Here is a 65,192-nt window from a genome sequence, read left to right as displayed (position 1 = left end):
AGCTGCACGTCCTTCTTGCGGGAGGCCTTGGTTCAGAGCCCGCCCTGTGGGGACACTTTCTGAGGCGGGTGGGGGGTAGGGAGTAGACATAAGAACCAACGCCCAAGTACCAACAGCGAAACAGACTGAGCCCTGGGTACTCTGCCTCCGTCGCGGGCCCGAAGGTTGTCTGTGCGCTGCAGGGGGCGGGTTGCAGAGGGGCGACCGGGGGATACGGTCCCACGGAGGCCAGGAGGGCAGCTGGGAGGCGGCTTGGTGGTAAAGTGTGCGGTCGGCTGGGCCGGGCCGGGCCGGTGGTCCTGAGAAGCCTGGAGGACAGGACATCGGCGAGCGTGGTAGGGGCCAGCTTCCTGGAGGGCAGGGGCCAGCCGAGGGAGGCCTTATCTCCTCTCCTTGTGTTGGGGAAACCCCAAGAGGAGGCCTCGGTTTCCCCATCGCGAGTGGTTCGCGGTAGGGCGGAGGAGAGGGCGGGGAGCACCGTCCGGCCCAGCCCGGCACACAGCACGGAGGAGGATGCCGCTCAGGCCTTGCCCCCCACCCGGAGGGCAGCCTTTCAGGTTGCTGGGCGGCTGGTGTGCTCTGCAGGGCCTCCTTCCCTCCCCGGGGTCTGGTTGTCTCCCGTGGTAGGGAGGCCAGCTCCAGCTGGGGCTCCCCGGAACACTCCCCCCTCCCCCGCAGGCGTGGGCCTGGACCACGCCGGTGCCTCCCCGCCCCTCCAGGCCGCTGCCCACTGGGCGCTGGATCGATTGGTCACCGGCCCATTAGCGGGGTGGCTAGGCCGCCTCATTAATATTTTAAGGAATGACCTGGCCACGGGGTCCGGAACTGCGTGCCACTGGGGGCTGATGGCTGGCTTTTTTTCCTCTTTTCCAATTGTCAGTGCTATTTTTACCACCGGAAGGCCAGCCGCCCCCTCTCCCAGGCGTCTAACCGGGTGGGGGTTGGGGGATTCTCCCATCTGGTCCTTGGTGGAGGGGTTAGGAGAGTCCATGGCTTGGGAAGCAACAGGCAGGGACTGGATTATGCTTCCCCTCCCCATCCCTCCCCCTGCCCCGCCTCCCAGAAGCCCCATCCCGTCGCCCTCTGGCCCTGGCAAGATGGGAACAAAAAACATTGCTCCAGGAGGAGAAGCCAGACAGCCCAGCTGAGCCTGGAAGAACCCCAGGGTGATGGATTGGGGAGGGTAGTTTGCCCACCCAGGGCCGCTGGGGGGCCACCACCTGGTCCCCAGGCCAGGCGGAATGGGGGTGGGGCTCCCTCTGTCTCCACCGGGGTCCTCATAGAAGGAGCCCCTGAAGGTGAGAGGCAACCTCCTGCCTGCCTCTGCTCCCACCCCTGGAGGGACTGTAGGGCCCCAGTCTTCAGTGTCCCAGGGCCATGACAGGGGCCCCCGGAGGCCCCTGCTCCAGCCCCCCATGTTATGGATGGGGAGCCGAGGCCCCGGGAGACGTAGGGCCTGGCCCGAGACAGAGCCCACGTCTCCCACCGGCCAGTCCGTTGCTGTCCCGCACTGACCCAGCAGGTTTCTTCTGGCTCCCTGGGGCCAGAGGAGGGGGAGCTGGGACCCAGCCCATGGAAGCAAGAGGGCCAAGGACCACAGGGGCCATGGGAGCTCAGGATGGAAAGGCCAGTGTAGGAGGAAGGCTTCCTGGAAGAGGAGATTGTTTTACATAGCCTACAGGTGGGGCAGAATTTGACTAGTCAGCGGAGTGAGGAAGAAAGTTCCAGCCGGCTGGAGAGTGACACGGGCAGAGACTCGGGTGGGAATTCCCAAGGAGCCACTGGAGGAGGGAGAGCCCAGGGCCTGCTGGAGTCGGTCCTTCAGCCTTCCCGGACAGGCCAGACAGTAGGAGCCCGGTGAGTTCGTCCACCCTGCTTCTGGTACCTCTGGGTTCCCCTCCCCCCTGAGGCTCTGCTTTTCCCACATCTGGGTCTGTGGTCACCTGCAGAATGATTGATTGGGTGTCACACTGACTGGTCCCTGGAGATACCTCCTGGCTCCACCCAAAGGTTTGGAGAGCCCTAGTCCTGCCCACAGGTACACATGGATTATAACACAGCAGAGACCACTTCCTGTGCTGTCCTTCCAGGGAGAGGCGGGCCCTCATCCTCATTTTTTTTTTTTTCTTCACCATGCCATGCAGCTTGTGGGATTTTAGTTCCCTGACCAGGCATCGAACCCGTGCTCCCTGCAGTGGAAGCGCGGACTCCTAACCACTGGACCGCCAGGGAATTCCCTCATCCTCATTTTTAAAGTGAGGAAACTGAGGCCCAGAGGCTGGAGTTGAGGTCAACGTCCTTCACCCAGAGAACAGTGGGGTCGGGCCTGGAGCCCAGGTCAGCAGAGTCCCTGCACTCGGTCTCCTTCCCAGTTCTGGCCCACGGGCAGCTGGGGACAGCACACCCGTGCCCTGCTGGGGCTGAGCCGTCTTCCTCTTGGCTTGCGGCCTCCCCTTCACAGAGAGCCATGCCTGGGCCTCAGTCTGTAACTAGGGCTGGGGCTCCCGGGCTGGCCCGGCTGCTTGTGACTCCTACCCCTGGCTGTACAGCCCCTGCCACTTCTGTGTAGCCCCAGCTGGACCCAGGGGACAGTGAGGGCTGCTGTGCTGGGCATCAGGCCCATAGGCTCCTGGCCAGTCAGCAAGCGGTCAGGGCAGGGGAGCGGGGAGGTCAAGGCAGCCCCAACCTCAGTGCTTCCCAGGCCAGTGCCTGCCTAGGACATGTGCCCCCTTACCCTTGGCAGATTCCTCTCTGAGTTCCACCCCTGCCTCCAGTGAGGCCTAGATGGGACCCTCCCCACCCCCCCTCACCCAGTGAAAGCCTCTCCCCTGGGTCCTGTCCCTCCACTCTGCCCCTTCTCCTTGCCAAGAATATTCTCAACCAGCAGGAACAGTGGGAGGGACGGGGATTGATGCTTGAGGATGTGGCACTGGGGCCGACTTCCTCCCTGCCCCCACCTGCCCCATGGAGGGCAAAATTATGGCAAGTGGGGCATCCACACTTTGCTGCTGGCTCCAGTGCTAGCCCTTCCCAGGCTGCCCTGTCACCTAGTCTGACCCTCCTGGTGGTCTCAGGAGGGAGAGAGATGGCCCCTGTGGGGGAGCACTGCCCTGCTGGGTAAATGGATGGGCTTGGAGCCCAGGGACGGGGGCTTCAGAAGCTCAGCTGCAGGGCCTCGTCCCCGCCCCACCCTCAGGAACGCCCGCTCTCCACAGGTCAGGCCAAGGCCTTGGTGATGGTGGCAGGTGCATTCCTGCCTCCACCCCCATTCCGGGCATATGACTCAGGCCTGCCTTCTGCCCCCAAGGAGTGCCTGTGCCAGGTCGGAGACAGACATGGAAACAGATACCTGGGGCACCCTGCAGCGGGCGCCTCGCTAGAGGGATGCACAGGCAGGGACTGTGGGAGCTCAGAGGAGACACCTGTCGCCTGGGCTGGGGAGGCAGGGGAGGTCAGGGAAGGCTTCCTGGAGGAAGTGGCCCCTGGATTCATTCTTGAAGGATGAGTAGGAGTTAGCCAGATGAGAAGGAAGCGCAGGGCGGGAGAAGGGCCCAGCATGAGCCATATTCATGGGTGCCTCAGCCCCTGTTCTCCCCCAGCCCCTCCCCCATGTCCTGAAAAGTCGGCCTCCAAGTTACTGCTCATGGCTGCAGTGAAGTCACTCTTCATCCTCTTTGCCAGCGTGAAGCCCAATGCAAGCCCCACCTCCTCCAGGAAGCCCTCCGAACTCCCTGCCACTCTCCCCCCAGTGCTGGGGTGAGAGCCTCTGAGGAGACCTGCTGGTTGGGAAGGAAAACTGTCCTCCGTGCTAAGTGGCCTCATCAAGTGGCCTGTTTCCTCCCTGGGGCTGTCCTGTGGTTATTGACTGCAGATCGATGGCCGAGGCCGCCCCAAGGTCAGAGGGAATTCCCACGGTACCTTATGGCCCAGAGGCCCCGCAGATGATCTCACAGAAGTGGGGCAGCTACTTTTACCTGGCGATTAATTACAGAGTTTGGATCCCGAGGAGACAGGAGATGGTGCTCCCAGGAGCTGTGAGGGAAGGGCCGCGCTGGGATTTGTGGGGATCCTGGAAAGGCAGGCGAGGGCATGACCCCCTGTCTCAGTTCCCCTAACACTGGCCGGCCCCCTCAGACAGGGCCCCCCCTAAGGCAGGGCAGGACCGCATCACCCCACTTCTCCACCAGTAATTTTCACCCTGGCCTGTTGGGGAGGAGATGCATAAACAGAATGGCTGGGCCTGTGCCCCCAGGAGTGATGGGGGATGAGGAGGTAAGGCCCCCAGGTGACTAGACACACACCATGCAGTTTGGCGATCCGGAGTGAGGAAGCAGGGAGGGACCTGGGGATAGGAGGGGGAAGGTGGGATTCCCCGACCAGGGCCTCTTCAGGAAGGTCTGGTTTGGATGGGAGCTCTGGAGGGAACAGGATTCCAGGAGGTGGGAACACAAGTAGAGCAGGCAGCCAGTCCACGGTGAGGGAAAGAAGTCTGAAGAGGCAGCGCCTTCAACGCCAGTATGAAAAACCGGTCATACTGGATCCACACTGGGAGGTGACCCCCAAAGTCTCAGAGTCAGCGTGAGAATCCCTGGTCTGTCGCTAACAAGCTGTGTGTTCTCAGGCCCCATGTGACGGCTTGGTCAGTGACAGCTGTGACATGCCTGGTGTGCTGAACACATTCATTCGTTCATTCATTCATTCAGCGTTTACTGAGTGCCTGCCATGTGCCCGGCACTGGGGACACAGCCACATATGAGGCTGTCAAGACCGCTGCCTTGTGGAGCTGGCATTCTCCAGGGAGGGTGTGGTGCTGGGGGGCGGGGGGCGCGGTCCAGGGTGGGTGGAACAAGACCAAGCAAGCAGATAAACAGAATGTCAGATGGGGATAAGCACTGTGGAGAAAAGTAAGCAGGCAAAGGGCACGGAGACACCGGCGCTGGGTGGAGAATTTCTTATTCTAAATAGAGCGGTGGGCAAGGAGAGCTATCGGACGAGATAGTATTTGAACAGAAACCTGAAAAACGTGAGGGGGTGTGGGGAAAGGACATTCCAGGCAAGTACAAGAGAAAATCGCAAGTGCAAAGGCCCTGGGGTGGGACTCAGGTGTGACCAGAGCAGAGTGGGCAAGAAGAGTGGCGGGAGATGAGCTCAGAGAGTCAACGGAGGCAGATCACGTGAGGCCTCGGGGGCCACGGGTAGGACTTTGGCTTCCACTCTGAGTGGGGTGGGAAGCCATTGCAGGATTCTGAGCAGCGGAGGGCCTGATCTGTCTTATGTTTTAGAAATGACTGGGTTCCTGGGTGGAGAACAGGCTATAGGGGGTGAGGTCAGGTTCCGGGGGGCCAACGAAGAGGCTGCTAAAATCCTGCAGGCAGGAGGAAGGGTTGCGTGGGTCCCAGGACAGCAGCACGGATGGCGGGGAGCAGCGGCGGGGGGGGGGGGGGTTCTTGGTATATTTCAAAGGTAGAGCCAAGAGGATTGCGTATGACTTCTTCCTGTCCACCAAACTTTGGCGACCCTCAGAAGAGGGTACTCAGGGAAGCGAGGTCACTTGGAGGCTCATTGGGGACCCCACTTGAAGGCGTCTGTCATCCCAGCCTCCCTTGCCAAGCCCAGGAATGACCTTGGGGTTCCCTGAGACTGCTGTTTGAAGGAGAGTGCCCCTCTTGCAGACACGTGTCCCCCCTGCCTGCTCGTCCTCCTCACACACTGAAGCTGCTCTGAAAGGCTGCACACGGCCCTGGGGGAGTGGGGCAGGTGGGCGCTCTGGACACGGGTCAGGAATTCACTCACTCGCTCCTCTCGCCTGCAGCCTCCGGGGGCTGCGATGGGACGGGAGCCATGAATGGTGCCGCCCCCGGCCCCGCCGCCGCCGCCGCCGCCGCCGCCGCCCCGGTCCCGGTTCCGGTCCCGGACTGGCGGCAGTTCTGCGAACTGCACGCGCAGGCGGCCGCCGTGGATTTCGCGCACAAGTTCTGCCGTTTCCTGCGGGACAACCCGGCCTACGACACGCCCGACGCCGGGGCCTCCTTCTCCCGCCACTTCGCCGCCAACTTCCTGGACGTGTTCAGCGAGGAGGTGCGCCGCGTGCTGGTGGCCGGGCCGGCGCCCCGGGGAGCGGCCGAGCCCCCAGACGCCATGGAGCCCGAGCCCTCGGGGCCCCCGGCGCTCAAGGCCGCGCCCTACGGCCACTCGCGGAGCTCCGAGGACGTGTCGGCGCACGCGGCGGCCAAGGCCCGCGTCCGCAAGGGCTTCTCGCTGCGCAATATGAGCCTGTGCGTGGTGGACGGCGTGCGCGACATGTGGCACCGGCGCTCCTCGCCCGAGCCCGACGCCGCTCCGCGGGCCGCCGAGCCCCCAGCCGAGCCGCGCGACAAGTGGACGCGGCGCCTGCGGCTGTCGCGGACGCTAGCGGCCAAGGTGGAGCTGGTGGACATCCAGCGCGAGGGCGCGCTGCGCTTCATGGTGGCCGACGACGCGGCCGCGGGCCCAGGGGGCGCCGCCCAGTGGCAGAAGTGTCGCCTGCTCTTGCGCAGGGCCGTGGCAGGCGAGCGCTTCCGCCTAGAGTTCTTCGTGCCGCCCAAGGTGAGTGCCCACCCCCACCTGGGGGGACCGTGGAGGGGCTGGCTTCGGGGACCGCACTGCCTGATCTGATCGGCAGGATGGAGTATTCAGGGTCAGGAACCTGGGGTGCCGGGGGCCCCCCTCTGCCTCTGGGACAAGTCACCCCTCAGGCCCTCTTTTTCTGCCTGTGAGGTGTCAGAAGGGCCCTCTGGCTACAGAAGGGGTGCTGGGTACTGTTCTTGGAGGTATTGGAGAGCCTGGCTGCCTGGACTCCTCTTCCTCACCTGGGGCCCCTGGGTGGCTGGAGCCTCTCCCCAGAGAGGAAAGCAGGCAATGACATTGGCACACTCACAGAGGGCCTGCCGGAGGTCTGCATCTGGCTCAGGGGAAATCTGCTTGTCCCCAGCTTGGCTGCCACGCTCCAGCCCAGCCCCAGCCCAGCCCCTGCCCAGGTGGCCCCTTTCCCAAAAGCTAAGCAAAAGCTAAGCTTCTCCTAGCTGTCAGGGGAAATCTGCTTGTCCCCAGCTTGGCTGCCACGCTCCAGCCCAGCCCCTGCCCAGGTGGCCCCTTTCCGGCCCAGACTTCAAAAGCTAAGCTTCTCCTAGCTGTCACCGGCATGGCCGCTCACCTGAGTGCACTGTGCTCTCCCCTCTCTTGGGGGCTCAACATCAGAGCCCTGAGGGCAGCTTTGGGTCTCCTCCAGGGGAGCAAATCTGCCTTGTTTGGAAAGAGGGAATAACTCTAACAATAGCGCCCGCTTTCTGAGAGCCCTCATCCTCCCAGTTGCCCCGGCCAGGTGGGCAGCATGGTCCCCAGGTCACAGAAGAGAAGACGAACGAAGGGAGGGGGTGTGGCCTGCCCAAAGTCACACAGCTCGCCGGAGGCAGAGCTGAGCGAATTATAGTCACCCTGGTGGTCCCGGGAATGAAAGGAGCGTGGAGGCGGGAGCTCCTTGTGCACTGGGAGGTTTGGAAGGGTGGGAGGTTGTCCGCCCAGGGCCCTCACCCACCTCCGGGCCCATTCTATCCCCGCTGGCTTTAGCCACCCTGCGTCTCGCCTCTTTCTCCATCTCCCTGTCTGTTGGGACTCTGGATGCTCCTCCTTGCCTTCCTCCCCTGGAGGTGCAGGGTGTGGGCTCCCCAAGGCTGGGTGCCCATGAGCCGCATGAGAGGTGATTTCCCAGGACACACTGACTCTCTGAAGAGCTTTCTACCCAAGTCCCAGGACGCCCAGACTCACCAAGGACTTTTTGCCTGCCCCGGCCCCCACCTTTAGGTCCCCGAGAGAGTCATAGACCACTAAGCCCAACTCCACCGTTTGTCAGACAGGGAGACCGAGGCCCAGGGAGGGCTGGGAAGTGGGGTGGGGCTTGCCCAGGGTCACCCACAGGGCAGGGCTTCAACGCCTCTGGGCCCTGAGTGGCAACCACAGCTGCCTGGCTGTAAATAGCATGTCTGCTGCCCTCGAGGGAGGGGACACAGCAGCCGGTGCCCTCTGCCTTAATCCACCCCCTGCAGCCCACCATTCACCGCTGGCAGAGGGCAGGGATCCTGAGGGGTCACTTTCCCAACCTCTGAGAAAGGCAGGTGGGTTCCTATCCCAGATCTGGCCTCAGACCCTCCTTTTTTCATGCAAATGTTTGTGAATTCAGGAGTGAGCCAGGTGGGAAGCATGCCTGGTGAGGGCTCAGGTCCAGTTTCCCAAATGTGTTTGGTTCCAGGGTGTATGAGCCCCACGGGGAGCCCCTGCGGACACTCCCCCTGCCTTTGAGTCCTGTTCACCCACCCACAGTGCAGATTTCTTCCTCCTCTTGGCCCTGAAGGCCTAGCTGCACCCTTGGAGCACACCGGGGCTTGGGGTCTGCAGGCTTAGGGGCGGTTTCTGGGACCCTCAGACTGCTCTTTCATACAGCCCCGTGTGTCAGGCTTCCAGCATCCTGCCCCCTCGCTCGCCCTGCAGGAAAAGTCTCCTGGACCCCAGGTCCCCTCATAGCCCTAGGCCGGCCAGCCCTGGGACCCAGGGAGCAATGATGCTGGCCCCCTGCCATTAGGGAACCACCAGGCAAGTGATATTTGCTGGACTGGATGGTAAAATAAACCTCAGTGGGGTGAGCACAGGATGCTCTGGGGGCCACAAGGAGGAGAAGCTTCATAAGTGTTCACCAGGTGGCAGGGCCCCAGGACAGGCATTTCTGGAGACTCAAGCTGAGTGAGCCAAGGTCTGGGGTCACGAAACAGCCTGATGGCTCCGTCCAGGGAAGTGGTAACAGTGAGCTGGAGCCGGGTGAAAGGCAGCTAGGCCAGGACAGACGGGCCTCAAGTGCCAGGCAGAGGAGTCACCGCCTCTGGCCAGCGGGAGCCCAGCGAGAGTTCCCAGACCAGCCTTCACTGCAGACCTGTCTGCTCCACCCACTCCAGGACCGCGGCCCCTGCCCCGCTGGCTGGCTTGATGGCCTGCCGTGGTCAGCCAAGCCTCACAGTCACCGCCCCAAGCGCAGCCCTGCTCTGCTGGATGGCAGCCCGTGCTGCCAGGGATTCCCGTCCGCCTGCCCACCCAACGTGTGGCCCTTCCCTTTCCTCCTAAGAAAGCCCCTGTCCCAAAGCCCAGGCCCTGCCAGGAATCTCAGTCTCAAGGCAGCCCCGGGGGGCCTTCAGGCCAGGGCCAGGAGCTTTGGGGCAGAGTGGGGGGGTCCAGGCACAGAGTGGCCGTCCCCGGGAGTCCTGCCAGCTCACCTTGGTTAAATCCCACACTGGTCCCTTTTCTTCCACCTAAAGACATGTGCCTGCCTGGCTCCAGGAGTCCTGTTGTGAGTTGAGGCTCCAGACCTGTGCTGTGGAAAATCTAGTCCGAAGGGGGAGATGAGCATTTTTTTTTAAATGAACTAGAATAGAATAGAAAGTATCACACTCCATCACACAGTCAGGGTAAATGTTGTCTGGTGAAACATGTGTTTCAGAGATATTTTTACCTGTGTGTGTGTACTGGGTCACAACGTCCAATGTATTTCTTACTATGGGTCAAGGTGAAAAATGTGAAAACCACAGATCCGGTAGGTGCGCTGGGCGGAAGGGCAGCTGGGGCCGAGTTCACCCCCTCAGGGCTCAGAGGTGGGAGACTCGTGTCAGTCCCAGCTTTGTCCCTGGCTTGCTGTGTGACTATATGGGGAGGTCCCTCTGTTTCCCAGGAACTCCCTCAACTTACCCATCTGTGAAATGGGGATTGGGACACCTCTGTGCCAGGGCTGCCTGACATCCTAAGCTGAGGGCTGCTCTGACCTCTGGGAGTGGGGCGGGGGGAGAGGGCTTCAGGAGGCCCTGGGGCCACTGTCTCACTGCCCTTTCCTCTGGCCTTCCAGGCCTCCAGGCCCAAAGTTAGTATCCCTCTGTCGGCCATCATTGAGGTCCGTACCACCATGCCCCTGGAGATGCCGGAGAAGGACAACACGTTCGTGCTCAAGGTGAGCCCCACCCCGGGCCCCACAGATCCCTCATGGGTGGCAGAGCTGGAGGGCAGTGTCGGGGGAGGTGAGGGTAGAGGACCAGCAGCAGGGCAGGGGGAGGGAGCCCTGCTTGGGGGTCCCAGGATCCTATGCAGATGTCAAGCACATAGCTAGGATGTGAATCCTGGCCTGGGCTCCAAAGCCAAATGTGTCGTCCAAGTCCACCGTGTGCGGCCCCGTTCCCATTTCCTCCTTCGCCTGGGTGAAGGTCCTGAGTTTCACTTCCTCCCCTCCCTTCCCCCACTGGAGTCAGCAAGCACCCACCCCACAGGCAGGAACTGGTAGCCAGCCTGCGGCAGTTATGCAAATGCTCCTGTCACCAGCACTGGAGTGTGGGAACCTGCCTGGTCCCACAGAGGGCACAAAGGCCCTGAGGGTGGGCAGGGAGGCACCCCAGTGAGTCTGGGGGCAGCTCCTCTTTTTCCCAGGCTCCACATCACCAGGGTGGCCTGCTTGGGTTGCTGAGGACATGGCTCCAGGCTGCCAGGGCTGTGGCCCTGTGCCTCCTTGGAGGATTAGAGGATGTTTGTGAGGCCAAGTCCCCAAGGAGGCCTGGTTCCACCCACCCGAAGCTGCATGGAGTCCCTCCCCCACCTCCTCTCCAGGCTCCCGGTTGGGTTTATGTTTTTACTGTCCCCGTTTGTTTAGTCATGAACTCTCTTATTCATTTAGCAAACATTTGCCAACCCCATACCCTGAGTCACCCCAGGCGGGGGACTGAGGACACGGCCCCTCCCTGCCTGGCACTCTCATCTGCTTGATGAGACAGGTCAGAGCCTCCGCCACGACAGCTGGGTGGCCTCTGTGTCTCTGATTATGCTCAGGAGCTCTGAGGCCAAGGGGCTCCCCTGCCGGCCCGCTGTGGGCCTCAGTTTCCCCATCCATTCAGAGAGGGGATGAAGGCAGTTCCGAGGACCGTCCCAGCTCTGAGATGCTGGGATTCCAACTGCTCTTTACTGAGACACGCGACAAGAAGCTCAGAGCCCAGGCCTTGGCCTTAGAGACCTGGGTTCGGGTCCCAGCACCTCCACCGAGCGCTAGTGTGACTTTGAGCGAGTTACCTGACCTCCCTGAACCTCAGTCTTCTCATCTGTACAATGGGGAAAGCATCACCTCCCTCACGGGGCTGTTGGGAAGAGTTCATCAGACAATGTGTGTGCAGGATCACACTCTGGGCCCGGCTTTCTCCTCCTCGTTTCCCTCCTGGAGGCTTCTTATCCCAGGGGTGTGGCCACAGAGGCGGAGTTCCGGGCGCAAAGGCGTGTGGGCCCTCAACTCAGTGCTGGGCCAGCCGGCCCCTCACAGACTTGAGGGTTGTGATGCCCTCCCACCCCACCTCCCCACCCCTTACCCAGCCAGCATGGCCTCCTCCAGGGCTGCATCTCCAGGGCCCGAGGACCTGAGCTCAGCAGGGCTGGACATCATCTCCATGACTCCCAGTGGTGGGCCCAGGAGGAAGGGGCTGCTGAGAGTGTGGGCTCCACCCCGGGACCCCATTGCCTTCCCTGCCGCCCTAACCAGTGCGCCCCCAAGGGGGAGGGGTGGGAGGAGCCGTTTGTCCTGGGCTCCGGAGCCTCCTGCTGAGGGTGCTGACTGATCTGGACTCTCGTCACCCCCTCCCCAGGTGGAGAACGGAGCAGAGTACATCCTGGAGACCATCGACTCCCTGCAGAAGCACTCGTGGGTAGCTGACATCCAGGGCTGTGTGGACCCCGGGTGAGTGCCCAAGTGCTCCTAGGATGGGAAGACGGGGTGCGGGGGGCCTAGCTTGGCTGTGCCCTTGGTCCAGCCTTCACGGGGAGCAGCTTCCTGGTGAGGGCAGGAGCTGAGCTTGACACATGGGCTTTTCTCATTGCGGTCCGATCCAGGTGGGTGCTGGCCAGATCGCCCACACCCCCATTCCCAGCAGGCTCTGTAGGTTCAGGGTCTAGGGACCTGGAGGGAAGTTGAATGAAGTCTTGTTCTCCCTCCAGGGGAGGCTGAAACCACTAGGAGAGGGGTAGTGACGGGGTGAGCCCTAAGTGCCAGGGGTGGGGGACCAATCGGGAGGCCCCTAATCCAGACCTGGGGCTCCGAGAAGCTGTAGTGGTAGAGGTGCCTCCCTTCTCTGCGGCTTAAAGAGAGGGCAGGCCTGAGCCTGGCAGAGGGGGCTGGGGGCGGCAGGGAGGAGGGCCGAGAGAACAGCCCAGCAAAGGCTCTGGAGGCGTGCGGGGGACCTGGGACCCGCAGGGAATGTCGGGGCCTTCGGGTGACTGCAGTTAGAGCCGATGAGGGGGAGACTTCTATGAGAGCCCCGGAAGCTGGTAGGTCGGGGCAGGGGGGAGCCATGGCTAGTAATAAGCAGAGGGCAGCTATGGTCAGCTGTGTGCAGGAAGAACAGCAGGGAGGCTGGCTGCACCATGCGGGAGCGTCCCGAGGCCCGGAGGAGGAGGGGCAGGCAGGCCAGCAGGCTGAGCATTTGGCAGCAGCTCTGGCTACTGGGGCGAGCCAAGCCCCGGGGGGAAGGGCTGCTGCCTTCTAATTAACAGCTTCATTTAAGGAAGCACAATCAAAGTCCTGAGCGCCTCCCAGGCCCCCCGCCACCCCCATCCCCAAAGGGGTCGTCATCCCTCCGCTGCCACCCTCCCAGCCATCGGCTCCGCACACTCGTTCCCCAGCCCTCGTGAAGGTGAACCTCACTTTACGGTACTCTAGAGCTGGCACAGATGGGGAGACAAAGGCCCAGGGCCGGGAAGGGAGCTGGCCCAGGCCCCGCCCACCACCACTCCCTGCCCCCATATGAAGGCCTCCGCGGGATCCTAGGAGGAGGGCAGCCCGTCATGGGTTAGGGGGCAGGGGTCATGTGACCTCCAGGAGAGCTGCACCCACCAGGAGACATCTCCATATGGCCCGGTCACTCACATGGTGGCCACAGAGCAAGCTGAGGGTGTGACAGAGGGACATGAAGGCAGAGGGACAGGGCTGATGCTGGCCGTGGGACTGTCCGCCACTGCCTGGCTCCATGAGCAGCCTGTCGTCCGAGTCCCAGGGCAGGACACGGTTGCGCTTTCTTGCCTTCGCAGGGACAGCGAGGAAGATGCCGATCTCCCCTGTGCCCGGGGAAGCTGTCTGGCCGGCCGCGTGGCCTCTTGCAGCTGTGAGCTCCTGACGGATGGTAGGTGGGGACAGAGCCGGCTGGAGTAGTGGAGGGCAGGGTCGGAGGGGACGGTCGCTCAAAGATGGTCAGACAGACAGACGTGCTTCTCACCTGCCATTTCTCCAGCAGCGGACCTGCCCCGGCCCCTAGAGACAACGGCAGCCGTGGTGACAGCCCCACACAGCCGAGCTCGAGATGCCGTCGGGGAGTCCCTGGTCCATGTCCCGCTGGAGACCTTCCTGGAGACCCTGGAGTCCCCAGGTGGCGGCGGCAGTGACAGCAATAACACAGGTGCAGCGGGGCTGCACTCTTCCCGCTGTCCCTCCCTGCGCCCCCGCCCCCGGCCCCAGGCACCCCCAGGCCTCTCCCCAGCCCTTCCTGAGCCTCAGAAGCTGTGACATTGCATCCCACTGGGTCCTTCGCACAGCTACTCGGCTAGTCCGGGAATGTGACCCCTCCCGCGGGCCCTGGTTTCAGTAGAAAGCGCTCACAGAAAGGGGTGCAAAGGGTTGTAACGAGGGCTTGGGGACACAGACACTTGATTTCTTCCCAGGTTTTTTTTTTTGTTTTTTTTGTTTTTTTTGTGTTTTTTTGTGGTATGCGGGCCTCTCACTGTTGTGGCCTCTCCCGTTGTGGAGCACAGGCTCCGGACGCACAGGCTCAGCGGCCATGGCTCACGGGCCAAGCCGCTCCGCGGCATATGGGATCTTCCCAGACCGGGGCGCGAACCCGCGTCCCCTGCATCGGCAGGCGGACCCTCAACCACTGCGCCACCAGGGAAGCCCTCTTCCCAGGTTTGTTGCCGACTTAGAGAGTGACCCCAGGAAACTAAGTGACCCCACCAAACCAGAGAAAACTGCACGATGATTGTGAAATAAGCATATTCTGATGTTATACATACAAGCAGATACAGCTGGGGTATCGAGGAGTTTTGTTACTGGTTCAGGAGGTGCAAGAACATTTATTGTATGTTACGTGAGAACAGAAACCATTTGCCAATTGCTATTTTTTTTAATTTATTTATTTTTCTTTGGTTGCGTTGGGTCTTTGTTGCTGCGTGCGGGCTTTCTTTAGTTGCAGCAAGCGGGGGCTACTCTTCATTGAGGTGGCTTCTCTTGTTGCAGAGCGTGGGCTCTAGACGCGCGGGCTTCAGTAGTTGTGGCACATGGGCTCACTAGTTGTGGTTCGCGGGCTCTAGAGCGCAGGCTCAGTAGTTGTGGCGCACGGGCTTAGTTGCTCCGCGGCATGTGGGATCCTCCCGGACCAGGGCTCGAACCCGTGTCCCCTGCATTGGCAGGCGGATTCTTAACCACTGCGCCACCAGGGAAGTCCCGCCAATTGCTATTAATGGTCTATCCTTGAGACAAAAGGCACCCATTCCATCATTTGATACATTCTTACCATTAAGCTATTTGCTAAACCAGCCTGTAGTTTAAATCTACATTGTCTTATTCTATCATTTTCTCCTCTCTGTGCCTCAGTTTATCTCATATGTTTAGTGGGTGGGTCAGCTCCCTGCCTCGTTCTAAATTATTCAGGAGCACCTTACATGCAAAAACCCAACGAGATGATGCATCCTTTTTCTCGTTTATGTGCCCCCTCTCTCCCCCACGCCTCTCACACTGTCATCCATCTGCAGTGGAGGATGGAGCAGAGCCGGAGCCCGAGGCTGAGCCCGAGCTGGAGCTCTCTGACTACCCCTGGTTCCACGGGACACTGTCACGGGTCAAGGCAGCTCAGCTGGTTCTGGCAGGCGGGCCCCGGAGCCACGGCCTCTTCGTGATCCGCCAGAGTGAGACTCGGCCTGGGGAGTACGTGCTGACCTTCAACTTCCAGGGCAAGGCCAAGGTAAGTCAGGGAAGGCGGGGGGCACAGGGGGGAAGTAGCCAGCCCAGGGGGAGGCGGGCTGAAGTGGCCCCGGTCCTGAGGCTGCACCTGCGCCCAGGAGGAGGCTCCATGGGTGTAGGGGGGGCATGGCTTCCCACAGGCCAGGCCTACCCCTGGCCATGCTCCAAATCACTCGCACCCCTCCTGCACCTCTCTGTGGGGCTACAGTCTGCCCCAGACATGGCTTCGCCATCTTCCGAAGGGGAAATCACCTGCTGGTGGCCGAGCCCCCAGGAGGCTGGGCCCTTCTGAGGGTTTGACTTGGACCCTGTGCATTGGGGATCACGTAGCACTAGGGCTTCCGAGGGTCTCCACCGAGAGCCACCTCAGTACAGGGCTGGGGTCAACCAATGCTCCACGCACCCAACAGCCCCTCTTCTCCCCTGCTCAGCACAGTTCACCAGCTCCTCCTGGTCCCCAGCTGCGGGCAGGCCTGTGCTCAGACCAGGCCAGGGGATGTGGAAGGGAACCACACAGAAGAGGAGGAGCTGGGCCCGGCAGGAGGGCTGCAGAGAAGGGGGGGCCAGAGGAGGCTCCTGACCCCACCGGCCAGAGTAGGAGAGGACCTTGACCTGAGATGTGCAATGGACAGAGAATCCTTGAGGTGAAGACAAGTGGAAGGGTGGTCCAGACAGGGCAGGGCAAAAAAGGCACGACCGTGAACCCAGAAGGCGGGCTCTCAAGGAAGGGCACTGCGTGCTAATAATGACCTAAGGCACAAAGGAAAACGTGACAGAAAGTCCAGTGACCGTGGGGGGTGTCAGTGTGACAGAGTGGGCAGGAACCTCAAACTCCCCTCCCCCCCATCCCGAGTTTCCACTAAGGAAACAGACCCAGCCCTGGCTCCTCCCAGGACACAGTTCCCGTCAGTCCTTGCTGGAGGAGGAGGCACCCTAGGACTCCTGCTCCAGGCCTGCACTGGTAGCCGGTGTCCCAGCCCCCCGGCTGGCCCGGCTCAGGCCCTCCCCTGGCCCCGTGGGCAGCGCTTCTCCGGGGACACCTCCTTGGAAAGCAGCTGCCCTCACCAGTTCCTCTGACAACCAGGCGCTTAACGCTGTCCGTGGCAGCCTGACCCAGAGCTTACTTCTTAGCCAGCACGGCCCCAAGGCAGCCTCCTCAGAGGGCCCGGATCTGATGCATGCCCAAGCCAGAGGCTCGGATGGTGCCCAGCCCACCGTGGGGCATGGGGCAGGCGGGTGGGGTCGGTGGGTGGTGTCAGGGTGTTTGGTAGGGGAGACAGAGCGGGAGGCTCCGCTCTTTCCAGGGCAAAACCCAGCCCTGAACTTGGTACTCACCGCAGCTGGTGCCTCTCAGAGCACGGTGTCTGTCCAGAGTCCTGTGCAGAGCTGGAGACGTTAGTGGTGGGATAGAGCAGCTTCCTACTCGTACACCTCCCGGGAAGGAAGACCTCTGCCTTCCGAGGCCTCGCTTTTCACCTTCAGATAAGAAATGTCTGGAATGTTTTTCCAAAGACTGAGAGGCACACGCTCCCTGGGGCCCAGCTCTGCCCTGGGTCTGTGTCCCCAGAGGCCCCAGCCCGACTTGACGCTGTGGTGTGACCCCACTGTGCTGTTCCGTTTGGGCTGAGCCCCTGCCCGGGGCTGTCAGGAGTGCTCCCCGGGTTTTCCCACACTGTTCTGGCAACTTCTGGCCCTGCCGAGTGGCAGAACTCACTCATGGGAACACTCCCCCCCTCCCCAGGGTCTCTCTCTCCTGTACTAGGAGGCCAGCTCCCCCATCTCATGCACCCTCCTGTCATCACCCCTCTTGCCACACACCCCCCAGAGACGGCCACTCTTCCCCTTTTGAGATACACATGGAGCAAAAAAGGGCTGAAGCCAGAGACCTGTGGCTCCCCACTAAAGACCACAGGCCTGTGGCCCCTCTCTCTCCCTGAGGTGCCTGGCCCAGGTGGGCACTGTTCCTCCATGCTCCACGCCCTCCTGCTGCAGCATGGCTGGGTAGCATCTGCAGCCATTCCTCCCCAGCCACCCTGGGGGTTGTTTCCAGGCTGCTGGGCTTTGCCTGTACGGGCACAGTGGGCAGACCCCTAGCTGCTGGCGTGGGAGGGTCACCCAAACACGAGTTCTCCTCCTAGCTCTGTGCTCTGTGGCTGTGGGCGAGTCTCTCCCTCCCCGTGCCCGGGTTTCCCCATCTCTCATATGGAGGCTGTAATCTCTACCTTCTAGGGCTTTTGGAGACTAGGGATGGAGGGGGGGTGCGAAGGGCCTGATGTGGGTGCTCCCAGCATAGGGACAGATGCAGGCTCCCTCCAGTCCCAGCCTGGCTCTGTGGCCCTCATTTCCCATCCCCCCACAGGCATGACCCCCGCTAAGATGGGCTCATGTGTGAGGGGCCCCCAACTCTGACACCACCCCTGTGGCCTCTGTGAGACCTGGTCCTCCCCGTGACCTTCCAAGGCACTTGCCAAGCATGGGGCCAGTCCACGGCCCCCCAGCCCCACACTGATCACACCCATCTATGCCCACAGCACCTGCGCCTGTCCTTGAACGGCCACGGGCAGTGCCATGTGCAGCACCTGTGGTTCCGGTCTGTGCTCGACATGCTCCGCCACTTCCACACCCACCCCATCCCGCTGGAGTCCGGGGGCTCTGCAGACATCACCCTTCGCAGCTATGTGCGGGCCCAGGGCCCCCCACCTGGTAAGATGCCCCTACCTGGCCCGTGCAAGCAGGTGGGCAGTGGGGGAGGGCGTCACCCTCAGGCTGCCACCCCGCTAGACCCGGTGGGATGAGCACCCGGTCTTGGGCAAGTTGTAAGCAACCCAGCCATCAGGATTGGCGGGAGAGTGGCAGCCCCGAGGGATCCGTGTCCTGAGTAATTCCTGGCAGGCGGAAGTGGGTGGAGTCCCTTAGATCCCTGCACAGGTGGGGCTCAGCGCTGAGCTGTTGAAGGAAGGAAGCCTTGGAGGGGTGAGTGAGGGTGCCCGGCACGCGGGTGGAGCGCCCTTTGTGTGTGTGCGCTGCCGCCTATACCCATGACTTTAGTTATCGGGGAGGGGGGCTGGAACCCGGCGCACGGAATTCGGGTTCCCGGCTCCCTGTGCGATGCCAGGCCACCCCGTTCCTCCGGGGCTCTGGCCCCCGTCTGCACGCCGGGACTGGGGGGCTGGGGGTGGGGCCAGGGCCCAGGCTTGGCGCTGACGGCCCGCGGTCTCCCGTTGCAGAGCCTGGGCCCTCGCCCAGCGCCGCGCCCGCGCCCCCCGCCTGCTGGAGCGAGCCGGCCGGCCAGCACTACTTCTCCAGCCTCGCCGCGGCCGCCTGCCCGCCCGCCTCGCCCTCGGAGGCCGGCGGCGCCTCGTCCTCGTCCGCCTCGTCGTCCTCGGCAGCGTCTGTGCCCGGCGCCTCGCGCCCCGTCGAGGGCCCGCTGAGCGCGCGCAGCCGCAGCAACAGCGCCGAGCGCCTGCTGGAGGCGGCGGGCGGGGGCGCCGATGAGCCCCCAGAGGCCGGGCCGGGAGAGGGCGCCCGGGGCCGCACGCGCGCCGTCGAGAACCAGTACTCCTTCTACTAGGCGGGCGCGGGCGGCGCCAAGGCCCTGGGGCCACCCGGACCCGCCCGGCCGCGGGGCGATGGCCCACGTGGCCGTCCGTCCCAGGGACCCTGCCAGCCCCCGCCCGGCGCTGGGTGGGAAAAGCGAAGCTCTTCAGTGAAGACATAATGTTATTAAAGAGCCTGTTTTAGGGACTGCACCTGGCTCCCCGTCGTCCTTTCTCCTGCCTTGGCCTCAGGCACGGCTCCTCCTGGGCCTGCCAGGGAGGAGGGAGAGCCACACACGGGCCCCCTGTTGAGCCCACCGTGGCCTGGCGCCTGCCCGGCCCCCACCCAGGTCTGTCTTAGGGGACCCGGCACCCCGTTGGGCGAGTGAAACCAGGAGACAATCGGCAGTCCTGAATGAGGCGCAGCGATAAAGCGCTGGGCCCAAGCGGCCCACAGGGATTGGGGAGGGAGCTTTGGCGGAGCTGTGAGAGAGGTAGCGGGGGAGGGATAACTGAGCAGAGGCTCTGGGGGCAAGAATGAGGGGTGGGGGAGGGTAGAGGAAAGAAGAGAAAGGAGGGCTCATCCTGGGACACAGTGAAGGATGGGAGCGAGGCCAGGTATGGGGGCCTTGAATGCCAGCGTGAGGAGCTGGAGCCCGGTGAGGAGAGAATAACTGTGTCCTTGGGTTCGTCATTGAGGTCCTGGCAGTGTGGACAGGATTTTTCTGCGTGAGCCCACTGGGGGATGGGGCAGCGGAAGAGGCTGGGCTTCTCACCTTTGACCTAGATTCAAACTGGCAAGTGGCCTAGAGGGTCCTCCCACCCCCCACCCCTCCACCCGATCCCCACCCCAACCCCTTGCCTCCCTGCAGGTGGAGGTCCAGCTGTGGCTCCCACCTGGAGACACAGCCTGCTCGAGGTCCCAGCACCCCAGCCCTCAGGCAGTGGTCCGTCTGAGAAGGATCTTTTTCCTGCTGCACCAAAGCGCCCTCCCCCTCCCCAAGTCCAAACTCTGCCTCCCCGCCTGGGGCCACGGGCCCGTGGTCGCTTTGCCCAGGAGTGCCCTTGCCGGGCTTGCATCCGTGACGTTCATTTCAGAGCCCCAGACGGTTAATCCTCCTGGGACTGCTACTGCAGCACCTGCAAGCCCTTCCCCGTATGAGGGGCGCCAGCGCCCCTGGGGGGCTCCCAGAGCTTTTCTGCTTGAGTTACCCGGTCCCGACTCACCAAATGACCAGGAAGTGACCGAGCAGCACTCCTGCTGCCATCACGGTGAGGGAGTACAAGGCTGGTGCTCAGAACAGCCCGTACCTCAGCTTCTGGTATCTCCATCCTTGCGGCTGGAGCTGCTCCGTGCTGTTGCCCGTGTGCCGTGGTGGTATGGGGTCTATGCCAGGCCAAGTGCAAGCCCCCATCCCCCTCGGGGGTTGTGGGGATGAGGCTCAGGCTGGGCAGAGGACAGACAGGGGGCTGGTGAGAGCTCTGCTTGGCTGCCTCCTGCCTCTCCAGCAGCGGGAGTCTCCCCAGTGGCAAGACGGCTGAGCCCCAGCATCACCCCCACGCCTGAGGCTTCATCCTTGCTCCCTTAGCGGAAGGGTTCAGTGGCCTCAGGGGTGGAGTTGAGACTTGAACACGGGGTCTGCCATTCTTCAGCCCTCCTGCCTCTCTCTCCTGACACAGTCGGCCACCTTGGAGGCCACTTTACCTGCTGAGAGCTCCAGGCAGGAATCTGGGCCCAGGAGTAAGCAAAAGGCACTGAAGGCTGAACCAGGGACCCAGAGCATGAGAAAGTGGGAAAGGGTCTGTGCCCACTCTGAGGATGGCAGTCAGGCACTGTTCCTAAGGTGTTCCCAGGTTAAAGTGGATTCGGGGGAGAATGGTGGAAAAGATGATGGCCATCTCCGAGGGCTCTCCAAAGGCTGTGGCACGGAGGCCCAGCAGCAAGAGGTCAAGTGAAAAGAGGCGCTGTCTCCACAGTGTGGCCCCCAGGGTGAGACCCTCAGGCCTGTCACTCAGAGTGATGCTTCCAGAAAGCCCAGACTTGGTGGGACTCTGGGGAAGCTATAGCAATTGCACAGGTGGCGGTGACATTCTCGAGATTTTGCTCCTCAGCAAGCATTTCAGATGCCTGCTTGGTGCATGGCCAGGCCCATGGGGTAGGTGGGTGGGTGGCTAGAGAGATGAGCCGTGCGCTGGGACCACACAGAGGACGTGCCCTGGTGACTGGGAGGGCCTGGCAGCCTGCAGAGGCCGGGGCAGGGAGTGGGAGATGAGACCAGCTGGGTTGAGAGGCCCTTGAGTGCCAGGCCAGAAATGGAGGGTTTTTGGGGACCAGAGCCAGTTTGAAATGGGGGCTGAGATGGTCAGTTTTCTGTTTTAGACAGATCACCCTGGGACCCAAGGATGAGGAGAGGATGGATTGGAAGGGGCAAAAATGAGGCCAGGGTGTCTGTGGTGATGGGCGAGGGGTGATGAGCTGGACCAGGATAGAAGAGCGTGAGGAGGAGGCCAGTGATGGAGGAAAGATCATCCATAGACTGATGGAAGCGGGGAGGGGGGAGGATGGGGGAGGTGCAGGGGAATCTCTGGCTTGAGGCTTTGGAGGACGGTACAGCCCTTACTGGACCCACTTAGATTGCTCCACCTGAAGGGGGCTGTGGAGAACACAGGCTCCAGCCCCGTGCCTAAAGAGGAGGAAGAGACGTCTGCTGTCTTCACTAAGAGGCTCCGAAGGACTGTCGGTCTCTTTGCAGCCTGGGACTACACCATCCAAACCTTTTCTGTCCATCTCCCAGCTCTCCTTCAGGTAAGAGGTGGGGTTAGATGTCCCCCTACATAAGCCACAAAAGGATGCTTTCGGCTACCCCAAAATCTCCAAGATAAAGCACTCAGAGCCGTGGAGAGGCAAGCCACTGCCATCAATGCACTCTTCTGGGAGGGGGCCCTCGACCCAGAGGCAGATCCACACTGAGGCTAGATCTGGGCCCTTGCACTTGACCAAGGGTGACCTGGAAACAGGGTTGCAGGGTAAACCAAGGGTGCAGGGTCTCCCTGGGAGGGCGCCCAGGCCTGACCACATGGGGTGGGTTTTCCCTTCTGCAGCCACCCACCAGCCAGACCAAGAAGTGGGAAATGCTGTGTCCTGCCTCCAGACATAAGGCTGACCTTGCTCCAAGGAGGTCACTGCCATAGAATTGAGGTATGTATGCTGGGGGAGAACGAGGGTCCACACTTCTGCCTGCCCCATCAAAATGGAAAGCTGGGTATTTTATGGCCCTGAAGGTGTCAGTTTCCTTCAGAAATGGAACTGGTGTACCATGATTCAAATCGTTTTTTCTGGCGGGCGCTTCTAACTCAGCCAAGTGTGAGCCCTTTTGGGGTAGAAGAAGTAAAATTCCTGGCACCAAGAAGTGTTCTTATGTGCCTAGTGTTAAGAGACAGCAAAGTAGTACACTAATGTAAATGTTGAGTAGTGAATCTCAATCATTCCCCCAAAATCCTTTAAAAAGATGCATCTGGCCCAAACTGCCATCCTGCAAGTAGGAAGTTTTCTACAGTGACCCCCTCAAAAGGCCAGGGGTTCTTAATCGCTTTTGTGCCTCAGACCCCTTGGCAGTCTGGCGAAGCATAGAGACCCCCGCGCAGTTTTAAAGCATTTTTTAAAACTCATGAAGTAGGCTTGCAAAGAAAACCAATTATACTGAAATTCAGTCAAAATACTAAACATAATCAAAAAGTAATCAAAATACATTTTTTTAACTTGTGATGTGATAATATATGTGTTTGTTTATTAACACTTTAAATAGCAAGTTCCAGTAGCACCTCTATGGACTAAGGTAATTTCAAAGTAGGATTAGTGTAAATGATACCTCAAAGTTTCTGCAACAACCAAGATGTACTATGAAAATATCACTGATTTCTATGAGTGCTTCTAAAGTGACAGGTGCTGCTACTACTGCTGCGGTTTCTCCTTAAATGAAGGAAATGTAGTGTTTAGTTAGAGGGAGATTAAAATAAAGATGTCATTTTATTCCCCTTGAAGTAAATGGACTTACTGAATGGTTTATCCACAAACCATCCCAGCACCTCAGGTTAACAACCCTGCTCTAAAGAATGAAGACAAAAAAATAAATAAATAAAAATAAAAAATAAAAAAAGAATGAAGATAAATTGCCTGTATTTGAAATAGAATGTTCAGAAATAGCAGAGAGAAAAACGGTGTGACGAGGAATCAAAAAAGCCCTCAGCTGGTCTTGGCTTGTAGCATAAATTAACCTCCTGGTTCCTACTTTAACATGATCAAGAATCCTGATCTTACAAAACAAAGTGGACAAGGAGCCGGTCTTAGAAGGGAGAGGAGGCTTGTGTGTGATCTCTCACTGACCTTGTTCTCCGTGTTTGGGACTGGATGGAGAAAGCTAATTAAAGGGGAGAAAATTAAAGGTTTTATTTTTAGATTTATTTATTTATTTAGGCTGTGCTGGGTCTTAGTTGTGGCACGCAGGATCTTTGTTATGGCACGTGGGATCTTTTTTTTTTTTCTTTAGTTGCGGCATGCAGGATCTTTTAGTTGCGACATGCAGACTTAGTTGCGGCACGCAGCCTTCATAGTTGCAGCACGCATGCAGGATCTAGTTCTCCGACCGGCGATCGAACCCCAGGCCCCCTGCCTTGGGAGCACGGAGTCTTACCCACTGAACCACCAGGGAAGTCCCAAAATTAAAGGTTTTATGCGCATGTAGTTTATGTATTATAATTTTCAACTTGGAGTTTTTTAAGTTGGACAAATGTTTTGGAAACTAATTGAGACTAACATTTGGTGCTCAGGAGCTTTAAAGAACACCGTCAAATTCATAGAGACAGAAAGTAGATTAGAGGTTACCAGGGTCTGGGGGAAAGGGAAGCAGAGAGTTATTGCTTAATGGGTACAGAATTTCTGTGTGGGGTGTTGAAAAAGTTCTGGAAATAGCTATGGTGACGGTTACACAACATTGTGAATGTAATTAATGCCACTGAATTGTACGCTTAAAAATGGCGAAAATGGTGCTTGCTTTGGCAGCACGTATACTAAAATTATAACGATACAGAGAAGATTAGCGTGGCCCCTGCGCAAGGATGACATGCAAATTTGTGAAGCGTTCCATATTTTGTAGTAGGTGAGAGGAAGCATCTCTTTATAAATCTATTCCAGCTAATAAATAAGAAAAAAGGATGTAACTTGAATATTATTTTGCAACTCCCAATAAATAAATGAACCTAGGCATTAAGCTTCAACAACTGCTAACATCAAAAAAAAAAAGAAAGCAATAATCAGACATTGATCTTATATCTAGAAGGGGTGCTGCTCCACCGTTTTAAAAGTTGAAATGTTTTAACCTCACAGTAGCAATGTATTGCTTTCATTTTGCCCTAATAAGGAGAACAACTGATTAATTTTCATCATGTACTCACAAAGAGGGTTACTTTTTCCAATCTATAAAGAATGGTGTCATATACAATTTTTTAAATGGCTTAAAGTGGCAACTTTTATGAGAAATATGTATATGTATTCACAATAAAAATAAATAAAATTAAGTTAGGTAAGCTGTTTCAAAATGACCAGAGCATCAGTGGAATGTGGGACAACTTCAAGCAGCTAAATATACTGATACATGTAATTGGAGTCCCCAAAGGAGGGAAGAGGAAAGAGATAAGAGGACCCCCAAAATTGAAGAAATAATGGCTAAAATTTTTCAAAGATTGATGCAAACTGGAAACCTACAGATCCAAGAAACTCAACAAATCCTAAGTGCGAGAAACATGAAGAAAATTATATCAAGACATATCATACTCAAATTGCTTAAAGTCAGTGATAAAGAGAAAATCTTAAAAGCAATCAGAGAAAAAAGACACATTACGTATTACGATGACAATAGTTTTCTCACTGGAAATAATGCAAGCAAAAAGACAGTAGATTAACATCATCAGGAATGAGAGAGGTGACATTACTATAGACTCTACAGATAATTACAGGATAATAAAGGAATATTATGAACAACTTTATGCCAATAAATTCGACAGCTTAAATGAAATGGACAAATTCCTTGAAAGATGCAAACTACCAAAGCTCATTCGAGAAAAACTGGATAACACCAGTAGTCCTATATCTATTAAAGAGTTTGAAAATGTGGTGTAAAACCTCCCCACAAAGAAGACTCCAGACCCAGATGGTTTCACTCCTGAATTCTACCAAACATTTAATGACACTTCATCCAAGATGTATGGATGGCAAATAAGCACATGAAAGGATGCTCAACATCATTAGTCGTTAGCGAAATGCAGATTGAACCACCCATTATAATGTCTAAATTTAAAAAGACTGACCTACGAAGTGTTGGTGAGGACTGGAACAGCTGGAATTCTCATCATCAGCTGGTAGGAATGTAAAATGTTTAAAATGCTTTGGAAAACAGTTCAGTAGCTTCTTAAAAAGTTAAAAATATAAGTACCATACGACCCAGCCATTCCACTCCAAAGTAGTCAACCAAAATAAATGAAAGCGTTTGTCCATAGAAAGACTTGCACATGTATGTTCATAGCAGCTTTATCTGTAGTGACCAAAAACTGAAAACAGCTAAAGGGTATATCGATAGTTGAGTAGATGAATAAATTATGCTATAACTATACAGTGGAATACTATTCATCAATAAAAGGGAATGAACAATTAATATACATGACAACTTGGATGAATCTCATAATAATTATTATAAATGGAAGTAGCCAGGGACTTCCCTGGTGGCGCAGTGGTTAAGAATCCGCCTGCCAATGCAGGAGACACGGGTTCAAGCCCTGGTCCGGGAAGATCCCACATGCCGCGGAGCAACTAACCCATGCACCACAACTACTAGAGCCTTCACTCTAGAGCCCACGTGCCACAACTACTGAAGCCTGCGCGCCTAGAGCCCGTGCTCTGCAACAAAGAGAAGCCACCGCAATGAGAAGCCCGCGCGGCAAAAGGAAGTGTAACCTCCACTCTCCGCAACTAAAGAGAGCCCGTGTACAGCAACGAAGACCCAACGCAGCCAAAAATAAAATAAATAAATTTTTAAAAAAAGAAAGTAGCCAGACAAAGAGAGAGTACATACTGTATGCCTTCGTTTCTATAAAATTCTAGAAAATGCCATCTATAATGACAGAAAGCAGATCAGTGGTTGCCTGGAGATGGGGGGTGGGCAGGGAGGGGAACAAAAAGGAGAGATTACAAAAGGGTATAAACAAACTATTGCGGGTAATGCCCATGTTCATTATCTGGAATGTGCTGATGGTTTCACAGTGTATACATATGTCAAAACTTATCAAATTATACACTATAAACATGCAGTTTATTGTGTATCAATTTTACCTCAATAAAGCTGTTAAAAAATGAAATAGCAAAACAGCTAAGAGATTACGGGTATTCTTTTATAATACTCTTGGATAAGATCCAATTTTGTTTTAGAAAAGTAAAACCTTCTGAAGCTTTAAATAACATTATTATTTAAACACATGATTTGGTATAATATATTAAAGCAAAGTACCTAAAATTTGCTAAAAAGATGTTATATGTCACAGAGAGGAGAAAATGTTCTATCTCAGAAAAAAAGGAGAAAATAAACTAAAAGACTTTGATATCAGTACGAAAAAGGGCTTAGTAAAATTGTAATTAAGTTTAAAATATTTACATAAATTGACGATCTTTTTTGTTTTTAAATAAAAGATAATTTTTCTGTTCTGTCATCCTGCATTGCCCCCAGTACTCCTGTGACACCATAAAAGTCTGCATTCCTAAGGCCCAAGTTTTGGTCTCTAATACCATGTTTGAATGTACAAGACCAAGGCTCCTTGGAGAGAGTAGCTGATTCCATGTTTGAGACAGAAAACCTCGAACTGGGCTAAAACGTCTTGCTGTCAGAAAGCAAGAATCCTTTTAAGGCTAACTGGGGATCCATCACTACAAAGAACAAAGAGCCAGCTTCAAGGGATATCCACTGGCCAAAGCAAAAAGCAAAAATAAAATTATGGTCAATGGGAGTAAGTTGAGTTTGTGACAGACCATGAGTCCGTGATACTCAAAAGAGACAAATATTTTTGGAGGTCAGTAATGTGATGTTACAAATTTCCACTGAGGGGCTTCCCTGGTGGCACAGTGGCTGAGAGAAGATCCCACGTGCCACCATGAGTCCGTGATACTCAAAAGAGACAAATATTTTTGGAGGTCAGTAATGTGATGTTACAAATTTCCACTGAGGGGCTTCCCTGGTGGCACAGTGGCTGAGAGAAGATCCCATGTGCCGCGGAGCAGCTGGGCCCGTGAGCCATGGGCGCTGAGCCTGCGCGTCCGGAGCCTGTGCTCCACAACGGGAGAGGCCACAGCAGTGAGAGGCCCGCGTGCCGCAAAAAAAAAAAAAATTTCCACTGAGGCTCAACATTTCAATAGATGTGAAATTCCAGAGGCAGATGATCAAATGCAGAATTTACAAAGGAAATGGTCATGGGCTGACTCTGGGTCTTCCGAATCCACTCCCCTATTTCAAGCACATGGAAGAGTTGAGAGAAGGAAAAAGGAGGCTGGGAGCTACAGCTGTGCCGAGTTCCTCCCAAGGAGAGAGGTGCTTTCCACTTGCTCCCCTGCGGTTGAGAAAGCATTACCTGTTCTCCATCTCATGTCTGAAAAAGCTCAAGGAGCCTGCGACTTCAGGATAGAGGAGTCTGCATGTCTGGAGTTTCTCCAGGAAAGTATTTAGATCACATCACAGGAAGTACCTCAGGAAGACCCAATATTTGGTCCTCTGAAGGATACAAGAAGGTGCCCGCAAGAGGAGTCCGCTCTAGGCTTTGGCCAGGGTAAGAAAATGCCGAGGCATCCAGCCAGGGAGGAACCATCTCATCGCCTTACCTCCTCTCTTTTTGCCCCTACCAGGATCAAAACAGTAACTAGTAAGTGAGGATGTAAGCAGGGAGAGGGGGTAGAATCCACCCACAATCACCTTCCTGGACTGAAGGCTTTCTCCTGCCACCAGCCTTAGCTGGGGAAGGAAGAGAAGTCTTAACTCTGAAAAGGAAAAGCTTCCTCCCTGTTGCCCTGGCGACCATGCGCGTCTCTACATGGGCCATGTAGGCAAGACTTAACCGCAGCTGACCTGAACCTTGGCAGGACGCCCTGTGGCCCTCCCAGAACATGAGAACTTAGGAAGCTGCTTCCCCATCTTCCAGGAAGGCATTTTCTCATTACCTCCTGGGTTCTAATGAGGTATGAGGTTTCCCGTCTTAGGGTACAGCTGCCAGCTATCAAACTACACAGAACTGACTCCTCAGTATAAGGGTGCCCCACCCCTCGTGTTGCATTGTCCTCCCTTGTTTTGGTGTCATCCTGTTGAAGAATGGTCCCAGGGAGCTGCCACCTTGGCTGACCTTGCTTTTGCTCCTGATGTAAATGATAAACCGTCTGAATCTAAAAAGGTTTGTTTCTTTACCAGCCAAATCTGCCAGCCTTGCTCGACACCCCTTAGTGAGTTTGAGGTTGAGTCATAACTCACACTGAATTGGGCTGTGTCCTGTGACTTAGGGGGTCAAGAGGACTTTTTTTATTGTATCCGTAAGGGGTGATGGATGCTAATTAAATTTTGCTGTAATTGTTTCACAATATATGTCAGTTCAAACCATTATGCTGTACGCTTTTAACACTGATGTATGTCAATTACATCTCCATAAAACTTGAAAAAAATTCAGTGAATCCAAAGAAGACAAAAAAGAAGATAAAGTAAAATAAAATGTTGCCCCTTTTCCAAGGCAATATTATGTGAATTCCCTAAATGAGGTACCCTGTAAGCTGGGAGAGGTGCTGTAGGTAGGGAAGGCAAGCCCGTACCCTGAATAATTTTCAGTCCTAGTAAAGATGAATTTCTACCTCTTCTAAGGTACACAAACTCAAGTGCCATCAAATAGTGGCCTGGGGGCTTCCCTGGTGCCGCAGTGGTTAAGAATCCGCCTGCCAATGCAGGGGACACGGGTTCGAGCCCTGCTCTGGGAAGATCCCACGTGCTGCGGAGCAACTAAGCCCGTGCGCCACAACTACTGAGCCTGCACTCTAGAGCCCACGAGCCATAACTACTGAAGCCCACGGACCTAGAGCCTGTGCTCCACAGCAAGAGAAGCCACCGCAGTGAGAAGCCCACGCACCGCGACGAAGAGTAGCCCTGGCTCGCCGCAACTAGAGAAAGCCCGCGCGCAGCAACGAAGACCCAACGAGCCAAAAATAAAATAAATTAAATAAATTTTTTAAAAAATAGTGGCCTGGTCTCCTCAAGATAGGGTACCATATCAAAGGCTCAATGTTGGTTTCTGCTACTGATAGTTTTAACACTCGGTAGCTGCAGAATCTAGATCAGCCTTGGTGAGAGGGAACCTGCACCACTGGGTCCATGCATAGCCTACATCTCTGCTACCATGGCTATTCTGTTGTGCAAGCACTGGGGTGGCCAAGGACAGAAGCTGGCTGACATCTACCAGACAAGTCATCCTTTTCTCCTGTTTGTTAGGTGCTCTCTCTGTGCTAGATGTATTCTGATGGGCATTGGCATGAGACATAAGAAACCATACTTTTAGGGCTTCCCTGGTGGCGCAGTGGTTGAGAGTCCGCCTGCCGATGCAGGGGACGCGGGTTCGTGCCCCGGTCCGGGAGGATCCCACATGCCGCGGGGCGGCTGGACCTGTGAGCCGCTGAGCCTGCGCATCCAAAGCCTGTGGTCTGCGGCGGGAGAGACCACAACAGTGAGAGGCCCATGTACTGCAAAAAAAAAAAAAAAAAAAAAAAAAAGAAACCATACTTTTAAAAAATATTTATTTATTTATTTGGCTGCACCGGGTCTTAGTTGCAGCACTTGGGATCTTCGATCTTTGTTGCGGCCTGTGAGATCTTTTAGTTGCGGCATATGAACTCTTCGTTGCTGCATGTGGGATCTAGTTCCCTGACTGGGGATCAAACCCGGGCTCCCTGCATTGGGAGCATGGAGTCAGCCACTGGACCACCAGGGAAGTCCCAAGAAACCATACTTTTTTTTTTTTTTTGGCTGCATTGGGTCTTCGTTGCTGCGCGCAGGCCTTCTCTAGTTGCAGTGAGCGGGGGCTACTCTTCATTGCAGTTCAGAGGCTTCTCATTGCAGTGGCTTCTCTTGTTGCAGAGCACAGGCTCTAGGGCACATGGGCTTCAGTAGTTGTGGCACACGGGCTCAGGAGTTGTGGCTCACAGGCTCTAGAGCGCAGGCTCAGTAGTTGTGACACGGGCTTTCCGCGGCATGTGGGATCTTCCCGGACCAGGGCTTGAACCCGTGTCTCCTGCATTGGCAGGCGGATTCTTAACCACTGTGCCACGAGGGAAGCCCCAAACCATACATTTTTGTATCCACTCCCATACATCATCTACAAATCTTTTTCCCAGCCAAGCTATCCATCACTACCCAAGAGTCTGTGTATAGCCTGGCCTCTGACCACTTCTCCCTGAACACAGAGTTGATGGCAGCTGTAGTGTTCAAAGTTCTGCCCACTGGGAGAATTTCTATTCCATTCTCCACTTGGGATACCCCTGAGTGGGGCAGGTAGTGTAGCAGCAGGCCATTTTTGGCTCACACCAGCGTATCAAGACAACCTACTTTGAACCAGACCCAGACTTTTCGTCCTCCATCAGCTGGTCTTGGTATTACCCACCCCTTCCTACATAGGTGAACACTAAGAGGTGCTTAGTGTACCAGAAGAGAAGTGGGCTGCCTATTCATTTTGTTTACTTGTGTCCTTCGGACCTGCTTGAATCAGATCCCAAAGGTACCATTTCCATCATACAGTGATTGTACTGTGCCCACCTAACTTTATGACGTAGTGGATCTAACAATATCCAGCTCATGACAGCCACTCCGGTTGCATTGACCATGATTCCCACAGACAGACTCAATTTCTTCCAGAGACTTAGTAGCCTACCAGAAGCTGCTTTACTTAATTTCCAAACAGTTAGGGATTTTTCCAGTTATCCTTCTGTTATTGATTTCTACTTTAATTCCACTGTGGTCAGAAAATATGCTTGGTATGATTTCACTCTTTTGAAATATAGTGAGACTTGTTTTATGACCCAAGTACCTGGTCTATCTTGGTGGCTGTTCCATGTACACTTGACAAGAATGTGTATTCCGCTGTTCTTGGGTGAAATGTTCTATAAATGTCAATTAGGTCAAGTTAATTGAGAGTATTGTTCAAATCTTCTGTATACGCATTGATGTTTTTGTCTACTTTTTTTTGAACGAATTGCCAAGGGAGCAGCGTTAAAATGTCCAAACATAAGGGCTTTCCTGGTGGCGCAGCGGTTGAGAATCCGCCTGCCGATGCAGGGGACGCGGGTTCGTGCCCCGGTCCGGGAGGATCCCACGTGCCACGGAGCGGCTGGGCCCATGAGCCGTGGCCGCTGGGCCTGCGCGTCCAGAGCCTGTGCTCCGCGGCGGGAGAGGCCACAGAAGTGAGAGGCCCGTGTACCACCAAAAAAAAAAAAAAAAAAAAAGTCCAAATATGATTGTGGGTTTGCCTGTTTCTCATTTTTTTGTTTTTTGGCTATTGTGAATAATACCTGCTATGAATATTGGGGTTCAAGTTATCTGTCCAAGTCCCTGCTTTCAATTCTTTTAAGTATATACCCAGAAGTTGAATTGCTGGATCATATGGGAATTCTGTGTTTAATATTTTGAGGAACTGCCATGCTATTTTCCATATCTTGAAAATTTTTTCCATTTACTTAACCCATTCCAGGTTTCTTCTTTTCTTCCTGAAGATCCAAGCTAGCTGGGGGTCTCATAGTGCGGGTCTGCTAGAAACAAAGACTCTCAGCTTTTGTTTGTCTAAAAAATTTTGCCTTAGTTTTTGAAGAATGTTTTCACTGGGCATAGATGGCTAGGTTAGCAGGGTTTTCTCCTTTCAGCACTTTAAAGATGTCATTCCATTTCTTCTGATTTCTATAATTACTCTTAAGGAGTAAGCCATTGTTGTTATTGTTCACCTGAATTTAATGTGTCTTTTTTTCTCTGGCTGTATTATTTTATTTATTTATTTTTAAATATTTATTTATTTGGCTGCTCCGGGTCTTCGTTGCAGCATGCGGGATCTAGTTCCCTGACCAGGGATCGAATCGGGCCCCCTGCATTGGGAGCACAGAGTCTTAGCCAGTGGACCACCAGGGAAGTCCCTCTGGCTATTTTAGAATTTTCTCTTTATGTCTTTGGTTTTCAGAAGTTTGACTCTGGGATGCCGAAATATGGTTTTTTGGTATTTATCCTGCTTAGGGTTTACTGAGCTTCTTGAATACGTGGATTCATGTCTTTCGTTAATTTTAGAAATTTCTCAGCCATTATCTCATTTTTAAATTTTTATTTACTTATTTTTATTTTTGGCTGTGTTGGGTCTTTGTTCATGCACGCGGGCTTTCTCTAGTCGCAGCCAGTGGGGGCTACTCTTCGTTGCGGTGCGTGGGCTTCTCATTGCAGTGGCTTCTCTTGTTGTGGAGCACAGGCTCTAGGTGAGCAGGCTTCAGTAGTTGCAGCGCATGGGCTCAGTAGTTGTGGCTCATGGGCTTAGCTGCTCCATGCAATGTGGGATCTTCTGGGACCAGGGCTCGAACCTGTGTCCCCTGCATTGGCAGGTGGATTCTTAACCACTGTGCCACCAGGGAAGTCCCATTATCTCTTCAAATATTACTTTGTTGCCTTCTTTCTATCCTCTCTATCCTCTCTATCCTTTCTATCCTCTCTATCCTCTCCTGCAGGGTCTGATCTTCAGCATAGACTTTCCTCCAGATACTGGAGATGAGAGTCTCTCTAGGTGTTGCCATGTAGGCAGTCTTTTGGTGCTGGGTTTCATTGGCTGCCCTGAGTCTGTTATTCTCTTTTTTCAAATATTCTAGGGCCGTAAAGAAAAACCAGGCAACTCCACAACTCATATAATTGCCATTTCCTTCATATCCTTCAAGATCTAAGGCTACAACATAAGTGATCCACCTCAGGTGAGATTCTTAGCAACTGTGATGCTCTATCCAGAGAAGCAGAAGGACATGGGCACTTGAGGTGGGCAGCTGTCCGTGTATATAGTAAACTCAAAGGGAAGCCAAAGAGACGTGGGTTGTGGCATCAATAGCATCTTCTAGGGACTTCCCTGGTGGCGCAGTGGTTAAGAATCCGCCTGCCAATGCCAGGGACACGGGTTGAGCCCTAGTCCGGGAAGATCCTACATGCCACGGAGCAACTAAGCCTATGTGCCACAACTACTGACCCTGCGCTCTAGAGCCCTAGAGCCACAACTACTGAGCCCGCGTGCTACAACTACTGAAGCCCGCACACCTAGAGCCCATGCTCCGCAACAAGAGAAACCACCGCAATGAGAAGACCACGCGCCACAACGAAGAGTAGCCCCCGCTCGCAGCAACTAGAGGAAGCCCGCGCGCAGCAATGAAGACCCAATGCAGCCAAAAAAAAAAGAAAAAAATAGCATCTTCTATACAGGATAATGGGCAATGAGGAAAGTTCTTTAGAGAAAAATACCAGCTTAAAAATGCATAAGGAATGCTGAAATTAGAAGTCCAACGTTTTGTAGCACTCAGTGAAATAATGGATCCAGGAAAAAGCATTACAGGCTGCAAAAACCATTAGGTAAGATTTTTTGGAGCTTTATAATGGATAGATTAGACTGCCAACTTCTAATCACTAATCAATCCTAACATGACTAAAAGCAGGACAAACAGTCACAGTGGGGATCCTGAGGTCAGATGATGGAGAGAATGCAGCACCTCTTATGAAGCACACAAACAAACAAACATTGAACCTGAATTTAATCAAGTCTCTAGATCCAATTATGAGTTTACCCAAAAAATAAATAATAATAAGGGGATAGAAGGACATATGAAAGGATGCCAAAAAAAAGCATTTGTCCAAATCCCAAACTGAGAAATTCTATAGGAAAAAATGTTCTGTTTCTTCAACAAATAATTGTCATGAAAAAGAAAGAAGGAGGGGAAAAGATATAGGTAAGCTAAGACTCGGGAACTAAAGATGACAATCCAACTGTAAAAGAAAATTTTTTGAGACAATTGGGAAATTTTAAAAATTGGCTATTTGTTGATACTAAGGAATTATTGTTAATATTTTTAGGTGTGATAGTAATATACTGGATTTTTAAAGGTTTTTATTTGTTACGGATACATCCAGAATCATTTACAGATGGAATAAGATGATCTCTGGAATTTGCTTTACCAGCAGGAAGGGGGAAAGGGCAGAATGGAAAATATTGATAATTGTTGAAGTTAGGTAATGGGTACATGGGAATTACTTTGTATTTGCTCTTCTTAGGGTGATTTTTTATCTTCATAATTAAAATTTTTGAAAAGCGGTTTGATGGTAGAGGGAAGGAGAGTATGTGGAGAAGGACGTAGAGTCTGGGGAGATCGAGCATGTTTATATGCTGAAGGAGAGAGTGAAAACACTGGAAAAAGATGAAATCACTAATGGAGCCAGTTCCGGAAAGTCCTCGGAAATAGGATGCTGGACCCAGGTGGCAGGCTTTTCCTTGTCAAGGGTAACATTGTATTCCAGCCTCCATCAGCTGAATTCCAGCTTGTGTCCTGTTCACAAATTTCATCTTCATTGGCCCTTACAACTATTCCATGAAATGAGTGTAATTATTCCCATTTTAGAGATAAGGAATTAAGGCTTATAAAGATTGATGACTCACTTAGGGTCAAATAATCAGTAAATAGCAGATCCAGGATTTAAAACAAAGTTTCTATACTCCAAATCTTCTGGTCTTTATAGCTGTGAGACAGGCTGAAAGTTGGGGGGTGACATTTCAACCGTTGGAGGGGAAAGAGGGAGCAACAGATTCAGCCTTATGGCTGATGGCTGGTGGCCTCTGCTCCTTGAAGCTGGGTGGGAGACACTTAAGGACAAGGGTGCAGGCCCTACTCATCATTCTGGGGCTGCCAAGGAGCTGAAGAGGAGTGAGACATGCCGGTTCCAAGACGATCTGGGCCCACCAGTGAGACAGAGGTATCCCCACAAGGAAATTCAGCAGGGAGGATTATCAGGTCCCTGTCGTGGCCCCTTCCCACTCTGCTGCAGCTTCAAGAAACATGGGTGCAAAAAAAAGAAAGAAATGGTCCCTAATAAATCCCTCAAGTTCTAGACATACTCCTCCACAGCCCCATCATGCAGTAGCAGCCTAGCTCCTCATGATAATTAAGGTCATTTATTCCCACCCCTTCCTTTGCTGCTATTTCTCCGGCCCCAAAAGCCCCAAATGAACAGGTGGTAATCACAGCTTCAAATCCACTGGAACCCTTACTGTGTCCCCCAGTGTTTCATGACCCCCAGGAATCAGAATTTCTTTACTTTTTTATTTTAGATTTACTTTTGTGTTGAGGTAACGTTGGTTTATAGCATTATATAAGTTTCATGTGTACAACGTTCTATTTCTTTTTTTTAAATTAGTTTATTTATTTTTGGCTGCGTTGGGTCTTCATTTCTGCACGCGGGCTTTCTCTAGTTGCAGCGAGCAGGGGCTACTCTTCATTGCAGTGCACAAGCTTCTCATTGTGGTGGCTTCTCTTCGTTGCGGAGCACAGGCTCTAGGCATGTGGGCTTCAGTAGTTGTGGCACGCAGGCTCAGTAGTTGTGGCTTGTGGGCTGTAGAGCACAGGCTCGGTAGCTGTGTCGCACAGGCTTAGTTGCTCTGTGGCATGTGGGATCTCCCTGGACCAGGGCTCGAACCCGTGTCCCCTGCATTGGCAGGCAGTTCTTAACCACTGTGCCACCAGGGAAGTCCCAACATTCTATTTCTACTTCTATGTACCCTACAGCGTTCTCAGCACCAAAAATTTAGTAGGAATCGGAATTTCTCATCCAGTCGAGACTAAGTTTGAAAAAATGAGAAGTACAGTTTCACAAGCAGATTTCAGGGGTGGTAGTAAAAGGAACCACTTACTTCTTCCACCTTTTGCTTCCCTAATCCATGAATTCTAACTATAGGGCATGCAGGGCCATGTATCAGCTGTAGGTTCCACGCACACTCCATGTCCTGGTGGATATCCCTCCAACCTCTCACAGTGTTGAGAGGGCACCTCATCTAAGAATATAACAGTCCGCTCTATGTTCTGTTAGGTCAGCTGCTTTTGGGTATTGTGGTGTGTACAATCCCATCACCATGTTGCATCTCCTTTACCATAAAATGATCCCCTCGTCTAAAGAGATATTGTGCCGGATCCCTGGCTGGCAAATCCAATACATTCTGCAAGCCCTTGAATGATGGTGCTGGCAGAGGTGCTGCAGGTAGGGGAGGCAAACCCTTATATGGCACAGAATAAATTACAGAAAGACAAATGCCTCTAGGGTGAAAGGTGGTCAATGTAACAAAATTGCCATCAAGAGGCTGACTGGGTTCCTTAAAGGGTAATAATGCTACACGAAGGATCATTCAGCTCAGCCATGTAGCAGCAGCAGTAATATATCAGCCGTGGTGAGAGGGAGCCCATCTGTTGTGCCCGTGCATACCCTTCGCATGGCTACTCTGTTCATGGACTAATTGCACAGTCACTGGAGTGGCTTAGGACAGGGCTGGATGACCTCCACTAAACAAGCCATCTCGTCTACCCGGTGATGAACGCCGCCTCTGTGCAGATTGCCAATCTGGATGCCTTCTGACCTTCATGCCTTGAGTTGATGGTTGGTTAACCTGAACATGCGTGTTCTCCTTTCAAGTCTTATAAAGCAGTTAACAAAAAGCAGCCAACAGCACAATACTTACACTTTCCATTGCCCCCATGCCTTTCAAGTGTCATCATTGCACATAAACTAAATCTAGTTTATTGAGGTATCATTTTCATACAATTAAATTCACCCTTTTTAAGTATAGAGTTCAATGAGTTTGACAGATGTGTGTGTTTGTGTACCTACCACCACAGTCCAGATACACAACATGTCCATCACCCCAGAAAGTTCCTTCGGGCCCTTTACGGTCTATCCCCTTCCCGTATCCTTGGCCTGTGGTGACTGCTGATCTGTGTTCTATCATTTTGGCCTTTCCAGAATGTCAAGTAACGGAATCATTCAGGTTGTAGTCTTTTGGTTCAGGCTTCATTCACTAAGCATAATGGTTTTTTTTTTTTTTAAGATTTTTTTTTCATGTGGACCATTTTTGAAGTCTCTATTGAATTTGTTACAATATTGCTTCTGTTTTATATTTTGGTTTTATGGCTGTGAGGTATGCGGAATCTTGGCTCCCCAACCAGGGATCGAACCCACACCCCCTGCATTGGAAGGCAAAGTCTTAACCCCTGGACTGCCAGGGAAGTCCCCCTCCCCCCCCAGCGTTTTGAATATGTCCTACCATTGTCCTCTATTCACTAAGCATAATGGTTTTTTTTTTTTTTTTTAAGATTTTTTTTTCATGTGGACCATTTTTGAAGTCTCTATTGAATTTGTTACAATATTGCTTCTGTTTTATGTTTTGGTTTTTTTGGCCACAAGGCATGTGGGATCTTAGCTCCCCAACCAGGGATCGAACCCACACCCCCTTTATTGCCAGGGAAGTCCCTAAGCATAATGCTTTTGAAATCCATCCATGCTGTTGCAAGTACCAACGGTTCCTTCCTTTTTATTGCTGAGGTGTATGTCACTGAATGGATACATCACAGTTTGATGGACACTTGGGTTGTCTCCAGTTTGGGGGCAGTTATGAATCAATCTGCTGTATGTATTCACATACATGTCTTGGTGGACGTATATCTTCATTTCTCTAGGAATGAGATTGCTGGGTTGTGTGGTACATGTATACTTATCTTTATAGGAAACTGACAAACTCTTTTCTGAAGTGGGTGTATTCTTTGTTTTTATCTCCATTGGTGGAACTGTTCTCTAGTCTCTGACAGAGACCATTGTGGAAAGACCATTGACTCACTAATTCAGTGAGAAACTCAAACTATGGAATAGTTGTGAACATTTTTGCTGTTTTAGTTCTTTTTTTTTTTTTTTTTTTTGCGGTACGCGGGCCTCTCACTGTTGTGGCCTCTCCCTTTGCGGAGCACAGGCTCCGGATGCGCAGGCTCAGTGGCCATGGCTCACGGGCCCAGCCGCTCCGCGGCATGTGGGATCTTCCCAGACCGGGGCACGAACCCGTGTCCCCTGCATCGGCAGGCGGATTCTTAACCACTGCGCCACCAGGGAAGTCCCTGTTTTAGTTCTTTAAGTATCAATCGCAACTCAAAGGATTGAGGTGGGAGTTCCCACCCCTGGGTGACCAATTGTGCTGCTTTGCCCGAGACTCTCCCCATTTTAGCACTGGAAGTCCTGCATCCTGGGAAATCTCTCAGTCTTGGAACCAAACTGGGACAGGTGATCACCCTGTTACTGAGTGTCAGGCGCTGTGCTGGGCACTGCACATCTGTCACATCACCTTATCCACTGGCCAGTGTCAAGGGTAGGTTTGCTTGTCCCCAGCCTGCACATAAGGAAACAGCCTTTGAGAGGTTAGGTTGCTTGCCCAGCCCATGCTTCAGAGCAGGTGGAGCCAAACTTTGGCATCAGATCTGCGAGACTCCAAAGCATTGGTGTCTTTCAGGTCAGTAGACGTCATTCCCTAAGTGCCCAGTTCTGGTGCCTCAGGGGCACCAGCTGCTGGCACGTGGGCCTGGGTGGAGATTTGCTGCCCTCTGGTGGCAGACAGGATGTCACTCAGAGTCTGAGTCCTCTCTTGTGGGACAGTTGGTGAGGAGTGGGGGTGGGTAGGCACCCTTTCCTCCCAGGGAGCAGGACCTCAAATCTGGCTTCAGCCCTAGGAGGGTGCCACCTGGATGGCCCCACCATGGTCTGCTGGGGGGCCTTGGTCCATCTATCTGTGAGTCATGTGATCACTCAGGCCCTCACAGCCCCAGCCTGCTGGGTTGGAGTCTGGGTGACCTTGAGCCAGTCACTCACCCCTCTGGGGCTCTCAGTTCCTTAACAGGATGACAAACATGTCAACACTCTTATACTAGGCTTAGACACTGAGGTTGCTATTATCAGCTCCTTCACAACTACATGCCTTAACTCTCCCCCATCTTGGTGCATGCATTCATTTCATTCATTCATTTAACTTGCATCCAGCAGCTGTCTGCCAAGTACCAGCTCTGGGCCAGACCCTGAGCTGGGGGTATCGTGGAGATGGTTGCCCTTCTAGCTCTGTAACCGTCTGCTCATCCACTGTCTTGTGTGCTCTTTCATTCATGGAGTATCCATTTCTTTATTGAATGTTCATTCATTCTTTCTCGTATGCACTGACTTCCTCACTCACTGATTCATCCATTACTAGGTTATCTCATTTGCACATTCACTCATTCTTTATTTTTTCAGACTCTTTTCCTTCCTCCCTCCCCCAATCCTCTGTTCTGCAAACATTCTGGAAGCACCACTCTAAGCCAGAATTAGATGCTGGGATTCTGGCACAACCCTCTCCCCAGACATGTGGGTAGGCAGATGGTGAAGACACCCTGTAACTACCACATGCCAGCCACTGGGACTCAGAGCAGGGGGAGCACCAAGAAGGGAGCAACTGGCTGCCTGGTGGAGGAGGCTGGGTGGGGGCAATCAGAGAAGGCTTCATAGAGGAAGTAGCATTTAAGCCAGGCAAAGGAGGGTATATGGGAGTTCTCCAGGGAGGAAAAGACACTCCTAGTTTTTCTTTCGTGGTGTGTTTGGGGAAAAGTGAGGTGCCTGGGGTTTGTGATGTAGGGTCATGTGTGCATGATCCAACCCAGACCAAGCCCTCCCTGGGTTCCAGTGACAGACGTGGGTCACTCAAGGACTTCCCCTAATTCAGCAACCTTGGCCCCTGGAAAACCATCCACTATCAAGTGGCCAGGAATGGCCTTAGGGCATTAATAGAACACCCTCCAAGCAACCACCTGTCCATCCTCTGGGGACTCAGTGGGAGAGCGGTCCTGGGCTGGGCGGGCTGAGCAGGCAACAGCAGCAGTAGTATCTGAGGTGCCTGGCTCCCAAGATCCCATGTTCATCCAGCAACATGAGTGTCTTGCTGTGGTCCAGGCCTTGCCCCAGATACTGGAAATGCAGCAATGAACAAGACAGAACTCCCACTCTCTAGGGGCTGCAAATGATAAACAAGAAAAACAATTATGAAGACCACCGGGAACACACATGTAGTTGAACGAATCGGGTTTATTGCCTCTTTTGAGAAGGAAGACAGCATTTACCTCAGTAAGAGGGTGTTTAGGGGATTCCCTGGCAGTCCAGTGGTTGGGTCTCAGAGCTTTCACTGCCTAGGGGCCAGGTTCGATACCTGGTCAGGGAACTAAGATCCTGCAAGCCCCACTGCGCAGCCAAAAAAAAAAGTGTTTAAAAGGCTTATTATAGGGACTTGCCAATGCAGAGGACACGGGTTCGAGCCCTGGTGCAGGAAGATCCCACATGCCACGGAGCACCTAAGCCCATGTGCCACAACTACTGAGCCTAAGCTCTAGGGCCCGAGAGCCACAACTAGTGAGCCCACATGCCACAAGTACCGAAGCCCACGTGCCTAGAGCCTGTGCTCTGCAACAAGAGAAGCCACCGCAATGAGAAGCCTGTGCACCGCAACGAAGAGTAGCACCCGCTCGCCACAGCTAGAGAAAGCCCGCGCGCAGCAACGAAGACCCAACACAGCCAAAAATAAATAAGTAAATAAATAAATAAATAAATTTGGGGGGCGGAAAGGGCTTATTATAGAATTTGGGCCTGCGTTAGGTGATTTGGGGGAGGGTTCAAGTAAGTGGGCTTTTACTCTGGAATAGATGTCAGGAAGCGGGGACAGTTCTACGATTGGAAGTCTTAAATCTTTAAAGTGGAAGGCTAATGCTGTAAAGAAGCAGCAGTTATATTAGTCAGAATGGGGAAACGGTTGGTCTTTTTCTGTTTCCAACAATATTCTTGTTTTCATCTGGCTTTAAACATGATTACGGAGCAGTCTTGTTTATGCCTTGCTCCATCATGGTCTCAGAATGGCCTTGCACTATCGTGGTGTTCTGGGAAATTGTTTACGTCCAACAGGAGAATACCAAGGCCTAGCTGTGAGTGCCAGGCTAGTTCCCAGATGCGAGGAGCCACTGTTCTCTTTCTCATAAGAAAGGCCCATTCACTCGACCGAGGTATATTTGCTGGGAGCCAGGTGCAGAGTAATTCGAGGTGGACAAAAGAGACACGGCCCCAGTCCTCAGGGAGCTCGCAGTGACGTTTGTGCCGTCTTAAACACATTGTCAGCAATGGCAAGGGGAATGGACCAGGCCCAAGTATCCGCCAGGACAAAGGCCCGGGGGCGGGGGTGGGGGATGCTGAGAGGTCGGGGTCGGGGGCTGGAGAGGTCGGCTGGGGTCGGAGAGGTCGGCTGGGGCCGGACCCTCAGGCACGCAGGGCCAACCTCTCCCCCAGGGACGTGGGCATTCGCTGCGCTGATTCGCTCAGAAACATGAAAAGAAATCAAGCAGCTTTAATCAAAATAACCCACCGGGGTTTCAAGCTTATGAATATTCAGCATGCTGCTTCCGGCTAGCAACTCCGCTCCAGCCCCGCCCAGCTAGGAGACGGCGCTTGCGTCGCTGGCGCGCGGCTCTGTCGTCATACGCGCGCGCGCAGCCGCTCGCAGGGACAACCGCTCGCCGGGACAGCCGCAGAGCTCTCATGGCGAGCTCGGCCGCTTCCTCCGTGCGACCGCCGAGGCCCAAGAAAGAGCCGCAGGCGCTCGTCATCCCCAAGAATGCGGCGGAGGAGCAGAAGCTCAAGCTGGAACGGCTAATGAAGAACCCGGTGAGACGAGGCGCGGGCTGACGGCCCTTCCGAGTCCTACCCCTTTCCCTTCCGGCGTCTCTGGGCGCTAGCGGGCCCTCTTTCCCCGCTTCCGAGCTCTGGAACTCAGTACCCGAACCCCAGGGTCAGACCTTAGGAAGGAGTAGGCGGCCCCGGAGATAGTGAGCTACTTTCTCCTCTCATGTTAGAGCCAAGCCTGGATGAGGGCGCTGCGAAGCGGCTTCTCGTGCTCTGACCCTTTAACTTTGTAAACAGAAGCCTTAGACTGGAAAGATACAATTCGTGGGTTAGCACAAGGGTTTATTTTCTTCTAAACAGCACTAATTGTTAGAGAGGCATTGGCCAAGACACCTGGGGTTGGCGGTTTCCAGCCATAAAAGATGAGTCGCGTTTCTGAGTTCGGCCCTGAAATGTTGAGTGTAGCCCTGGCAAGGCTGTGGGCTCTGATAGGACCCAGAGTATACAGGATGAAGTAAAGGCAGAGGGAAGAAAACAAACTCAGCTTTGGGTCCAAGAAGGAGAGCAGCCTTACTTCACTACTTCAGTTAAAGTTGTTTGGTTGAAAAAGATGTCACTTTGTCAGCCGGTTTATACATACAAATGCTTTCGTGTTTAAATGTTGCAGGACAAAGCAGTTCCAATTCCAGAAAAAATGAGTGAATGGGCACCTCGACCTCCCCCAGAATTTGTCCGAGATGTAATGGGTAATGTCTTTTGGATGTGGCTGTGTGTTTAAATACAGTTTTTATAAAGTGTAGGTATTTAAAACTCTGCAGTTAGTATTTGTTAATTACATCCCTGATAGGAAGAAAAAAAAAGCTCACTGATCCAGTATTTTGCTCTTATACAATGAAGGGGTATTGTTGCTTGTGGTTTGGCATTAGAGAACTTTCTTCTGCATTGTTTTTAACACCTTGTTTTTTCAAAATGGAAATAGTTTTTATTTTGTTGGGTTGTAAGTTAACATAACTAACTATAAAGAGAATAAATAACAGGTGTAAAAAAATTAGAACCACCTGTAATCTATTGTTCTATTTGTAACGTTTTGATATAGTTCTCCAAACCTCTTTATAGTCAAAACTACTCATGCTTAAGAAAAAAATGTTTATAGAAATATGGTTGTTCTACACATACTATTTTATAACCTACTTTTTTTCACTTCGTATATCATGGACATCTTTTCAACTAAGTAGAAACGTAGCATGTCAAATGTGAAATCATCTGGTGGGGGAGGGAAAGGTCACAGGCTCTCTTTTAGGTTTCTGATCTCTGAACGATAGTCTGCTTGTCCTCTTAATACTGTGCTAGAGTGGAATTTTTGGTGACTTCACATTCAGCATTCACACAACAGATATTTAATGATACCTACAATATGCCAGCCAGTGTGCTAGCTTCTGGGGTACAATGGGGAACAGGGCAGGCTTGGTCCCTTCCATCACTTCTAGTATCTTTCTTTGGTCCCCTGTGATTAAGAGTAGCCTGTGTTGGTAACTGGATATCATCAAAAGCTCTGGACTGTCCTGGCTTTAGGTTCAAGCGCTGGGGCCGGCAGCGGAGAGTTCCATGTGTACAGACATCTGCGCCGGAGAGAGTACCAGCGACAGGACTACATGGATGCCATGGCTGAGAAGGTTAGTGAGCCAGGAGGGTGGCTGAACCCTTGGGTTTAGGCACTGTGCACTTAAACCTTAGAAAAAAGCACTAGAAGAAGAGTAGATACACCTGGTTGTGCCTTGTGTGAGGGCTGCCTTGTAAAGTCAGCAGGAGAAACAGATATCAGGTAGAGTCCAGGGTACTTCTAGGTCAGACCCAGCACGGCAGGTTGCTCACACTAGGAAATGAATGAGGGGAGGGAGTCTTCCAGGTGGTGGAGAGCCCAGCAGAGTCCCCTTTCCCCTCAAGGCCATTTGCCATGGAATAGAAGCAGGATCTCACACCACTTGAGTTATTATTTCTTTATAGTTTCTCTCTTTTTGGCTGAATGCCTGTAATTCCAGTTAGCTGTGTGTTTGGTGCTAGTAGTGGTGTGCTTTCAAGTGTTTTTGCCTCTTTGAGTTTTCTAGCTTTGAGACTGGCATTTCTTCATGACAGGTGTCAAATAATAATTGATTAAGAATGGAGAATTGCTGGCAGTTTCCTGGTGGTCTAGTGGTTAGGATTCAGTGCTTTCACTGCTATGGCCCGGGTTCAGTCCCTGGTCAGGCAACTGAGATCTTGCAAGCCATGCGGTGTGGCAAAAATAAATAAATAAAGATAAAAATTAAAATTAAACAAAATTTTTTTTTAGAGAATTGCTTTTGAAATTGTACTGTAAGAACTGTTAAGCTCTCCATTGCTTGATGGGAAAGGCCAGAAACCTCTCTCCTATTGCTCTTAAGAAATATTCTTTTGGACATTTCACTTGTTTTCTTTCTGGAATTGAGTCTTGGAGTTATTTTATCCACTCCAAAAGTTTTGTTTGATTTTTTTACTAGATTTAAATTGAATCTGTAACTTAACTTGAATGAGAATGGATGTCCTAGTTTTTAGTCATCCCCTCTAAAAACTTTGTCTTCTTTTATTTGTCTAATCTTTTTGTATCTCTCAGTGATCATATATAGAGATTTTACATATGTCTCACCACGTTTGTTCAAAGATATTTTAAGTTTTTTGATTGCAGTGGTGGTGAGTGGTCCCTTAAAAGTTTATTTGAATGGCCAAAATTGAGTTTGAAAAATACCTGTATGATGTTTGAACAGAATGGGATCATTGCCATGGTGGTTTTCACCTGGTATTTGCTTGTCCTGCAGCCCTTATTCGGCCCCCAGGTGTCGATGGTTCTTCTCCAGCTACTTCTCAATTCCAGTGAGGAGTTTCAGGTGACTTGTCACACAGCTATACCAGGTCACTGAAGGATTTGCGCTGTTAGGAATAAACAGAACTCTGTAGAAACTAACAGAAGCACTTTTTTAATCTACTTTAGAGGGGAGGAAATAGAGCAGACCGTTGTCTCAAATGCCATCAGTTAGTCTGAAGCTTTTATGTATTGATTAACGACCCAGAGAAAATACAGAAAAATGTTTCACAAACCTTGAAACCACACAGATGCAAAGGTTTTATTTCACATGGTGAAAGAGAGGCTCTGAGGTTAGAAGAAAAAGATGCAAGAGAATCCTTACCTTCCACAGCGACTGATAGGTTGTCACCACTGACAGAGCACATGTGACTCCTGCTTGAGCCCTTGCCGGGGTCAGCAGCCAGTGGGCAGCTCTGTCTTGGTCGCGCTTCAGACATTTCCATCTCAGCTTCTAAACAGATCAGGTGCTTTTAGTTTGAAGTCATTGCTTTCTAGCTGAACTCTAATTAAAGCTGATTCCTTTCTTGGAAGGAGACCCTTCTTTTTAATTTCATAATTCTGCTCTCAGAGAGAGTTTCTGCATCCGTCTGAGCAGATCCACAGAGCCTGGCAGTGCAGACTAGCAGAGGTGTTGAAGCCACCTCTTTCTCCTCTGCTGGCTCCTTTTTGCTCCATCGACCTTTATGGCTGTAACTAGGAGAAGTAGAGATGGCACTTGTTTTTTTATCAGTAGATGTCTTTATAGTTTACAAGAGCTTTCCTGTAGGTTATTGCAGTTCATTAGTCTTCCTAAAGGCTCAGGGAAAGAGAAATTATTGTTTCCCCCATCTTATAGATGAGGAAGCTGAGGCTTAGAAACAGGGAGCTGCTAGGAAGAAATAATACAAGGGATGGATATATATTTATTTGTATGTATGTACGTACTCACATGTACGTATGTACACGTGTAGGTGTGTTTAGTAGCAGGTGATGGCAATGCATGTTATGCTGCCTTAGAATCGGTCATTTGATAACGGTAGCGAGTTAGGACTTGAAAATTCCATGGTTGCAGCCCTCTGGCCACTCCACCCAGTGAACCCCCATCACCATCTCTGAAGAAGCAGCACTCCTGTGTGTCTCCTTACTGTCAGTACTCTACTGCATTTCTGGGCACCGGATGTGGGGATTTTCCCCACACCAAGCAGTTCTGTGGCACCAGGTGAGTATCCTACAATTCAACTCAATTGTGACCCTGTCTATGTGGAGATAGCGCCATATCTCGAAGGTTAAGGCTCAGTCCTGCAAGACTGAGCCCCACCCCCAACTTCAGAGGCCAGCCACAAGTCCCTGTTGTCACCTGTGCTTCTGACCCACTGGCTATAAATCAGAGGTTTCCCATGACCCCCTCCTCAGGTTCAAGTAATTTGCTTAGAGGGGCTCACAGAACTCAGGAAAACAGCTTACTAGTTTTCCGGTGTAGTATAAAAGGATATAACTCAGGAACAGCTGCACGGAAGAAGGGATGCAGAGCTTCCATTCCTTCTCCCAGCATCTCCAGTGTTCATCAACCCAGGCGCTATCCAAACGCAGCCTTTTGGGGTTTTTGAAGGCTTCATTACGTGGACATGATTAAATCACTGACTGTTGGTGATTAGTTCAACCCTCAGCCCCTCTCCCCTCCCTGGAGGTCAAGGAGGTGGGGCAGAAAGTTCCCTTGGCAACCAGCCCCGTTCCTTAGGTGCTTTCCCAAAGTCACTCATAAACTCCTCTGGTTGAAAGGGGCTGGTTATGAATAACAAAAGATACCCATTTCATCTTTATTTCTGGAGTTATTTCAGGAACTGGGAACGAAACTAAATATTATAATAAAAGATCCCCCTGTGGCTCTCATATAGGGAGTTTGTAAGAGTTTTAATGTGCCAAAAACAGTAGATGAAGACCAAATATGTATATATATTACAAGTCACAATATCACATTTTCCAAGGCCCTGGCGAAACAGAGCCAGTAGTGCTGCCTCTGCCTTCAGGGAATGCTCAGCGTGCTCCCTCTCGTACTTCCGCCCTCTTACACTTACTTGTGCACGAACGGTATTTTAATGAACTGAGTTATTTCACCATCAGAGATCCATATATTGATTTCCTGCCTCACCTGTGAGGCAACTTCTTAAAGTGGCCCTGGAGACCTGGATGTACCTGTAGCACCCCCAGTGGTGTGACTCCTAGAGTTTTCATACCCAGGCAGGCCAGAGTTTGTCTAACTGATGTGGTTTTTTGCAGCAAAAATTGGATGCAGAATTTCAGAAAAGACTGGAAAAGAATAAAATTGCTGCGGAGGAGCAGACTGCAAAGCGTCGGAAAAAGCGGTGAGGGCTTTGTGGCATCCCATAACTACTGAGACTTAGGGCGGGAAATGTAAAAGTAAATAGTTGGTGAACGAGTCCTTCTTGTAGTCAAAAGTTTACCTGTATGGCCTGTATAGGTCTTGGGTGTAAAGATCCACAGTGGGGACTTCCCTGGCGGTCCAGTGGTTAAGACTCCATGCTTCCACTGCAGGGGGCGTGGGTTTGATCCCTGGCCGGGGAGTTAAGATCCCATATGCTGTGCAGCGCAGCTGAAAAAAAAAAAACCCCACAGTGGAGCACCCCCGTAGAGGAATGGCTTTTCTTCCAGTACCTGGGGAGAGGTCAAGTCACTTATTGCCCCCTGCCCCTGCCCCCAGCTTGCTACAGATTCTCCAAAGCTTGCTGGTCAGCACTTTGATGATGAGCGCGTGGATTTCTGTGTCTCCTTCATGTCGGTATTTTAACATCAGGTTTAATAAGTTGCTATGAGCAAACTTCCCGGTTAGCTTCTCCCTTAAAGGAGGGTCTGTAACCTCCCTAAGTGACTACATGACTATACAGACTGCACCCGCGCACGTGTGTGTGTTGTTTTAATAAATGCTCCGGGAGAGGCCACAACAGTGAGAGGCCCGCGTACCGCACAAAAAAAAAAATAAAATAAAAAAATAAAAAAAAAATAAAAACAGTCCCTAAATATCTTTGAATGAGAAAGTATCTCCAGTATTTCTGGATTGCGCTAATCACCTCAGGACTCCAAAGAATCTGATCTTGATTCATGAAGGAAACAGGTTGATAATGTTGATGATGTTGGAGTAGCAGAGTCGTGAGAAAGTATTTCTTTCATTTTATCATAGTATTCGTGTAATTACTAAACTGCTAAAGGTTCTGTAAGTAGATGTTTATTTTCTAAAATATAAAATAGGTAGTTAAGGAATTAATTATTTTGCATTTGCAGCCAGAAGTTAAAAGAGAAGAAATTATTGTCAAAGAAGATGAAACTTGAACAGAAGAAACAGGAAGAAGGTGAGTGGTACCCACTTCTCTTTCGTGACCTTTCTTAGTGCTGATCACGGTGGTTGACCTGTCAAGATTGAGATTTAGAGTTTGGAGTAGGTTGGCTGGCCTCTGAAGAAATGAAGGCTTGTTTCTATTAGTTTCGACTCGTTTAATTGCAAGTGTCAGGAAGCCAAACTGGTTTAAGCAAAAAAGAAAGATACTGCCTCACGTTTAGTACAGGACAGACCTCCTCATGGGCATGGCTGGTAAAGGAGCTCTGATGTTGTTGGCATTCACTGTCTCCTTCTGTCCCCTGGCTTCCTGTCCTCAGGGAAGCTCGTTTCCTCCTTGTGCTTGTGAGGTACCAGTAGCTGCTCTGGGCCACACCCTGGCTCATTCTTGCCTAATAGGCAAGACTGAGGGGGTGTCCCTAGCAAAAGAGTCTTTGTGTCTCTTTGGCTCTTATTGAGTCACTTGGCAAATCAGTTAAGAATGCTTTTGGCTACAAGAAATAGAAAACTAGCAGTAGTTAAGCAAAGAGGAATTCTTTTTCTCACGTAACAAGAAATCTGGTGGTAGGTGGCAGCCCAGTGTGGTTGAGTAGCTCAGTGGTGTCAGGCCCAGTGCCCCTGCGGTTCTTTTGGCCTTTATCCTGTGGGCATGAGATGGCTGCTGCAGCTCCTGGCATCATACTTACATTTAAAGCAGGAAGAAGAGGGGAAAGAAGTGGTACTTGTCTGTTGTGTTTTTTTTTTTTTAAACTGAAGAGCAAACTGTCCCGCATCACGTATTACCTTGTATCTCATTGGTCAGTACTAGGTCACTTTGCCGTCCCTTGCTGCCATCAGGCTAGATGAAAAGAAAACAGAATTGTCATGACTGTCTTTAATGTATCGTGATCCATCAGTGGATGCTGGGTACATTGTCACCCTAGACAGAATTGAGATTTGTTAGAAGGAGGAACGGGGTGAGTAACGTGTCAGCTTCCCACAGCGCTGCCAGTCCTGCCCACTTCCGAACCCATCACAAGGCCAGTGGTGCCAGCCACTCCTTTGGGAACCCCTGGGCTGCGAACCAGGGAGAGAGAGGTCCCAGATGGAAAGGACCAAGGATGCTAAGAGATGAAACAATGACAACTGGTCACCACATCTCTGGATTGGTGGCTGTTCCCTGATTGACTAGACATGGTTCCTAATTGTGATTTTTGGTCCTAAGATAAAATCAGACCTGCACTGACATACGGAAATACGATTGGCCCCTTCCAGGACCAGTTTGCTTATGAGTTGTAAGTGTACTGTGTGACACACTATATATGGTATGGTTTTAGCCTGTTCCCTACCATTTCCGAGAAGAAATTATTTTACAGTACCAAAATGTGATTGCTAGGACATCATCCCTCAAATAAGCCACCTCATCACGTTCCCTGCCCTTCCCCCACTCCCCACACACAGGAATGTGGAAGTACTTGGTCCAAGGGCAGAAGGATTGGGCACCCCACCCGTCTCATGTTCTGTTGAAGGAGGTACTGTGGCATGGACCCCATTATATTGAGAAATAGAAAGGTCTCCTTGGCTCTTGGTAATTGGACCCTCCCTGCCCAGGGTTTGCTGTTTTTGCTGCTTGTTGTCTTTGTTGCTGTTTATGTGTTTAGTGACTTTCCTGAACTAACTCTGTACAGCGTATATTCTTTGTTGTGTGGGGCAGCTGGAGTCTTTGCTTGGTTAGCTTAGCGGTCAGCCGAAGATGAGAGATTTCCTGAAATGCTTTGAACCAGTAAGTCTCCTGATCTTTGCCAAGGGCCTTCTGTGTGTGGTGGCGCATGCCTTCACCGTTCTGGCAGGCAGTTTACAGTTTTGCCTTAGCCTTCACTTCCTCCTTGCACAGAGCCTCAGGGTTAGCCAGAGGTGAGGTTAGGGCCATCTCTTGTCCATCTTAGACATGTGCACAGCTCTGCACATGCATGTGGCCTTCTAGATTACCAGGCTTTCCTCTTAAACTGTTGGTCAGTTTCTTGTTTGCTTCCACTGTTGTCACTGCCTCAGGCAGCTATGATGTTAAACAGTTGCCACTGATTATTTTTGACAAATACCTTGAGGAAAAGGTTGTTCTCACTGAGTCAGGTTGAATAAAGACAAGACAAGCCTCTCGAGTGGAAGTTTACAGGGAGCTGCCAGACAGGTCAAACAGGGACAGTGCTCTGGGTATGGGACTTCTGAGGAACTCCCAGGGCAATTTACTTCCTCCAGTGGCTGCTAGGCTGCTGGTTTTCACAGCTACTGTGAGTAGGAGGCTGTTGATTTGGGAGGCTACCTTGGATCTGCAGAGAGGGAGTAGGAAATAGGGCAAATTTTTTTTTTAAACAAATTTATTTTATTTATTTATTTTTGGCTGTGTTGGATCTTCTTTGCTGCACGCAGGCTTTCTCTAGTTGTGGCAAGCAGGAGCTACTCTCGTTGCCGTGTGTGGGCTTCTCATTGCGGTGGCCTCTCTTGTTGCAGAGCATGGGCTCTAGAGCACAGGCTCAGTAGTTGTGGCGCACGGGCTTAGTTGCTCCGCGGCATGTGGGATCTTCCAGGACCAGGGCTCAAACCCATGTCCTCTGCATTGGCAGGTGGATTCTTAACCACTGTGCCACCAGGGAAGTCCTGTTCTCTCTGGTTTTTTGTTTCTCTGTTTCTCCTTTCCTGTCTTCTTTTGGATTTATTTGAACATTATTATTCTGTTTTAATTTATCTATTGTGTTTTTAACTGTTTCCTTTTTTATAGTCTTTTAGTTGTTCCTCTAGAGATTACTATATTTATACTATTTTCACAGTCTACTGGGAATCAGCATTTCACCACTTTAAGTAGAATGTAGAACTTTTCATCACATAGATTTCTTTACTCTGTATGTTATAGTTGTCTTAGGTATTACATCTCCATACGTTGAAAACCCCTTCAGATAATGTTACGTTTTTAAAAATTGACCTATAGTTGACTTACAATATTATTTCAGTTTCAGGTATATAACATAATGACTTGATATTTTCATAGATTGTGCACTGTACAGTTGTTATAATATTTTTGGCTATATTCCTGATGCTGTATGGGTTGGCCAAAAAGTTTGTTCGGGGTTTTCCATAACACCTTACGGGGGAACGAACGAACTTTTTGGCCAACCCAGTACATTACATCCCTGTGACTTATTTACTATATAACTGGTAGTTTGTACCTCTTAATCCCCTTCACCTATTTTGCCCATTCCCCCATCCTCCTCCCCTCTGGCAACCACTAGTTTTTTCTCTGTCAGTGGAGTCTGTTTCTGGTTTGTTTTTTAGATGCCACATATAAGTGAAAACATGCAGTATTTGTCTTTCTCTGTCTGACTTATTACACTTAGCGTAATACCCTCTAGGTTCATCCATGTTCTTGCAAATGGCAAGACTTCATTCTTTTTTATGGCTGAGTAATATTCGTGTGTGTGTGTACATCTTCTTTATCCATTCATCTGTCAGTGAACACTTAGGTTGCTTCCATATCTTGGCTATTGTAAATAATGCTGCCGTGAACATTGGGATGCACATATCTTTTTGAATTATTGTTTTCATTTTCTTCAGATAAATACCCAGAAGTGGAATTGCTGGATCATATGGTAGTTCTGTTTTTATGATGTTACTGTTTTTGTTTTCAGTCATCAAATATATTTCAGAAATCTCAAGAGAATAGTCTTGAATAGTAACCAGATAGTTATCATCTCTGTTGCTTTTTCTTCGTTCTTGATGTTCCAGACTTCTATCTGGTATTGTTTCCCGTATCTGAAGAACTTCCTGTAGTCATTCAGTTAGAACAGGTCTGCTGGCTATAAATTATCTTAGCTTTTCTTCATATGAGGCTACCTTTATTTCACCTTCATTCCTACAGGACATTCTCACTAGATATAGAATTCTGGGTTGGCAGTTTTTATTTCAGCACTGTTGAAATGCTGTTTCATTTCCTCTGGCCTCCATGATTTCTGATTTTAAAAAAATATGTAGTTATTCAAATTGTTCTCCTATCATTGTTTTTCTCTGGCTGCTTTCAAGATCCTTAGATGTCAGGAATTTGAGAATTTGATTATGATATGTCTGCACATGGATTTCCTTGGGTTTATCCTGGAGTTGGGTTTGGAGTTCACTGAGCTAGTTGAATCTGTAAGCATGTATCTTTGTTAAATTGGGGATTTTTTTTTCAATCTTTTTTTGTCTCTGTTGTTCATATTGGATAAGTCCTATTGATCTGACTTCGAGCTGTCTCTTCCCTGTGTCATCTCCATTCTGCTTATCGATTCTATCCAGTGAATTATGTTTTTCAGAAAAGTTTTTCAATTTCCATTCGATTCTTCTTTATACCTTCTGTTTCTTTGCTGCAGTCTTCTATCTTTCCATTTGTTTCAAGAGTCTTCGCTCTTACTTCCTGGAAAAATATTTAAATAGCTACTTGTAAGTATTTGGTAGTTCCAAATCTGGGGCATCTTGACATTGGCATTTGTTGATTGTCTTTCGCCATGCAAGTTGTGATTTCCCTGATTCTTCACATGCCAAGTAATTTTCTATGGATCCTGGACATTTTGAGTATTATATCATGAGGCTCTGGTCTTGCTGATATCTGTTTTAGCAGACAGTCAACCTGGTTGTGTTCGGAACACAGGTTCTGACCAGCCTTCTGTAGATTGTGGTTCCAACGTCAGTTTGGTTTTTAAAGCTTTTGCTGTGCTCTCAGATGTGTCCTGTGTGTGCCACCCAGTGGCCAGTCAGGGTTTAGTTCTTTGAGTTCGGTTCTCAAAGTGTTTGGCATGACGATTGGGGCGGATCCATGCATGTGCTGTCAGGGCGGGCCCAGGAATTTACAAAGAACTTTATGATGTCTCTTCTGATCTTCTCTCCATGAGCTCCCCTGTAGTTTCTGGTTTCTTGGGGCTCCCCTTTTCAGACCTCCAGCCAGAAAGTTGGGGCTTGGGACTTTCTTGGTGGTCCAGTGGTTAAGACTCCAGGCTCCCAATGCGGGGGGCCTGGGTTCAATCCCTTGTCAGGAAACTGGATCCCACATGCTGCAACTAAAAAAGATCCCGTATGGGGACTTCCCTGTTGGTCCAGTGGCTAAGACTCCCAAGCTCCCAATGCAGGGGGCCCGGGTTTGTTCCCTGGTCAGGAAACTAGATCCCACATTGCCGCAACTAAAGGTCCCACATGCCACAACTAAGACCTGGCACAGCCAAATAAATAAATAAATATTTAAGAAAGAAAGTTGGGGCTTTAGTTACCTACTCTGCCACATACTTTGTACAGCTGCGCCTGCATCCAGGGCTGAGTGGTGGGAGGACAGAGAAGAAAAGCAACAGAGTTTGCCCGGCCATCTTAGGACCACAGCTCCTCTGATCAGAGAGGAAGGTTCCCCTCCTTCAAAGTTTTTGCACATGCAAGCCCCTATTGCACCGCAGTCGCTGTGGCCATCCTGACACTGGCAGGACTGCCTGGGAGCTAGGGTGTGAGAGAATGGAGAGAAAAGAAGAAACACAAGAATTTCCCTTCCTCTGAGGATTAGGAGTCCGCTTTCTTACTCCTTGAATCAGAAGTAGGAGGTTTCTCTTGGAACTGTGTCTGTACCCAGTTTCCACCTCTGCGTATTGGATTGCCCTGAGTCCAGGCTGCGGGATACTGGAGGGAAGAAAGAAAAAAAAACAGGAAACACAATGTTGTTCCAGTGGTACTTTGTATTCTGCTCTTTTTCCCCAGTCTGTGTGCTTTTCAGAGTCCATGCATTCTGTCCAGGTTCTGTAGCTGTGTTTAGTGGAGAAACGGGGTCAAATGTGCTTGCTCTGTCTTACCTGGAACCCACCCTCTATTTGGTTTTTTGAATCCAATTACAGGACTTGATATTTAGCTCTTGTGCATTTCAGCTTGGTGTTACTGGCTCCGTTGATTCAGGTTTCCAAAATCCTTTTGAATTCTGATTCTCGAATTAAGCATGTTACCATGTCAGAGGCAGGTTTGATAAACATACCTCCTTTTGTCATTGGTAAAAATGCTGAGCCAGACTGGGCCAGGGCCAGAGCCCTCCAGCATCCACTAGCGAGCTCCATCTAGGCCAACATGGACCTGTTCACTAGAACTCTGGGTGGAGTTATTCTCCAGCTAAGAATCACCTAGACTCACTCTACTTTCCTCTTAGCCACCGAGGTGTCATTCTAAACTAAGATAATTTGAGGTCAGGGAGTAAGTACAGTAGGCATAGATTCTAGGCTCAGGTCTCACTCTGGCCCACCCTGACCTTAGCATCTCCTGTTTGAGCAGATGTGTTTTTTTTTAATTTTAGTCTGTAAAATGATAAGCTCTTTCTAGATCTAAAATTCCACAGCTTGATAACTTTGCCAAACACCTTGCTGTAATGAAGATACAGCATATTTGGGCAGCAGGAGGGGCGGTTCCCTCACCAGTAAATCTAAGAACCCTTTCAAAACAAGAAACAGGTTAGTTTGCTCTGAGTTTGTACTTAATGAACCTGTAGTGGGTCTTTGGAATCACTTAATAACTTTTTAGTAATCAGCTCTAGAATTGAAGGAGACAGGAGGCAACATCCCAGAGCTGAGGTTTCTTTTTTTTTTTTTTTTCTTTTAATATTTATTTATTTATTTGGTTGCGCTGGGTCTTTTGGTTGCGGCAGGCAGGCTCCTTAGTTGCGGCATGCATGTGGGATCTAGTTCCCTGACCAGGGATCAAACCCAGGCCCCCTGCAACTGGGAGCACAGAGTCTTAACCACTGCGCCACCAGGGAAGTCCCCAGAGCTGAGGTTTCTTAAATCCCCCTTTTCTAGCCCCTTTTACACATTAGGTGCATGTGATCGTGCAGTTTTCAGTCACTTTTCTTTAATTTGCCCAAGGCTGTGAAGAGTATATGAGATGGTAGATTTCATCCAGAACCTCTAACCTGTTTAAAACGGCCTTGTGCCCTCTCACTGGGTCTCCCCCATCCTGAGCTTCAGTTCTATCAGAAAGATAGATGTTTGTGCCCATGTTGCATCATAGTAGCACAGTGTTTTTTTCAAACTGAGGGATGTGATCCTTTACTCACTGGGTCATGAAATCAGCTTAGAGGTTACAGATGTTGGGTTTTTCATGGTTTTTTCAAACATGCATAAAGTAGACTAGAAAATATCAGAATGCATCACACCCTGAATAACTGTTTTGTGAAATTGTCCTTCAGTTTCTATGTGGGCTGTGGGCTGCAGTCAAACAGATTTGAAAATCATTGTTATGATACATGAGCCCTGCTCTTCTACTTGTGAAGTTAGCACCTGTACCTATTAAAAAAATGATTAGTAATAATACATGGGTGTATATGCTTCGCACCAAATGACCTGGATAGAGAGTGCTATAGGGGTAACTTAGTAAGGATGGTTTGTGTGCCTCTTACCTCACCCTCTGTTTCCTTCCTTATTTTTCATTTTGTGAAAGGGAAAGTAGGTTTTCTAGGTGGTTGATGTGAACAGAAACTTAATGTGGTGATAATCAGTGGTGCCACAAGGTGGCTTCTGTGCGCTTCTGGGTTCTTGAGGGACTTGGTGATAAATTACTCGAGCTTTTTGGCTCTTCTCCTATAAAGTGGTAAGGGGCAGCTGGCTAGGAGTTCCGTTCTCTTGTTGGAGAGGAAACATCCCCACTTGTTGTCCGTGCTGGTCCAGCAGTTCAGTGAGGACACCCTGCAGCGTGGGACTTGTCTGAATGACACCACAGGATGGTGTTAAGCCAGTTTGGATTATTGTGACACCTTGAACTCCCAAAACGATGAATTCTGATACCAGTGTTACTTATCCTGACACAGGCTCACCTACCAGAGAAACCCAGGGTGACCTTAAGGTGATTTGTTACTAAGTACGTCAAGGGCAGTTCCTTGACAGTGGCGGGGAGGAGAGAAATAGGTGAGGGAGACTGAGGTACAAACGTTCAGTTACAAAGTAAATGCGTCACAGCTATGAAGTGTGGGGAATATCGTCAGTAACTGTAATATCTTTGTATGGTGTCAGATGACAACTAGATTTATCGTGGTGATCATTTTGAAATGTATGGAAATACTGAATCACTGTGTTGTGTACCAGGAACTAATACAGTGTTGTAGGTCGATTATACTTCAAAAACAAGCAAACACACACTCATAGGAAAAGAGTTCAGATTTGTGGCTACAGAGGTGGGTGAATGGGAGGAAGGGGAATTAGATGAAGGTAGTCAAAAGGTACAAACTTCTGGTTACAAGATAAATAAGTACTGGAGATGTAATGTACAACGTGATAAAGATAATACTGCTGTACATCATGAATGAAAGTTGTTAAGAGACTTCTCATCAAAAGCAAGAATTTTTTTTCTGTTTCTTTAATGCTATATCTATATGAGATGATGGATGTTCACTAAACCTATTGTAATCATTTCAAAACTGGGAGTGGGGGGAAGCAGTTTCTCAGCCTCAGCACTGTTGACACTTTGGGCCAGATAATTCTTTGCTGTAAGGGACTATATCCTGTTCATTGTACGAGTTTAAGGGCATCATGGCTTCTACCCACTAGATGCCAGCAGCACCCACCCTCCCCTCAGTCATTGACAATCAAAAATGTCTCCAGGGCTTCCCTGGTGGCGCAGTGGTTGAGAATCCGCCTGCCGATGCAGGGGATACGGGTTCGTGCCCCGGTCCGGGAAGATCCCGCGTGCCGCAGAGCGGCTGGGCCCGTGAGCTACGGCCGCTGAGCCTGCGCGTCCGGAGCCTGTGCTCCGCAACGGGAGAGGCCACAGCAGTGAGAGGCCTGCGTACCACAAAAAAAAAAAAAAAAAAAATGTCTCCAGACATTGCCAAGTGTTCCCTCGTGGGGGAGGGGGGCAAAATTGTCCCTAGCTAATAAAATTCATATCTCAGCTGGTATCTGGTGTTTGGAAGGCCCTCAATTTATATGGGTTTTTTTTTTTAATAAATAAATAAATTTATTTATGGCTGTGCTGGGTCTTTGTTGCTGCACGCAGGATTTCTCTAGTCGCAGCGAGCGGGGGCTACTGTTCGTTGCGGTGCGCGGGCTTCTTGTTGCAGTGGCTTCTCTTGTGGAGCACGGGCTCTAGGCACGCGGGCTTCAGTAGTTGTGGCATGCAGGCTCAGTACTTGTGGCTCGCGGGCTCTAGAGCGCAGCCTCAGTAGTTGTGGTGCACGTGCTCCGTTGCTCCATGGCATGTGGGATCTTCCCAGACCAGGGCTCAAACCCGTGTCCCCTGCACTGGCAGGCGGATTCTTAACCACTGTGCCACCAGGGAAGCCCCTCAATTTATGTTTTGGATTGAACTATTTGTTTCAGTGCCAAAACTCTTATACGTATTATGTTGGAAAACTATCCATAGCCTTTGTGTCTTTTGAGAACAAAGGTAATATATGATCATTTTAGAAATTTTTAGAATATGCAGAAAATAAAGTCAAAAATAAAAATTATCCATAATTCTTACTAAAAATAATCACTTTAACATTTTCATGATGTTTTAAATTTCAATTTTAATATTTATTATATAAACCTATTTATATAATTATCATATTTACAGTTGTCCTATTTTTTCATATAACATTGTATCACACATATTTTCCCATGTCCTTGCAATTCCATAGTACAAAAGGATTTTTTTTCCCTAGCATATTCATTCATCTGTTTGTTTGTTTTTGCGTTGTTTGTTTTATTTTTTTGTCTGAGTTAAGTCTCATTTGCGGCATGTGGGATCTTTCGTGTGGTGTGGGCTCTTCATTGCGGCGTGAAGCCTTCTCTAGTTGTGGCGTGTAGGTTTTCTCTTCTCGAGTTGTAGTGCACAGGCTCCAGGATGCATAGGCTCTGTAGTTGTGGCGTGCGGGCACCAGAGCACATGGGCTCTGTAGTTTGTGGCATGCAGGCTCTCTAGTTGAGGCACGTGAGCTCGATAGTTGCGGCGTGCGGGCTTAGCTGCCCCACAGCATATAGGAACCTAGTTCCCCGACCAGGGATCGAACCCACGTCCCCTGCATTGGAAGGCAGCTTCTTTACCACTGGACCACCAGGGAAGTCCCCATTCATCTGGTTTTTTAAAAAAAGTTAACATCAGTTTCAATTATACTCAGTGGCATTTTACCTAGTATTCCTATAGTCTAAATAAAATCTCAGATTCTTAGATTTTAAAATTTTATGTAAACAATAGCATAAGAGTTATGGAAAAAGCTCAAATATTATCCTCATAGATCACCTTTCTTTCTGTCCATTTTATTTTAATCTCTCTATATGCACATGTCATTTGTATGTAATGATAATTGTAGTGTATGAACAGTTTCCCCTTTGCTTGTTTAACATTATAAGCATTTCTGGTCCTTCATAATTTTTTCAGTGACTGATAATATCCAGCAATTGACATGCCATGATACACCTAACATTTTCCCTTTTGTTAGACATTAGATTGATTCCAGTTTTTCTCTTTAGAAGATATTTTAGTGAATTTATGCACCTGTCTCCCTTCCCCCTTTCTGGGTCATTTCCTTGAGATAAATTTCCAGCAGTGGGAATAATTAGATCACAGAGTGTAAAAAGAGTTCATGGCTCTTGAAATGTATTGCCAGTTTCTTTCCAAAGGAGTAGTACCAGTTTTTACTGCCATCAACAGTGTGCAGTGGTGTACACTTTTACCATATCCTTGCCATATTCCTCCACATGGATAAAAATGTGATTTCAGAGGAAGTCAAGGTCTCATTGAGGATTTAGTAAAAAACCTTACAAAAATATAAATCCAGGGGACTTCCCTGGTGGTCCAGTTGGTAGGACTCCGTGCTCCCAGTGCGGGGGCCCAGGTTCAATCCCTGGTTGGGGAACTAGATCCCACATGCATGCCGCAGCTAAGAAGTCCCCATGCTGCAACGAAGAGCCCGCATGCTGCAACTAAGACCCGGCACAGCCAATCAGTCAATATATATCTGTATCTCCAGATGTGGCAGGACTGTGGTAGCAGCCTCCACTCTCTTCCCACCCCACCCCCGACGCCGCCCACCTTGAACAGCCTCCAGAGCTCTTTTTAAAACAGAGGTTGGGGCTTCCCTGGTGGCGCAGTGGTTGAGAGTCCGCCTGCTGATGCAGGGGACACGGGTTTGTGCCCCGGTCCTGGAGGATCCCACATGCCGCGGAGCGGCCGGGCCCGTGAGCCATGGCCGCTGAGCCTGCGCGTCCGGAGCCTGTGCTCCGCAACGGGAGAGGCCACAACAGTGAGAGGCCCACATACCGCAAAAAAAAACAAAACAAAAACAGAGGTTGGATTGTCATTCATTCTTCTGCTTGTACAATAACAATACTTAGCATTTATTGAACATTTATTGTGTAGCCCCAGTTCTCAGGTGCTTTGCAGGTATTAACTAACATAATCCTCACAGCGGCCCTGTGAGATAGGCAGTGACGTTATCCCCGTTTTACAGTTGACCTTAGGGACCAAGTGGTAATGGCACCCGTAGAGCTAGCGGGAGTGAGTGACAGGCCGGGATTTGATCCCAGATAATGTGTCTCCACTGGCCTTGTGCTTACCCGCGAGGTGATCCTGCTTGAAACCTAGTCAGTAGCTCCTGCATTCTTGCCCTTTCTGGTCTCTCCACCATTTTGTTCTGGCCACTCCCTTCCACGTGTCCTCTCCTTAACATCTCTGTTCTCCCACCTCTCCTCGTGCCTCAGGCCTCTGAGCTCTTTCCGTTTTCATGCTACCCGACCCCCCATCTGCTTGGAAAACTTCTCATCTTGCACCTTCCTCTCTTTGTAAAGCCTTTCCTGATCTCCCTCCCCACCCAGCCTCCACCTTGCGCCACAGGGTTTTGCACAGACTTGGTTATAGAATCTGCTGAATCACGTAACGTGCTTATCTATTCAGTTGCAATCTCAGTTCCATGAGGGTAGGCAGTGTCTTTTTTTTTTTTTTAATAAATTTTGTTTTAGAATGATTTTAGATTTACAGAAATGTTACGAAGATAGTATAGTACAAAGAATTCCCATATACCCAGTCTCCTGTGTTGTTAACATTTTAAGTTAATATGGTTCATTTGTCACAACTAATGAACCAGTGTTGATACATGTAGTAGCTAAAGTCCATACTTTATATTTCCTTAATTTTTAACTAATGCCTTTTTCTTGTTCCAGAATCCCATGTAGGATATCACATTACATTTAGTCATCATGTAGCCCTAGGCTCCTGTTAGCTCTGACAGTTTCTCAGACTTTGTTTTGAAGACCTTGAGAGTTTTGAGGGTCAGATGTTCTGTAGAATGTCCCTCAGTTGGGATTTGTCTGACGTTTTTCTCATGAGTTATTTATTTTGGGGAGGAAGACCACAGAGATAAAGTACCATTCTTATGTCAGGGCTGGGTGCTTGTCAGGATGGCTTGTCACAGTTGCTGTCGCCCTTGATCACCGGCTCAGGCAGTGCTCTTCAGGGTTCTCTGTGTAAAGTGACTCTTTTCTTCCCCTTCCCACGCTGTACTCCTTGGAAAGAATTCACTGTGCGTAGCCCATACTTAAGGAGTGGTGGGTTATATGGCCCCTCCGTGAGGGCGGAGGAGCTACGTAAGCTATTGGAAATTGTTCTGCATGGCTTTGTCTTCCCCCTCATTTCTTTCTATCAGTAGAGACTCTGGGCTATTTATTTTATACTTTAGGTTTAAGCCAGTACTACCTCATTTTCTTGCCCAAACTCTTCCAGCTTTGGCCATTGGGAGCTCTTTCAGATGGCCCATGTCCCTTTTACATACTCCCATTATTGGTGGAGTTTCGAGGGTTTTTGTTTTGTTTTTAACAGCACTTCCTTAGTTTCTGGTACTACAAGATAGTCCAGACTTGTCTTGTGTATTTCCTGTCCCTAACCTAGAATCAGCTTTTTCTCTGAGTCCTATTTCTTTTCATTGGAGAATGAAATGATTTTGTTGAATTACCAAATGACTTGAATGTGCAGCACATTCCTAGGTTTCCCCTCTTTGAGAGAGATACTTCCAGGCCCCAGCAACCTGCCTCCGACATACAGGAAACAAGTGTGTTTACTATTAATTGAGGTATAACATTTTCAGGAGCTTTTCAGTCACAGGGAGTGCTCTGGGTCCTCCTCTGTCAGTCAGCACTTCAGGCATCCGGAACACCCCGTTCCACAAACATCCAGGTTAATGAGTATTTTACTGGGTTTTTTTCCACTATTACAAAAGTTTATTTAATAAAAATGTTCAGTAATAAAATGTACACAAGCCAGTTTTTATCATAGTAAAATGTGGAGGGGACATGTGGAAGCAGTTGATTTCTCTGGTGAACACAGCCATTGTTCATACTGGTTCCAAGGTTTCTAACATGATACTGTTTCCTCGTATTACCACCACTCCAGTACTGTTCTGTTGCCCACTAGTTGCCATCTGCACACATTCATCTATCGCAAGATTCATAAAGGGACCAAAGCCCCACAGTGTTCCTTGGACATGTCCGCCACCATTTAAGTTTAGTGACAACTTCTCCATAAATTTCTTCCACTCAGGAGGGCGAGCCTTGCTCATGATGTCTACTCGGTGAGCTCAAAGATGCCTCCTGTTTTGCTGTCTCTTTAAGATCAGAATGAAAGATCAAAGCCTATGCTCTTGTCCTGCTGTGTTCAGATCTCTATGGATGTGGTTGGTGGTTCTTAGAGAGGCTTGAGGCTGACCAAGTATGACTAAGTTATGGAACAAAACAAGTAATCAGCAGTTTCAGCCTTGGAGACCAGGTTCTAGAGCAGAGCTCCCCCGCTGGTATATGGGGAATGGACTACACATGGCAGAGACCCTGATCCCCTTGCCTTCGGGGTGGAGACTGAGTGCCCATGGCCTTGGACCAGTTGCCCCACATGCCATAGAAATACTGTCCTTTTCCATGAGTGCCATGACATGAGAGCACTTAGGGAGTTCTGCCCTAGGAGTTCAGAGCTATGTTTTTGATGCATCTATAGTTTTTCACTCAGTCTCTGCATAGCATTTCCTCCCTCCCTCCCTCCCTGCCTCCCTCCCTTCCTTCCTCCCTCCCTCCCCTCCCTCTCTCTCTTCCTTTCTTTTTTTTCTTTCTTCCCCTCCTTTTTTTTTTTAATTTTGGTAAAATGCACATAACACCGAATTCACCATCTTAACCATTTTTAAGTGTACAGTTCAGTGGCACTGAATACATTCAAATTGTGCAACCATTATCATCATCTATTCCCATAACTCTCACCTTGTAAAACAAAAACTAGATCTTTTAAACAACTCCCCATTTCCTGCTCCTCCCAGCACCAGCAACCACCCCTTCTACTTTGTTTCTGAATTTGGCTACTCTAAGTACCTCCTACAAGAGAGATCATACACGATTTGTCATTCTGTGACTGGCCTGTTTTACTCAGCATAATGTTCTCAGGGTTCATCCATGTTGTAGCCTGTGTCAGAATTTTCCTTTTTAAGGCTGAATCATTGCGCTGTATGAATAGACCACATTTTCCTTATCCACTCAGTAGGCTCACCTCATTCCTGTTTTCACCTCATTTTTCTTTTTTATTTTATGTTGGAGTATAGTCGATTTACAGTGTTGTGTTAGTTTTAGGTGTGCAGCAAAGTGATTCGGTTATACATGTATCCATTCTTTTTCAGATTCTTTTCCATATAGGTTATTACAGAGGATTGAGTAGAGTTCCCTGTGCTATATAGTAGGTTCTTGTTGATTATCTATTTTATATAGAGTAGTGTGTATATGTTAATCCCAACCTCCTAATTTATCCCTCCCCCACTTCCCTTTTGGTAACCATAAGTTTGTTTTCAAAGTCTGTTTCTGTTCTGTAAATAAGTTCATTTGTATCATTTTTTTTAGATTCCAGGTATAAGTGATATCATATAGTATTCGTCTTTCTCTGTCTGACTTACTTCACCATGTTGCTGTAGATGGCATTATTTCATTCTTTTTTATGGCTTTCGTGTCATTTTTCTTTTGCCTCCGTTTCCTTATGCATTTCTGCAGGCAAGGTACCAGAGACTTGAAAGTCAAATAGTCCAGGTTTGCATCCTAGGTCCTGGTTTTTACTGATTATGAGACCTTGGTTAACAAATTACTTAACCTCTCTGAGCTTTATTCCTCATCTGTAAAATGTATATAGAGGAGTGTTACTTATCTCATAGACTGTTGTTTAGAGTTAAGACGGTATGTATATGCAAAGACAGTAAGCACAGTGCCTGGCACATAATAGGTGTTCAACAAATCTTAGCTACTAAAACGTGCTCCTCATTTGTACTTCCAAAATTTCTTGTTCTTTTTGGCATGAGGTTAAGATGGAGGAATCCTAAATAATTAAATCATAGAGATGATGTCAACCCCTTGCCATGAGTGCTCTTTAGTGTCCCATCCTAGGGTATGCAGGTGACTGTGACTGTGCTGTGCCCTGGGCACCCCCAGGCCTTGAAGCTCCTCAGCCCTGTGACAACAACAGTAGCAAAGCTCTGGGTGCCTGTAGGCCCTGGGATGCTGGAGTGAGTTTCTGCAGGAGGAGGCCCACGGTGCCTGCAAGTGGCCTTCTGGCGTGGACGGGGAGCTGGAGGACTGGTGTGGGCTTGGGCTCTGCCTCGTCCCAGCTCTCGCCTGCTGCCCTGCTCCCAAGAAGAGAGGAGGAGTTGGGAACAAGATGTCTTTGTGCTCGGCTCTTAGCCAGCTCAGCTGCACCGAGGGTAGACTGGCAGACCGCCAGAGAAGACACTGGGATTCAGAGCTGCACGTGGAGTGTCAGAGAGAGGCTTTCTGCGTCTGTTGGAAGAGCCGGGAAGCCAACATATCTGTTGTAGGCAGAGCCCTCTGCTACAAGGTTTTTGAGACTCCTTTTGCAGACTGGGGTGAGAGCTGGAGACGTCAGCAGGAGTGTTGTCAGCCTAGCGCTAAATGTTGAAGGGCTGCTGTGGACGTCGCCCTGCCAAGGTGACAGACTTTAGGGGGGATCATATAAAAAGCAGCGAGGCCTGATTTATGGAGGGGGGGGGCATCAGGATCTCATGTGTGCTGGACATTTTCATAAGGATGAGGCCCACCCTCCAGCAGTGGGAGGTCAGTTCTGTGACTGGCCCTTTATACCCAGGAGTGGCAATGGGGACTGATGGATAGGAGGACCTCTCTGGCTCCTCCCTGTACAGTCCAGGAACAGCTGCTTCCTGGGTTTTCCTCAGCAGTCCTTTCTTGGAGTACCCCTTGATTCGCTAATCAGGGGATACTCTAAGATTTGTGTCTCTCTAATCCAAATGTCGTGTGATTACAGGATCCAGTCAGTCCCAGGAGCAGCCATCCAGTGGCTCTGAGGTGGCATCTGGAACAGAGGAGGAGGACGAGCCCAGTTTCATCATGGGGCGATGACAGTGCTGGCCATGGCAGCTGTCTGGAGCCTGGCCCGCCCAGTGACCGGGACCTCAGAAAATCTCCACAGGCCTCAAGGGGAAGGGAGCAACCTCCGTTTCAGCTCAGTTTCGTTTCCCTCCCAAAGCCTCATTGGATAGAAGCAAGTAGGAGTCCACCCTAAGGGCTCACAGCCCCCCTGTTGGCAGGACTGGGCCTGTGGGAGAGAGGACCGTCTCCTGGACACTCGAGGGCACTGCCAGGCAGGGTTCGCTAATGTTCTCGCTGCAAAGGGGGGAAATGTGTCTCCCGGCGCCCGTTCTCACATAACTGGACCCTGATGAGTCTGGGGCTGGTTTCTGGGAAGCGAATGTTTATTTAGTAAAGAACAGAAAAAGTCCAGGTTTTGTTCGGACCTTTAAATGTTAATCACAGAAACTGTAGAGAAGGCTGTGAAACGACATGAGAGGGATGGGGCCTGTTCCCAGACTCGTTGAAGGAAATGGCCTTGGCCGTGGAGCTAACTCTCACTGCAGGGCACGTGACCTGGGGTGCAGACTGCACCCCAGAACACGTGCTCCCTCCCAGCACACGTGTGCAGAGGGAGATGTGGGCCTTAACTGGGGCTGAGCCCGAAGAAAGGACCTTAACGTGTGAGAGGAGCTTTGGAAAAACAACTGGTGAGTAGAAAATAAGCAGGTAGAGAATCCAGCCTGGGCTGGACCAGAGGAGATGGCCTGGGGAATCCTAGCTGCGCTGCAGGGGAAGCAGATGCATTGGCCAAAAGAGGGGGTCTAAACAGAAAATGGGGGGTGACTGAAGGTGTCTTTTCAGGCCAACAGGAGGAACAGGGATGGTCTCTAATTTTAGAGCCTTTGCTCACTTTCTGGATATTTCCAAGTTTCTAGCTCTATTTTGTGCCTTTTGTGGAGTTTGCTAGAATTAGGGAAATAGTGGTTTTGAGTGAAGGGAAACTAAAACATCTTACTTCTCTTGATTTCCCTGGCTCCACCCTGAGCCATGTGACAGCTGTGATAACTTCTGTCTTTCCGCAGTTCAAGTCACAGGAATTTTTCTTTCCCAGGAAGCTGAAATGGCAAGTTAGCCGTAATAAATTAGCACACACCCTGACTGTACATCTTGAAAGCCGTGTTTCTCTTTCATCGGGGACTGGCTGATTAGTTGTGTGTCCTCCTATCTAGCTTTGAACTGTTGGTTTCTTT

At 50.5% G+C, this 65,192-nt stretch overlaps 3 protein-coding genes, 1 long non-coding RNA gene and 1 other non-coding gene across 9 annotated transcripts in view; 3 read left to right on the top strand and 2 right to left on the bottom strand.

Annotated features, from left to right (window-relative positions):
• The first annotated feature begins 5,352 nt into the window (after positions 1-5,352).
• On the top strand, positions 5,353-18,769 carry SH2B2 (SH2B adaptor protein 2). Of its 2 annotated transcripts, none has more exons than XM_007126374.4 (8): positions 5,353-6,585; positions 9,920-10,021; positions 11,688-11,779; positions 13,126-13,217; positions 13,326-13,490; positions 14,839-15,047; positions 17,578-17,749; positions 18,274-18,769. In XM_007126374.4, exons 1-8 carry the CDS (start codon positions 5,842-5,844, stop codon positions 18,615-18,617), a joined length of 1,920 nt encoding a protein of 639 aa, XP_007126436.1. In that variant the 5' UTR covers positions 5,353-5,841; the 3' UTR covers positions 18,618-18,769. The 2 variants fall into 2 exon arrangements, with proteins under 2 accessions (XP_007126436.1, XP_023979968.1); XM_024124200.3 differs by having other exon boundaries at positions 5,815-6,585; positions 13,329-13,490.
• A 4,856-nt stretch (positions 18,770-23,625) lies between these two features.
• LOC112065743 (U6 spliceosomal RNA) lies at positions 23,626-23,732 on the top strand. The gene has a single exon (XR_002892222.1). It is a non-coding gene; the product is annotated as a U6 spliceosomal RNA (small nuclear RNA).
• A 17,524-nt stretch (positions 23,733-41,256) lies between these two features.
• PRKRIP1 (PRKR interacting protein 1) overlaps positions 41,257-65,192 on the top strand; it is a 33,701-nt gene continuing 9,765 nt past the window's right edge. Inside the window, exons 1-6 of one of the 2 annotated variants that reach the window (XM_007126373.4) lie at positions 41,257-41,447; positions 42,073-42,151; positions 42,978-43,078; positions 46,540-46,625; positions 47,560-47,627; positions 63,896-65,105. In XM_007126373.4, coding sequence (XP_007126435.1) covers positions 41,322-41,447; positions 42,073-42,151; positions 42,978-43,078; positions 46,540-46,625; positions 47,560-47,627; positions 63,896-63,990 — 555 coding nt within the window. In that variant the 5' untranslated portion in view covers positions 41,257-41,321 and the 3' untranslated portion in view covers positions 63,991-65,105. Of the gene's footprint in view, positions 41,448-42,072; positions 42,152-42,977; positions 43,079-46,539; positions 46,626-47,559; positions 47,628-63,895; positions 65,106-65,192 lie in introns of those variants that run through there. The other variant, XM_055090261.1, reaches the window with a different exon arrangement.
• LOC112064625 (small nuclear ribonucleoprotein G-like) lies at positions 57,691-63,889 on the bottom strand. The gene has a single exon (XM_055090262.1). The coding sequence runs from the start codon at positions 61,155-61,157 to the stop codon at positions 60,933-60,935; it is 225 nt and encodes a 74-aa protein (XP_054946237.1). The 5' UTR covers positions 61,158-63,889; the 3' UTR covers positions 57,691-60,932.
• LOC102991921 (uncharacterized) overlaps positions 64,971-65,192 on the bottom strand; it is a 22,202-nt gene continuing 21,980 nt past the window's right edge. For all 3 annotated transcript variants that reach the window (XR_008619189.1, XR_003682845.2, XR_008619188.1), the window contains one exon: positions 64,971-65,057. This is a non-coding gene — a long non-coding RNA (uncharacterized lncRNA). The remainder of the gene's footprint in view (positions 65,058-65,192) is intronic.

This window comes from Physeter macrocephalus, chromosome 14 (assembly GCF_002837175.3).
Source record: "Physeter macrocephalus isolate SW-GA chromosome 14, ASM283717v5, whole genome shotgun sequence".
NCBI classification, from domain to species: domain Eukaryota; kingdom Metazoa; phylum Chordata; class Mammalia; order Artiodactyla; family Physeteridae; genus Physeter; species Physeter macrocephalus.
This window is presented reverse-complemented; position numbering and strand designations above follow the sequence as displayed.

Excerpts from the sequence above, each read along its gene's own strand:
- SH2B2 (XM_007126374.4), top strand. The coding sequence starts at position 5,842 with ATGAATGGTGCCGCCCCCGGCCCCGCCGCCGCCGCCGCCGCCGCCGCC. Across the intron at positions 11,780-13,125 it reads CAGGGCTGTGTGGACCCCGG|GGACAGCGAGGAAGATGCCG; the intron begins GTGAGTGCCCAA and ends TTGCCTTCGCAG. Across the intron at positions 17,750-18,273 it reads GGCCCAGGGCCCCCCACCTG|AGCCTGGGCCCTCGCCCAGC; the intron begins GTAAGATGCCCC and ends CTCCCGTTGCAG.
- LOC112064625 (XM_055090262.1), bottom strand. The coding sequence starts at position 61,157 with ATGAGCAAGGCTCGCCCTCCTGAGTGGAAGAAATTTATGGAGAAGTTG.